The sequence below is a fragment of the Heterodontus francisci genome, chromosome 2, assembly GCF_036365525.1.
Source record: "Heterodontus francisci isolate sHetFra1 chromosome 2, sHetFra1.hap1, whole genome shotgun sequence".
Lineage (NCBI taxonomy): Eukaryota > Metazoa > Chordata > Chondrichthyes > Heterodontiformes > Heterodontidae > Heterodontus > Heterodontus francisci.
In genome coordinates this window covers 97,826,970-97,899,058 of record NC_090372.1, presented here as the reverse complement: position 1 = coordinate 97,899,058, position 72,089 = coordinate 97,826,970, and the positions used below count along the sequence as shown (strand labels likewise).

Sequence of the window (72,089 nt, the reverse complement as noted above, 5' to 3'; positions counted from 1 at the left end):
AAAAATCCTTTGGCACTATTTTGGTGAAGAGCAGGGAAGTTATCCCTGATGATCTGGTCAATATTTAACCCTCAATCAACTTCAGAAAAAAAAAATTATCTGGTCAACATCACATTGTTGTTTGTGGGTGTTTGCTGTACACAAATTGGCTGCCATGTTTCCTACATTACAACAGTGACAACACTTAAAAAATAATTCATTGGCTGTAATGTGTTTTGGGACATCCTCTGGTCATGAAAGGCGTTATATAAATGCAAGTCTTTCTTTTTTGATATGGAGGTTGGTGTGGGGAATATGTGTGTGGGGGTGGGGAGGCGGTTCATGGAAATTGTGAGGACAGAAGCATGGATAACGGGATAGACTAGATTGAGAGTCCTGTGTGTCACAACAGAGGGAAATATTCTGCTGAGAGAAAAGGAGGATATTTAGGAAAGTGTCAGAGCAAGTACAACAGAGATGGAGAAACTGGGAGAAAGGAATGTAGGTCTTACAGAAAGCAGGGTGAGTAAAAGCATAATCCAGGTAATTATGGGAGTTAGTGCTCTTATAATAGATGTCTGTGAAAACCATTCCCAGTAATAGAGACAGAGAGAAATCTGAAGCCTGGGAATGGAAGGGAGGGGTCAAAGATGGACCACATATAGGCAAGGGATAATTATAATACTGAAGCCATTTCAATAGTATAACGAGGTTTGGGAGACTCACATTTAATGGGCTGGATTTTATGGGCCCCCCCTGAGGCAGGGCCAGTGTAGGCCCATAGAATTGTGATGGGAGGTGAGGGGACGGGGGCAAAGGGACCGTCAATTCTGTTGGGGAAGGATAGGCTGATGAAGGTCTTCCTGCCCAGAGGCCAATTGAGGCCCTTACATGGCCTATTAATGGCAGTACTGGCAGTGGTCATCACTCCTGGTGGCGCTGCCGATACTATTGAGATGCCGACCCTGTGAATGGCGTCTTTAAAGCGATGGTTATCCCAGCGCCGGCCACTTAAGTGCTGGAACAACGTAAGATCATGCCATGGGGGCTCGGAAAGGCTGAAGCAGGGTTCCCCCACCTTTTCAGCCTGCCGCCGGGAGCCCCGCCGGCACCAAAAAATCCAGCCCAACTGTCTTACAGGTACAATGCTGGCCATCTAGGTTTCCCAAGACTTGGGAAGTCCAGCAGCTCGAGGAAGGTGAGGACAGCTTCGGGGAGAATGTAGATATTACATGTCTGTGTAGACCTCTGTGCAAGTACTTCATGATGATTGACCACTCAGATGGAGTCAGTAAACAATAAAGATGTTTGTTGAATATGAGCGTGTAGTTAACATATGATGTTCACTGTGCAATGACTTCTTCTAGACTGCTTAAAACTCAGAATCATGTGGTGTGTTATGTCATAGCTCTTACATGATCAATGTGATCTTGTAGCCACACCTCTTAAAGGTAAATATACACAACAGCAGGTGTATTCACAGCACTGTTTGTATGTCAGGGATCAGACCAGCCCCATTGGGATCAGACACCCTCAGGATTGGAATCTCCACCAGAATTGGGGATTCGACCCTTCCCCAGTGTCAGGAATTGGAACCCCCCCACCATGGTCCCACTAAAACAGAAGAGGATTCTTTTCCTGCTTCTGTGCCTGTGGCTTGCACTAGAGTGCTCCCCGCCTGACAGGAACCCAAACCTGCCAACCAGGTGGAGATCTTGGTGAAAGTAAAAGACGCAAACTAGCATCCGGGCCCTACCAAAACTCCTCTCTGATCTGGCGGAGAAAACCTGCAATATAGGGGCCATAGTGCCAAGCTAAAGAGAAAATTAGTTCATCTGCTGATTCAGGTGGATGTTAAAGATCCCCTGGCACTACTCGAAGAAGAGCAGGAAACTCACTTTGTGGCCTGGTCAACATTTCCACCTTAAATGACACCATCATAAAAAGACAGATTAATTGGTAATTTGTCTCATTAGAATCTCAAAGAATTTACTGTGAATGACATGGCTGCTTTGTGTTTGCTTACCAAACAGAAATTACCACAATTCAGAGTAATAATTGTATGTAAAGAATTATGAAATCTTTCTGAGAAACAAGACTTACATTCAAGTGTGTCTTTTCTTTGTTTTATAAGGTATATATCAAATGGGTTCTGTCTGCAAATCTGTTACTGTGCATATATTATCATTGCTGATCTTCCAGTTTTTTGTGCAAACTTCTGAAATGTCTGAGCAGTTACACAGATGATGATTCATGATATTCTCTGTTAGTTATTCTTTGAGTAGTGCCTCAAAAGTATGCACAGCGCTTAAATGGTGGTTGAAGGAACTTTTAGGACTACTGACGGCATGGTGGCAAGTGGTATTCAAATGTCCTCAGATCAAACATGTGCTGTTCCCCATGTGGCGGCACATGCTGTGCTCTTCACATCTGTCAGAAACAATGGAATAACTTAAATCCAGTGAAGACAGGAAACTGAAGGTGCCTATCCAGAGTTCCCTTGGATGCTTGAATGTGATCAAAGTGAGTAATTGGCTGGCACCAGTATGGGAATAGCATGCCAAGATTCCTTTATTTAATAAGCAGCCTTGTTATCATTGAGATCAGAGGCTTAAATAGTGTTCTATACCATGAATTGTAGTCTTGTATTTTCTCCAAGCAGATAATGTACAACCACTGCAATTTCCCCCCCTATGGATATTCCAAATTTTGTAATTTATATGTTGGCAAAGGAAGAAGAGGAAGAACCTGAAAAGCTAGGATTATAAGGCAGCACCACAGGACATCTAGGCCTTCCCACAGATACCCAACCACCAGATGTAAAGCCCAAATGATCATTCCTTCAATCTATCAATGGGGTTCTGCGTTAGAGGCTACTGTGTGCTGTGGAAAGTGTACAGAAGTTCTTAGAACTGTGACTTGCTCCAGGTTACTCAGCATTGTAGGCAAACCCTCTCTGATAGTCTGCAAAGAATGGCATAGGACTCTACCGCATTCAGGCCATCCGATACACATCTTTGGAGAGTCTTTACCATTGCACAAACTTTTTCCGTGCTAACCCCCAGAAATTTTCTGTACCACCCAGTGTATTTTTCCAGTTGCTGATAGGATGTGCAATTGTTTCCCGCTCAGTAATATTTAAATGTGCTGAACACCAGGCTATTCAGCGGGATCAGCATCAGCCCAGTTAGATGGGTGGGAATCACGTGTCACAGCCGTGATTTGGAACTTCAGAACAACATGCACATATGTGCAAACAACAGTGCATCAGCTTCATTAAACTGAAATTATCTGGCGTGACAGTTTATTTTTTGATGTGACCTGGCACCAAAATTAAATGTGGCATTTTGTCTTGGCATGAAAGCATTGTTACTCAAACAAAATTGCACAGTATTACTGAACAGCTTGATGTTTATTTGGGCAACAGCGATGAAAGCACTCTGCTTTCCTGATTAACAAAACAAAAATCATAATGTATACAGCTGTCCAACTAGAAAAAATAAACTACTCAGATATGAACAAGAAAATGTCAATGACTCTATGCATGAAAAAGAATAAAATAGAGATTGTTCTGCTGCTTCCAAAATAAATTAACTGCTTACTCTGGCTGATGGAGGTATGTGTGATACTAAACTCAACTAGTTCACTGATATCCATTCGGGAAGGATCTGTCAGTCCTACCCGGCCTGACATACAAGTGACTCCAATCCCACCCTATATGGATGACTCTTAATGGTCACCTGGCATCCAGGGATGGGCAATAAATACTGCCTTATCAGTGTTGCTAACATCCCAAGGGCAAAGTAAAATTAAAAAAATAGGTGACAGATTCCGGGGAAGGCAATCTTGGAGGGATCGTTCAGTTTCTCTAACTAGATAATTCTGTCAACATCAGTAAATGGTAATCAGTTAAAGACCATAGTAAGCACTAAAATTAGCATTTAAAAAGGTGTGGTTTCAATGGGGATAGCAAAAGTGGATTTGTAAGGGGCAGGTAGATCATGCTTGACAAGTTAAGTTTCATATATGCTGATGGGACAGCAGGGTCTGTTTTGGTGGCTAACAGGTGGAGTGCACTGGTCAACACCCATTCTGGTGGTTTAGAAACCCCAGCCTCATTTAAATCTGGTAGGCAAGCTGCAGGGCAGCAAAGATGGACTCAGTGCAGATCACCGGATTGAGGCCCAAATATCAGGTTCAACCAGCTGCCAGCAAGCTAAATTGCAGGGATGGGGAAAGCCTTGGAGGATCAGTGGCCCTGATTATTTTTGTGGGCCCTGAAAGTACACTTCTGATCCACTGGGTCTCACAAACTAATTTGACACTAATGTTTAGCAGCCTTCTCCTGTTTCATCACTCATGGATGGAACTGCACAAAACAGGCTTTGACCAGTTCCAAACTAACATGGCAGTTGAGGTCCTATTTACAGCATAGAAACCCAATTTCCATATTAAAAGAGGCCTATTACCTGAAAAAGGCTGTAGCTTTGTACAACTGGCAGTAGCCATTTTCAAAGTGGAGCCAGGCGCAATGCCAGCGTTAATGGACGATAAGGTTACTGACACCATTTTGATGCCCCTACCATCCTATTAATACCAAATAAAGGAAGTTATAATCAAGGCCAGTAAGTGGAAAGGATTTTCCCTGGATAATGCATAGCATGCATTGTGGTTGTAATAGAGATATATTACACTCTACCTACAACTTTGGATATGGTAGGATTCATAAAGATCTTTACTGGAAACATATCTTAAACTTGTCACAGCTGAAAGTATGGGGGCTACAGCAAACAATCAATTATGTCCCCAGGATATGATTCTTAAATGTATGATATCCTGACTTGCCATGACTATATCTGCTCAATGGGTTACATCCCATGGTGCAGTCTGTCTACTGTTTACAAATCTAAAGCAACAGTTTGCTATGGAATGTTTTGACTTTCAACAATTGGTAAGCTTTTCTACAATTGGTCTATCTCAGTGATATACAATTTTACCCATGTTTCAAAATTTTTTAGCTATGCTTACTGCAAAAGGCAACTTTTATCAGCAGACCTATTGCACTTTGATGTAACATTCGCGCCACATAAGTGCAGGCAATAACCATCTCCAACAAGAGAGAGGCTAACCATCTCCCCTTGACATTCAATGTCATTACAATTGCTGAATCCCCCACTATCAACATCCTAGGGGTTACCATTGATCAGAAACTGAACTGGAGTAGCCATATAAATACCGTGGCTACAAGAGCAGGTCAGAGGCTAGGAATCCTGTAGCGAGTAACTCACTTCCTGACTCCCCAAAGCCTGTCCACCATCTACAAGGCACAAGTCAGGAGTGTGATAGAATACTCTCCACTTGCCTGGATGGGTGCAGCTCCAACAACACTCAAGAAGCTAGATACCATCCAGAACAAAGCAGCCCGCTTGATTGGCACCCCATCCACAAACATTCACTCCCTCCACAGTGCACAGTGGCAGCAGTATGTATCATCTAAAAGATGCATTGCATCAAGGCACCAAAGCTCCTTATATAGCACATTCCAAACCCGCGACCTCTATCAACTAGAAGGACAAGGGAGGCAAATGCATGGGAACACCACCACCTGCAAGTTCCCCTCCAAGTCACATACCATCCTGACTTGGAACTATATCGCCGTTCCTCCACTGTCACTGGGTCAAAATCCTGGAACTCCCTTCCTAACAGCACTGTGGGTGTACCTACCCCACATGGACTACAGCGGTTCAAGAAGGCAGCTCACCACCACCTTTTCAAGGACAATTAGGGATGGGCAATAAATGCTGGCCTAGCCAGCGACGCCCACATCCCACGAATAAAAAAAACTTTGATGTGTGGAGTGAATGAAATATGGTGTGTCTCAGGTCTAACAATCTGTCCTTTTACTACAGAGTTACAAACTGACCACTCCATAGGTGGAATACACCACACTGACGGATCACATATCTATTGTAACAATTATGCACAGAAGCAAGTTAAATCAGCAGAGTAATATAGACATTCAGGTATTGCATACAAAATTAATGCCTAACAAGGCATAATCTGGTTAGTCCCAGGCACAACATTCTGCATCGCACTGGTTTGTAATTCAAGGTACCTAACCTGTGTCCTGCAGGCCTTATTTTCAATGGTCCATTATGAAGGAAATGCTCGCATCTGCAAACTCAGATTCTTTGTCATTTATTTATTTGGAATGTACAGAATAAAATAATCATTGCCTTCAAAGGATCCACAGCTTGATTAGCTTTAGTTACATAAACCTTCGGGTCAAACAAAGGTTTTCACAGGCAGGAGAGAGAATTTCCATTGCTGTTAATATATAATTGTATATATTGGCACAAACCCACACCCGTACTCCTCCCCTCCCATCACACGCAGACAGTTTACAGAAACCAGTTTAAATTTACCAAATTTGATGTAACTAAAATCTCACATAAAAAGATACAAGTCTGAAAATTCCTCAGAGTTCCTCGCACTCCACCAGCATGATTTTGAGCATAAATTGGTTTCCACCACACTTCAATCGATGCAACACGGCTGGAGCAGCTCTGAGGAACTTCCCAGCCATAAACATCAAACATTATCATTCGAAACAAGGTGATTTTCATTTCCATCACAGATAACATAACAATGTTTTGCACATATATCTAATTTCTGAGTGCTACAATTTCTTAACAGTGATTGATTAATTTCATTTTAATAGTACATATCTTTTGTAGGCATATGTTTTCAAGGTTAGAGGTGTTGTTTTCCATTCATATTTACATACATTGTCAGCATTGTCAGTGGAACAGCAGCAGTTCAAGGAGAAGATCCACCATTACCTTCATAGGGCACCTAGGGATGAGCAATAAATGCTGGCATTATCTGTGTCACTAACATATCAACAACAGTTTGTTTTTTTGAAGGATAATGCTTCGACAGCACCTTCCAAACCTGTGACCTCTCCCACCTAGAAGGACAAGGGCAGCAGATGCATGGGAACACCACCACCTGCCATTTCCCTTCCAAGTCACACATCATCCTGACTGGGAACTAGATCGCCGTTCCTTCACTGTCAATAGGTCAAAATCCTGGAACTCCCTTCTTAACAGCACAGTGGGTGTACCTAACGCACATGGACTGCGGCAGTTCAAGAAGGCAGCTCACCACCACCTTCTCAATGGCAATTAGGGTCGGGCAATAAATGCAGGCCAAGCCAGTGACACCCACATCCCATGAACGAATAAAAGAAAATTTAAATTACTCGTAGATTGAACTTTAAACGCACAGCAAAGTTTCCTCCATATTTCCATAAAAATATCTATGCTATCTGTCTCAATAAAAGACACAAGAATTAATTGATTTCTAAATAATTTTAATCCCTCCTTCCACTAAAAACAAAATCACTGCACAGCTGGTTCCATCTGCAACCCCAGAATTTATTGCAAATGATCATTATTTTGGAAAACATACAAATCTAAAATAGCAACACATTTTAATGAGCCTTGCAGGCTCTAGTGTCACTTCAATCAATTTGAGACTAATTATGATGCCTTTTTCCTATCTTTGTTAGTAACGTTAAAGGTCATGGAATTAAAGTGACAGCGGTAGCATGGATACAAAATTGGCTAAGGGACAGAAAGCAGAGAGTAGTGGTAAACAATTGTTTTTCAGACTGGAGGGAGGTGTACAGTGTTGTTCCCCAGGGGGTAGTGGTGAAACCACTGCTCTTTTTGATATATATTAATGATCTGAACTTGGGTAAACAGGGCATAATTATAAGTTACATCACAAATATAGTAAACAATCAGGATGATAATAACAAACATCAGGAGGACATAGACTAGTGAAATGAACAGACATTGGAAGATGAAATTTAATGCAGAAATGTGTGAAGGCAGTAAAGAATGAAAAGAAGCAATATGTGTAAAATGGTACAATGTTAAAGGGAATACAGGAACAGAGACCTAGGGATGGAGTACACAAATCTTTGTTGGTGGCTTGTCAAGTTGAAAAGACTATTAAAAAAGCATATGGGTTTCTTGGCTTTGTTAAAAGAGCAATAGAGTACAAAAACAAGGAAGTTATGCTAAACCTTTATAAACACTGGATAAACCCAAGCTGGAGTATTGTGTTCAATTCCAGGCACTGTACTTCAGGAAGAATGTCAAGGTCTTAGAGACGGTGGAGAGGAGATTTACTAGAATGGTACCAGGGAAGAGGGACTTCAGTTATGTGGAGAGATGGAGAAGCTGGGGTTGTTTTCTTAGAGGAGAGATGGTTAAGAAGAGATTTGATAGAAATGTAAATAAAGAGAAACTGTTTTCAGTGGAAGAAGTGTCAGTAACCAGTGGGCACTAGATTTAAGGTGATTGGCAAAAGAACCAGAGACGACATGAGAAAACATTTAGTTACACCTCCTGAGGCCTCCAGCATCACAGATGCCAGTCTCAGCCAATTCGATTCCCTCCTTGAGATATCAAGAAACAGCTGAAGGCACTGGATACTGCAAAGGCTATGAGCCCTAACAACATTCCGGCAAAAGTACTGAAGACTTGGGCGCCAGAACTGGCTGTTCCCCTAGCCAATCTGTTCAAGTATAGCTATAACACTAGCATCTACACAACAATGTGGAAAATTGCCCTGGTATGCCCTGTACACAAAAAAAGGAGAACAAATCCAACCCAGCCAATTACCACCCCATCAGTATACTTTCAATCATCAGCAAAGTGATTGAAGATGTTGCCAACAGTGCTATCAAGCAACACTTACTCAGCAATAACCTGCTCACCGACATTCAGTTTGGGTTCCACCAGGGCCACTCTGCTCCTGACCTCATCACAGCCTTGGTCCAAACATGGAGAAAAGAGATGAACTCAAGAGGAGAGGTAAGAGTGACTGCCCTTGACATCAAGACAGCATTTGACTGAATGTGGCATTAAGGAGACCTAGCAAATCTGGAGTCAATGGGAATCAGGGGGAAAACTCTCTGCTGGTTTGAGTCATACTGAGCACAAAGGAAGATGATTGCAGTTGTTGGAGGCCAATCATCTCAGCCCCAGGAAATCACTGCAGGAGTTCCTCAGGGTAGTTTTCTTGGCCCAACCGTCTTCAGCTGCTTCATCAATGACCTTCCCTCTATCACAAGGTCAGAGGTGGGGATATTCGCTGATGATTACACAATATTCATCACCATTTGCAACTCCTCAGATACTAAAGCAGTTTGTGTCCATATGCAGCAAGACCTGGACAACATTCAGGTTTGGGCTGATAGGTGGAAAGTAACATTCGTGCCACACAAGTGCCAGGCAATGACCATCTCAAACAAGAAAGAATCCAACCATCTCCCCTTGACATTCAATGATATTAACATCGCTGAATCCCCCTCTATCAACATCCTGGGGGTTACCATTGATCAGAAACTGAACTGGACCAGCCATATAAGTACTGTGGCTACAAGAGTAGGTCAAAGGCTGGGAATTCTGTGGGAAGTAACTCAATTTCTGATTCCCCAAAGCCATTCCACCATCTTCAAGGCACGAGTCAGGAGTGTGATGGAATACTCTCCACTTGCCTGGATGGGTGCAGCTCCAACAACACTCAAGAAGCTCGACACCATCCAGGACAAAGCATCCCACTTGATTTGTACCCCATTCAACATTCACTCCCTCCACCACCAATGCACAGTGGCAGCATGGTGTACCATCTACAAGATGCACTGCAGCAACTCATCAAGGCTCCATCAACAGCACCTTCCAAATCCTCGACCTCTACCACATAGAAGGACAAGGGCAGCAGATGCATGGGAACATCACCAGGTGCAAGTTCCCCTCCAAGCCACACAAAATCCTGACTTGGAACTATATCGCCGTTCCTTCACTGTTGCTGGGTCAAAATCCTGGAACTCCCTTTCTAACAGCACTGTGGGTATACCTACCCCACATGGACTGCATCGTTTCAAGGAGACCACTCACCACCACCTTCTCAATGGCAATTAGGAATGGGCAATAAATGCTGGTATAGCCAGCGACACCCACACCCCATGAAAAAATAAAAGAAACCACAATGAGCTGTTGTGATTTGCACTGTCTGAAAGGGTGATGGAAGTAGTGTCAATAATAACATTCAAAAGAAAATAGGATAAGTACTTGAAGGAAAAGAAATTACGGGACGATGGGAACGAGCAGTAGTTCAATAGTTCCACAAAATAGCTGGCACTGGCATGATGGGCTAAATGGACTCTTTGCATGCTGCATCATTCTATGATTCTATCATGCTGATTGCTGATATAAGAGGCAACGCTCTGCAATGTATAAGTTATCAAACTCATCAAATGACAGCCCTTTAAACCTTGATCCATGTTGTCTGTGCATCGCTCCTGTTATTCTGTGTATAAAATGAAAGACTAACATTTATATAGCACTTTACATGACTACCGGATGTCTCAAAGCGCTTTACAGACAATGAAGTACCTTTTTTGAAGTGTAGTGTCATGCAGGCTCCCAACTGCCAAGAAGGAGGCATATTAATTTTGCTACATGAACATTGATTTTTAAACTGTTACTGGAGTAAAGAAAGAACTTGTTTTTAAAGAAAATACCAGACCCTTGACTGGAGAGACATTTGCATAGCAACAGACAGTACTTGGAAAGGACAAAGGGGCCACTCCCTTCTCCAATTTAATCCACAATGGATTTTTGATTACAATACATTGAGGGTGGAGGAGCTCACATTCCAGATTAATTGCTAAAATGGCTGAATGCACAAACAGACGTGGTCAGATCAGTTCAGTCACATGACTAACTGGCTGTTGGATTTTTTTTTAAATTTTGAACTTGCCAGAGTTTTTAACTAGCAAAAAAGCTCTTTGCTCCTGGACTGAGAACATCTCTCTCCTGTCTGCTCTCATCTCTCTCACCAGCTCTGGAACCATTGAAGACATATGAACCCCAAGGGAGAAAAGTCTCCTAACAATAAACAAGGTTTAAGAAGAATACTGGGCCCCAATGATCTACCTACAAACAAGGACTACAGTGAGCTCAAAGCACAAGAACAAAAAAACCCTCTTCAGATATTGCCTCAAACCTCTCCACTTTATTTTTCTTCTGCTCTTTTCTGTTTCTATTTGCATGTGCGTATCGCGTATGCATGCTAGCTTGGGGCGCAGCGTGTATCCATAGGCGTTAACTGAATTAGAGTTTAAATTTAAGTTTTAATAAAGTTCACCTTTCTTCTTTAAACCTAAGAAAGCCTATTTGTGTTAATTTCTTTGCCTTATAATTGGAAAGCGGTGAACAAGGAGGAGCTCAAAACATGGTATGTTACAAAAAGACCAGGTGAAGGCTGAGAAAGACCCCTGGACACCTTGCTCACCTTGTTGTAACAGTAGTGACTGTTGTACTGTAGCAAACATGACAGTTAATTTGCACACAGCAAGCTCCCACAAACATCAAAGTGTTAATGATCAGATAATTTGTTTTTGTGATGTTGATTGAGGGATAAATATTGGTCAGGACACTGGGGATAACTCTCCTGCTCTTCTTCAAAGTAGTGCCGTGGGATCTTTTACGCCCACTTGAGAGAGCAAATAGGTCCTGGTTTAACATCCCAACCAAAAGTCACACCTCTGGCAGTGCAGCAGTCCCTCAGTACTGCACTGGTGTGTCAGCCTAAGTTTTTGTGCTCAAGTGCTGGAATGGGATTTTGAACCCTGAACCTTTTGACTCTGAGGCAAGAGTGTAACCAGCTGAGCCACTATACATATTCCTGCAATGGTAGCAAAGAGAAGTACATGTTACTCCTCCGACTGATTAGAAAAAAGCAATGGTATCTGTGAAGTGCCCATCAGGATTTCAAAATCTACTTAAAGCCACTAACAAATGTATAGAAATAATCCTGGTCTATTTCCTAATATGAATCCAGACTGTCAGCACAGGAGGGAAGAAAAAGATGATATCCTATTCATATTTGAGATATTATTGCAAACACGTAACAAAGCAAAAAAAATAGTGAAGACATGCATTCCCCCTTGACTACTGCTGCCTGTGTGGAATGTGGTCTGAAATTTAGCCACCGACATTTGTTCATACACTGTTCAAGAAGAAATCATTTTTAAGGGAAAATATTGGCACCAAGCACAATGGATTAACCTTCATGTGAAAGATCACAGCCACAAATATTTGGATGGCTCAGTTCTAGAAGCTAGCTCCTAATATTCAGGCAATAAAACTTGATAGATTTTGCAATTCATCATAAAACCATAAATCAATATGTTTTCACAAGATCTATTGAGTTCCTCATTGTACATATGAATTGTTTGCATTAGGAAGTACAGTTTCACCTTTTCTAAACTCTATGGTGCATCCTGTAAAGAATAATGGACGCTGTGGAAGAGGTTATAAGACTGTAATTTAAAAAAGAGTTTTGGGTGATGTCCTGCTTTGTGAAAGCTTTGAGTGTTGTTTTATAAAATATAAGCTAACTGCACAATCAACTCTAGTTCACAAACACAAGCCAATGCGATTCATATGATTCAACCACAAACATTTCTGTCCCATGATGGACTTGGTGGAAAGCTTCCTTAATTGATTAGGAAAAGCCCCCACAATGTCCCAACAAACTAGATATCTCTCTGTCCCTCAGGTATCCTAGCCAATACTGCCAAACAGTGCACAAGCTGAAACCTCAGTATAACTCATGGCTGGGACCTGATTTCAGTTTTACTTGTTGGAAGTCCAGTATTTTAGATTTAAAACTACTAGTCTATTTGTTAAAGCTTAATTCAAATGATGAGCTTATGCTTCTGCTTTTCATATTACTAAAATATCTGTGCAGTTGGTGGCAGTTTATTTTTGGAAATCTGAATTTTTGGCGTTATGTACCTGATGTTCATGATAAAATACAACCTTCAAATTGAAGCAACTCTTCGGGTAATTTTAACCCCAAAAAAAGACTTTGAGTTGGATGGGAAGTTAAAATGTTAAAAATCTGAAACAGGAACCCAACCTGCCTCAAACCTGTCTACTTGCGATTTTAATGGAGACAGAATGAGGGATGGGCAACCAACCCGCTCCCAGGAGGACGGGTCAGTTATTGAAACCTGCCTGTAATTCAATAGAATTTATATTTCTAACCACAATTGGCTGGGTTTCGTGGGTCTCAGGAAACCTGATAGGCAAAAGCAGGTGAGAATGCTTGTATCCATCAGGTAAGTGTCTTTATAGCACTGCTTGTGGGCCAGGAGGAGAAGGAGTATTTCCTCCCAGCCCAATAAGTTTACATATAAACCCCCCCTCACCTTCACAATCTCCCCTACACTGACACCCCTACTCCATTACTCAAACCTCTGTGATCATGACACTCCCCCTCCCCCCACTGCAATCACAGACCCCATCTTTGTCCCTCTCCGACCCCCTCATCTCTATCCCCATTCTCTAACACCCACCGTGATCCTGTCTCGATCTTCCACACCCCCGCAATCACTCCTGACCCTCCCAACCATGATCTCCCCACCCCTGTGCTCTCTACCCCCAATATGTACTAAATGTACCTGCTCCTAAGCTACAGCCTCCTCAAGAGTATTCCTCATCCAACACGCAGCAAGGCCTATCAATCAGGCTGGCTTCCAGAGTAGAGAACCTGCTCAAAAAAAAACATAAGACGCCGTGGAGTTAAAACTCCACAGCTTTTGAGGAAACCTGGACTTCCGCATACAGATCGTAAATCCTGCCTCCCACCATCATTCCAAAACCTGACCCCAGTAAATATTGAATCTGTTCTTATTATACACATGCTCAGCTAAACCATCTTCAGCTGCTTCATCAATGAACTTCCCCTTCATAAGGCCAAGAGTGGGCCTGTTCACTGATAATTCCCCACTGTTCAGCTAGTTTACAACTCCTCTGATAATGAAACTTGCTGTTCTGGCCTACGGCAGGACCTGGATGACATCCAGGCTTGGGCCTACAAATTAGTTTTGACTAGTTTTGATGTGCCAGATTGTCACAGAGAATGATCCTTGCGCCTGCCCTGTGCCCGAAGACAGAGGTCTGAGGAGCGTGACCTCGAGCCTTGTCTCCATAATCGCACCAAGCTGCCAGTGCCTGTCACACTTTCACAGACAGCTCATCCGACTTAAAAATTCAATTTCAGGCCACTTGCCTAGCAGATAGGAACCCTCAGGTAAGGCCTGATAGAGGGAAGTCAGCAGGATGGAGCCAATTGCAGATATCAGGGATGTTGCGAAGCCAGGAGAAGTTGTCCTGCTTTTCCTGGATCCATATTATTTAAAAAAAAATCCAAGTAGCTTTTCAGTGGTGGCCACTGGCTAGGCTGCATCCAAATGCAGAGAACCTGAGCAGAGCAAGCCCAACACATGCCCAGTATGGCAGCCCAAGTCAGTGGACTGGTCCTAAAATAATCATTCCGCCCACGTGAACATATGCAAGGAGGCTAATACCTGTTTAAGCAGCACCCCGGGACCTGAAAAGTGACTTGACACAATTTCGTTTCCAAGTGTCCTTGGGGCTTGGCTGTAAAATGGGCACAAAAGGTTTGATTTCTACCCCTTGGCTGAAAATTGGCAGGTAACATTCACACCACTTAAAATTGTCTTATAAAGAAAACCCAGCCACTTCTCTTTGACCACTGTCTCCAACTCCACCACCATCAACATTTTGGGGCGTGGGGAGGATAGGGGTGTCACCATTGAGAAGAAGCTTTAATGGGCCAGCTGTATCAAGACATTGGCTACCAGAGAGGGGCAGAGACTGAGTACGTTATGAAGAGTGGTTCACCACCTGACCCTTCAAAGCCTCTTCAACAGCTACTTTCCATACAAAGGCATTTCAAACACAAGTTAACTCCAACAGATTTTTTCTGAACCAATGCTCCATCTTGTGGCAGAAGGTAGAAATGATTTTGATAATAATTTATTTTCTTTTTAGGTTTCTTGGGCTGGATTTTGTGCTGGAGGTGGGACTCCTGGCTCCGGTCGAAAAGACAGGGGGAACCCCATCTCTGCTTTTTCATGCCACCCGGAGCAATCCTCTGGTCTTTTTAAATCATAGTTTTAGGAGCCAGGTTCCTGTCCCCTTAAAGCTGGAATCCTACCTCCAAGAGCTGCCGGCCAATCAGAGGGCCGGCAGCTCTTCAGTATCAGCAGTGCCACTGGGAGCGGTGGTCACTGTCGGGGCTGCACAGGCCTCGGACCCAGGCCCAGCACCAGAACCCTAGACCAGAGGTAGGTGAGGCGGGGTTGCTGTGGCCAATTTGGAAGGCCCCGGTGAAGGAGGGGTGCAGGAGTGGTCATTCAGTCCAGGGGGAAGGTCGTCCATGGGCCTCAAATTGACCATGAAGAATGGAGCTCCCCTCCAAGCCTGCAGAGAGGGCGCCACTTGCTACAAAGCATTCTCCCCACATGGCGGAGGCAACCCCCAACGCTGGTAAGATCTCAGCGGCAGGAAGAGGCACTTAATTGACCATTAATAGGCCACTTAAGGGCCTCAATTAACCTCTGCACGGGAAGGCCGTAGTCGGGCCTCCCCCCCACCCCCCAGAACATCGCTTAGCGATGGGGAGGCAACAGGCCCTCTGCCCTGCCGCTCCCCTGCCACCCGTCGCAATACTCAGTGTCCCCCCCCCGGCCTCCAAACCCACCTCAGCGGGCCACATAAAATCCAGCCCTATAAGTGCACTAGAAAGAAAAACAAGTGAGCCTTTATCATAGAGTACCCTGTCTCTGCCCTGCGCTTATAGCCATGAAGTTGATATTGCTGGTCCTGATACATTCCAGGATAGCGATAAAAACAGAAAATGCAGGAAATACACAGCAGGTGAGACAGCATTTGAAATGGGGAAGAGAAACAGAGCTAACGTCAGGCTGGTGACCTTTGATGAAAGATGCCACGTGGAAAATACTATTGAGAACCAGGCTGAATATAGAAAGTCCAATGGGGAAGTGAAAAAGCAAATAAGAGAAGAGACTGGCAGCTAGCATTAAAGGGAATCCCAAAGTTTTCTATAGACATATAAAATAGTAAAAGAGTGATAAAAGGAGGAGTGGGGCCAATTAGGGACCATAAGGGGATTTACACATGGAGGCAGAGGGCATAGCTGAGGTATTAAATGAATACTTTGCATCTGTCTTTATCAAGGAAGAAGATGTAACCCAGGCAATGGTGAAAGAGGAGGTAATTCGGACACCAGAGGGTTTAAAATTGATAAAGCGGACGTATTTGATAGGCTGTCTATACCTAAAGTGGATAAAGCACCAGGGCCGGATGAGATGCATCCAGGGATACTGAGGGAAGTGAGGGTGGAAATCGCAGAGGCACTGACCATAATTTTTCAGTCTTCCTTAGACTCGGGGGTGGTGCCAGAGGACTGGAGAATTGCAAACATTACACCCTTGTTCAAAAAAGGGTGTAAAGATAAAGCCTGAAACTACAGGCCAGTCAGTTTAACTTAGGTGATGGGGAAACTTATCGAAAAAATAATTCAAGACAAAATAAATAGTCACATGGACAAATGTGGGTTAATTAAGGAAAGCCAGCATGATTTCTTGAGGGAAAATCATGTTGACCTAACTTGTTGGAGTTTTTTGAGGAGGTGATAGACAGGGTTGATGAGGTCAATGCTGTTGATGTGGTGTACATGGACTTTCAAAAGGCGTTTGATACAATGCCACACAACAGACTTGTGAGGTTATAGCTCATGGAATAAAAGGGATGGTAGCAACATGAATACAGAATTGGCTGAGTGACAAAAAACAAAGAGTAGTGGTTCATGGATGTTTTTGGGGCTGGAGGAAGGTTTGTAGTGGAGTTCCCCAGGGATCAGTGTTGGGACCCTTGCTTTTCCTGATATATATTAATGACCTAGACCTTAGTGTACAGGGCACAATTTCAAAGTTTGTAGATGATATGAAACTTCAAAGCATTGTTTATTGTGAGGAGGACATAGACAAGTTGGTGAAGTGGGCGGACAGGTGGCAGTTGAAGTTCAATGCAGATAAATATGTGTCATGTTAGACCTCCACCTGCCAAGAATGAGGCATATTAATTTTGTCATATGAACATTGATTTGAAATCCATTGCTGAAGTGAAGAAAGGACATGTTCAAAAAAATCATCAGGGCCCTGGCTGGAAAGACATTTGCATATTAACAGACAATGCTTGTGGAGACAAAGGGGTTACTTCCCTTATCCAATTTAACCCACAATGGACTTTGAGCAACAGGTATTGTGAGTAAGAAGAGACATTCCAGAGTCGGCTAAGACCAGAGAATCCACAAACAGATGTGGTCAGACCAGCTAGTCATGTGACTAGCCTGCTTGACAACCTGTTTTTTTCTCAATTGTACAAACAGTTTGAACTGAGAGTGTCTGTTTGCTCCTGGACTGAAAAGACCTCTCCTGGCTGGATCGCCACAGCCTCTCCTGTCTGCTCCCATCTCTTTCTCATGGAACTCCAAATCCACGGAAGACACATGAACCCCAAGAGAGAAAAGTCTCCTACAGTGAATAAGGTTTAAGAAGAACACTAGGCCCCAACGAAAAGCAAGATCTACCGACAATCAAGAACTCTACAGTGAGCTCGCAGATTCGTAACAAAAACCCTCTTCAGAAATTGCCTCAAACTTTTCCACTTTATTTCTTTTGCTCTGTTCTGTCTCTGTCTGCATCACAAATGCATGCTAGCATGGGCGTGTCATGTATCTGTAGGCATTAACCGAATTAGTGTTTAAGTTTAAGTTAAATAAATTTCAACCTTTCTTCTTTAAGCCTAAGAAAACCTGTTTGTGCTTGGTTTCTTTACCTTATAATTGGAAAGCAGTGAATAAGGATTTACCAAGGGGGAGCTCAAAACACAGTGTGTTTAAAAATAAAACCCTGTTCGAGTAAGACCAGGTGAAGGCTGAAAAGGACCCCTAGACACCTTTCTCACCTAGTCAAAACAGAAATTTGGGTGTTAGCTTCTGGAATTTTACCTACAGACGAATGAGTGGAATTGGAAGTGGGGACCCAAATTGTTCCCAATCAGAAAAGAGCAAGATTAATACAGGTTTTTTAATGGTTGTGTGTGGTTGAATATTAACATGTCTGCAACTGAAGCTAGTAGCTCTCCAAGCCAGGGTGAAGTAACTTTGGATAAGTTAAAAGCACTGTCTATGGGGGAGTTGAGGAAAATGGCTGAGCAGTGTGGATCACTGTACTTGGCAAGGCTAGGAAGTCTGAACTCCTAAGGCTAGTGGCCAACCATTTTTCCCTTGAATGTGAAGAAGCAGAAGCAGTGTTACACGTTGACCCAGACAGGGTACATCTAGCAAATATACAATTGGAAAAAAGGAAACTTGAATTAGAAGACAGGGAAAGAGAAAGAGAAAGGGTGATACAAGAAAGAGAAATGGAGAGACAGGAAAAAGAGAGAGAGAGGCAGGAGAGGGAGAAAGAGAGACTTCCAGAGGAACGTGAAGAAAATGATACGCAGGAGAGAGAGAGAGACTATTCCAGAAAGAATCTGAAGAAAGAGAGTTGAAGCGGCTTGTGATAACCAGGGGGTGACAAAGTAACCCCAGTGAAAGCACGGCCAATATGGAGGAGCGTAATTCATGGCTGCTACAGAATTGTTAAAACTAGCTCATCTAATCCCAAAATTCAATGCGGAAGATGTGGAAGCATTTTTTTGTGTCCTTTGAGAAACTGGCAAGGCAGCTAAAATGGCCAGCTGAGACCTGGTCTCTTTTACTTCAAAGCAAGCTAACAGGAAAAGCCCATGACGTTTATTCCTTGTTGCCAGATGAGAGTTCATCAAATTATGAACTGACTAAAAATGCTATCCTTGGGGCATTTGAATTAGTACCTGAAGCCTACCACCAAAAGTTTAGAACCCTCAAAAAGCAGCCTAATCAAACTTAGCTGGAGTTTGAAAGAAGTAAGCAGCTGTCTTTTGACCAGTGGCTGAGGGGTCTAAAAAAACAGCTCAGCTATGAGAATCTCGGGGAAGTAGTTCTGTTAGAGGAATTTAAAAACTCTCTTCCACTCTCAATAAAGACCCATGTAGAGGAGTAGCAGGTTCAGAGAGCCTGGCAAGTGGCTGTTCTGGCCAATGAGTTTGCTTTAATTTATAAGTCCGTTTCCCAGGGGAGAACCTTTTCTAATCACCCTCACAAAAATCCGAAAAGGACAAAGGATGGGAAGGTGATCTCGGTCCAGGCAGTCCTGGGAGAGAAAGGAAAGTAGAAGACACAGGGGGCCCTCCTCCAGCCAAAAAGGAAGGTGCTGTGAGCAAGAGTGAGACCCGGAGACCTGTGTGCTTCCATTGTAATAAAGCAGGGCATTTAAAAGCTGACTGCTGGAAACTAAAGGGAAAATCGGTAGGATTAATCAGGGCACACCCGCTCAGTGAAGACAGGGCCAGGAAAGCACAACAGAAGAAGCTGTGGCTTTAACTGCAATAAGAGTGAGACCCAGGAAGCGTACGGCTGCAAGTGCAGGAAAATGTAATAGGATTATCAAGGCTTTGTGTCTGAAGGGAAAGTAACCTCATATCCCTTGAGTGGGGCAAACAAGCCCATAGTGATTCTTAGGGACACAGGAGCCCTAGATCCTTTTTGCTGGGAAAAGGCCTGACCTTTCCCCCAGAGAGTGCAGTGAACACCAAAATGGTGGTGAATGGTATTGGAGGGCAGTGTATGCCTGTACACCGGGTGCACTTGGAGTGCGACCTAGTTTCAGGACTGGTGACCGTAGGGATTGTCCCTAGTTTGCCCGTGGACGGGGTTGACTTGCTCCTAGGTATGATCTGGCGGGGGTGAAGGAGGTAGCCCCCCCCCCCCTCCCAGTAGTGAAAGAAAGACCGCAGGAGGTCAGAGAGACAGGGCAGTGGTAGGAGACGGTACCCTACAGTTTCCCTAAATGTGTAGTGGATCAAGCCATGATCAAACCAGGTCCCACAAAGGAGACTGCATTGGCACTGCAGGCAGACAACCATGAGGTCTGCCTGTACGAGACTTTCTTTGGAAAGTTAGGAGACCCAGGGAATGAATTAAAGGGATTTTCCCTAGCTGAGGCTCAGCAAGCCGACCCAGTATTGTGAGCGTTAGCACAGGCTGCCCAGTCTGAAAGTGAAGCAGAGGGAGTCCCTGATTGCTACTATTTAAAGAATGAGGTACTGATGAGGAATTGGAGTTCTCCTCACAGACCTGAGGGCAAGGACTGGGCAGTAGTTCACCAGTTAGTGGTACCACAGAAGTACTGGGGAGAAATATTAAGAAGGGCAACCGAGACTACAGTGGCTGTATATGCCGGTATACGAAAGATCAAAGCCCGCATAAGACAGCAGTTTGACTGGCCAAAACTCCACAAAGATGTGGTGTATGGCAGGAGTTGCCACATGTGCCAGGTTGAGAGGAAATCTCAACCGACAGTGAAACCTGCACCCCTAAGTCCTGTACTGGTGTTAGGAGGACCCTCCAGCAGAGGGCTGGTGAACTGTAAGGGACCCCTGCTGAGAACAAAAGGGATACGCAGGCACATGGCTGGCAGAAGTTTAGAAAGAGAAGGGGAAAAAGTGACCAAGAGAGTAGGTTAAAGGAAGTCCGGGAAGAATCCCAGATGAAAGGCCCTACTGTCCGGTCAGCCAACCCCGAAAAATGTAACAAGTTAGACCCCACATCTTCCCATGTAAATGCAGACACTAGAAACACCCCAGCAGAGTTACTGCCAACATTTACAGGAACATGCAGAGACAAAGAGAGACCTCTAGGGGGCATATAAACCATGAGGGTGATGCCTCACCTTGTCAAAGTGCCACAAGAGAGTGCAGTGAAGCCTGCACAAATACCTACACGTAGGGGGTGTCCCAGAGAACAAAGGGGAGATTAACAAAGAATCCTCCCCCACAGTCAGAGAAAAAGACTCCCCTGAAGTCAAGAGCCTTTGCATGACTCAGCAAAGCACTGAGAGTTCAGGATAGACCCGCCCACTACTAACTCTCCTGGGAAAAAAAATTACCATAGCAGTAACCAAGACCCTAGGCAGTTATGGCAATGGGCAAACAGAAGAAAAGCTTCCCCAAAGAACCACATGATTACTGGGATGCCAAAAAGGGGAAATTAAAGCAGCACTGGCACCCAGAAAAGACAATTTTAATAAGCTTTAGGATTCATGAATGAATGGAAATATATGAGAGGAATGCATGTTTTTCTGTATCTTATCTCTTATATTTCTCTCAAACCTTTTAATGAAATGCACCTTTTTTTCAAATTGCATTTCATTCCCCTGGGTGTGGAGGTGTCATGCAGGGCCCCACCTACCAAGAATGAGGCATATTAATTTTGCCACATGCACATTGATTTCAAACTGTTACTGGAGTAAAGAAAAAACTTGCTTTATAAAAAAAAACACCAGACCCTTGACTGGAAGTACATTTGCACATTTACAGACAGTGCTTAAAAGGGATGAAAGAACCTTCCCAATCCACAATGGACTTTTGATTACCAGTCATTGAAGGTGGAGGAGCTAGCATTCCAGGTTTACTGCTAAGATGGCCAAATACACAAACGGACATGGTCACACCAGCTGGTCACATAACTAACCTGCTGGGCCACCTTGAGTTTTTCTAATTTGAACTTGCCACACAGTTTTAAATTGGCAGAAAGCTCCTGGCTCCTGGATTGAGAACAACTTTCTCCTGTCTGCTCTCATCACTTTCTCACCAGCTTTGGAATCAATTGAAGACACATGAACCCCAAGAGAGAAAAGTCTCCGACAGTGAATAAGGTTTAAGAAGAATACTGGGCACCAACAAAAAGCAAGAATTACCTACAAGCAAGGACTCTACAGTGAGCTCAAAGCACAGTAACAAGAAACTCTTCAGATATTGCCTCAAACCTCTCCATTTTATTTTTTTCTGCTCTTTTCTGTTTCTATTTGCATGTGTATATCGCATATGCATGCTAGTGTGGGTGTGTCATGTATCTGTAGGCGTCAACTAAATTAGAGTTTAAGTTTTAATAAATTTCGCCTTTCTTTTTGAGCCTATTTGTTCTCATTTCTTTACCTTATAATTGGAAAGCGGTGAATAAGGATTTACCAAGGGGGAGCTCAAAACACAGTTTGTTTAAAAATAAAACCCTGTTACAGTAAGACCAGGCGAAGGCTGAAAGGGAACCCCTAGACATCTTTCTCAACTGGTCGTAACAATAGATTGGAGAAGTTAGGACTGTTTTCCTTGGAGAGGAGAAGGCTGAGAGATGATTTGATAAAGGTATTCAAAATCATGAGGGATCTGGACAGAGTAGATAGAGAGAAACCGTTCCCACTCATGAAAGGATCGAGAACGAGAGGGCACAGTTTGAAAGCATTTGTTGAGAAGCAAAAGTGACCTGAGGAAAAACTTTTTCATGTAGCGAGAGGTTAAATTCTGGAATACACTGCCTGAAAGTGTGGTGGAGGCAGATTCAACTGAAGCATTCAAAAGGGAATTAGACTGTTATATCAGGAAAAATATGCTGGGTTACAGGGAGAAGGCGGGGGAATGGAACTGAGTGAAATGCTTTTTCAGGGAGCCGGTGCAGACATGATGGGCTGAATGGCCCCCTTCGGCACTGTAACAGTTCTGTGATTCAGATATTGACAAACCTGCTGAATATTTCCAGTATTTTCTGTTTATGATTCAGATTTCCAGTATCCACAGTATTTTGCTTTTGTATTGAGGATATTGCTGGCAGGGACCCAGTGAATGGTGGTACCATTGATGAATAAGGGGTGTTTTGGGAGCTTTTCTCTTGTTTGAGATGGTTATCGCCTCACACTTAGATGGCACAAATGTTACCTACCATTTGTCAGACTAAGCCTGCATGCTATCCAAGTCCTGGTGTTGGCTGAGATGGGCTACTTTATCATCGAAGGAACTGTGACTGGAACCGAATACTAAAATGATTAGCAAGCAACCCCATACCTAATCGTATGATGGAGGGAAGGTAATTGGTGAAGCAACTGAAGATGTTTGGCTCATGGATAGTTCCTTGAGGAACTCCTGCAATAATGTCTTGAGGTTGTGAATACTGGCCACCGGCAACCTCCCTTTGTTTCAGATACGATTTCAGCCATTGGACGTTTTTCCTTTTGACCTCCCCCGATGACGTCAGAACTGCTGGGACTCCATTGTGGTCAAATCCTCCATTGATGTTGAGTGTAGCTGCTCCCAGTTCACTTCTGATATTCTACTTTTGCATGAGGACTGGAGCCGATTGCTTCTGGCAAAACCCAAATGAATGTTGGTTAGCAGGTTATTGGTGAGTAGTTGCGTATTGATGGCACCTTTCATAATATTCATGATGATAGGGCAGTAATTTGGCCAAGTTAGACTAGCGTTTTTGGTGTGTGGATAGGATAACTGGCAATCTTCCACCTTGTTTAATAGATCCCAGTGTCCTAGTTGTACTGGAGCAGCTGGATCTAGAACATAGACATAGAACATAGAACAGTACAGCACAGTACAGGCCCATCGGCCCACGATGTTGTGCCGAACCTTTAACCTACTCTAAGATCAAACTAACTACCTACCCTTCATTCTACTATCATCCATGTACCTATCCAAGAGTCGCTTAAATGTCCCTAATGTATCTGCTTCTAACACCACCGCTGGCAGCGCATTCCACGCACCCACCATTCTCTGTGTAAAGAACCTACCTCTGACATCTCCCCGAAACCTTCCTCCAATCACCTTAAAATTATGCCCCCTGGTGATAGCCCTTTCCACCCTGGGAAAAAGTCTCTGGCTATCCACTCTATCTGTGCCTCTCATCATCTTGTACCCCTCTATCAAGTCACTTCTCATCCTTCTTCGCTCCAATGAGAAAAGCCCTAGCTCCCTCAATCTTTCTTCGTAAGACATGCCCTCCAGTCCAGGCAGCATCCTGGTAAATCTCCTCTTCACCCTCTCTAAAGCTTCCACATCCTTCCTATAATGAGGCGACCAGAACTGAACGCAATATTCCAAGTGTGGTCGAAGCAGGGCCTTATAGAGCTGCAGCATAACCTCGCGGTTCTTAAACTCAATCCCCCTGTTAATGAAAGCCAACACACCATACGCCTTCTTAACAACCCTATCAACTTGGGTGGCAACTTTGAGCGATCTATGGACATGGACCCCAAGATCCCTCTGTTCCTCCACACTACCAAGAATCCTGTCTTTAAGCCTGTATTCTGCATTCAAATTCAACCTTCCAAAATGAATCACTTCACACTTTTCCAGGTTGAACTCCATCTGCCACTTCTCAGCCCAGCTCTGCATCCTGTCAATGTCCCGTTGCAACCTACAACAGCCTTCCGCACCATCCACAACTCCAGCAACCTTCGTGTCATCGGCAAACTTACTAACCCAGCCTTCCACTTCCTCATCCAAGTCATTTATAAAAATCACAAAGAACAGAGGTCCCAGAACAGATCCCTGCGGAACACCACTGGTCACCGAGCTCCAGGCTGAATACTTTCCATCTACTACCACCCTCTGTCTTCTATGGGCTAGCCAATTTTGTATCCAGACAGCCAACTTCCCCTGTATCCCATGCCTCCTCACTTTCTGAATGAGCCTACCATGGGGAACCTTATCAAACGCCTTGCTAAAATCCATATACACCACATCCACTGCTCTTCCTTCATCAATGTGTTTTGTCACATCTTCAAAGAATTCAATAAGGCTTGTGAGGCATGACCTGCCCCTCACAAAGCCATGCTGACTGTTTCTAATCAAACCATGCTTTTCCAAATAATCATAAATCCTGTCTCTCAGAATCCTCTCCAATAATTTGCCCACTACCGACGTAATACTGACTGGTCTATAATTCCCAGGGTTATCCCTATTCCCTTTCTTGAACAAGGGAACAACATTTGCCACCCTCCAATCATCCGGTACTACTCCAGTGGACAGTGAGGACGCAAAGATCATTGCCAAAGGCGCAGCAATCTCTTCCCTCGCTTCCCGTAATATCCTTGGGTATATCCCGTCTGGCCCCGGGGACTTATCTGTCCTCATATCATTCAAAATTTCCAGCACATCCTCCCTCTTAACATCAACCTGTTCAAGCATATCAGCCTGTTCCACGCCATCCTCACAAATGACCAGGGCCCTCTCACTAGTGAATACTGAAGCAAAGTATTCATTTAGGACCTCCCCTACCTCCTCCGACTCCAGGCACAAGTTCCCTCCACTATCCCTGATCGGCCCTACCCTCACTCTGGCCATCCTCTTGTTCCTCACATAAGTGCAGAACACTTTGGGATTTTCCTTAATCCTACCCGCCAAGACTTTTTCATGTCCCCTTCTAGCTCTCCTAAGTCCATTCTTCAGTTCCTTCCTGGCTACCTTGTAACCCTCTAGAGCCCTGTCTGATCCTTGCTTCCTCAACCTTAAGTAAGCTTCCTTCTTCCTCTTGACTAGCTGTTCCACATCTCGTCATCCAAGGTTCCTTCACCCTACCATCCCTTCCTTGCCTCATCAGGACAAACCTATCCAGCAGTCGCAGCAAGTGCTACCTAAACAACCTCCACATTTCTGCCATGCATTTCCCTGAGAACATCTGTTCCCAGTTTATGCTCCCCAGTTCCTGCCTAATAGCATTGTAATTCCCCCTCCCCCAATTAAATATTTTCCCATCCCGTCTGCTCCTGTCCCTCTCCATGACTATAGTAAAGGTCAGGGAGTTGTGATCACTATCACCGAAATGCTCTCCCACCGAGAGATCTGCCACCTGGCCTGGTTCGTTGCCAAGCACCAAGTCCAACATAGCCTCCCCTCTAGTCGGCCTATCTACATATTGAGTCAGGAAACCTTCCTGGACACACCTGACAACAACTGCTCCATCCAAACTATTTGCACTAAGGAGGTTCCAATCAATATTAGGGGAGTTGAAGTCACCATGACAACAACCCTGTTACTTCTGCACCTTTCCAAAATCTGCCTCCCAATCTGTTCCTCCATGTCTCTGTTGCTATTGGGGGGTCTATAGAAAACTCCCAACAAAGTGACTGCTCCTTTCCTGTTTCTGACTTCCACCCATAATGACACAGTAGACAAACCCTCCTCGATGACCTCCCTTTCTGCAGCTGTGATACTATCCCTGATTAGCAATGCCACTCCCCCACCTCTTTTACCTTCCTCCCTATTCCTTTTGAAACATCTAAACCCCGGAACATCCAACATCCATTCCTGCCCCTGTGCTATCCACGTCTCCGTAATGGCCACAACATCGTAGCTCCAAGTACTGATCCATACTCTAAGTTCATCACCCTTATTTCTGACACTTCTGGCGTTAAAATAGACACACTTGAACCCTTCATACTGGCTGCAACTTTGTGGTGTCAATTGTCTAACCTTCCTCACAGACTTTCTGCACTCGGTATCTGCCTGTTCAACAGCTACCCCATCCACTGATCCGTAGCTCCGGTTCCCATCCCCCTGCCAAACTAGTTTAAACCCTCCCGAAGAGCTCTAGCAAACCTCCCGCCCAGGATATTGGTGCCCCTCCAGTTCAGATGCAACCCGTCCTTCTTGTACAGGTCCCACCTTCCCCAGAAGGTATCCCAATGATCCACATATCTGAATCCCTCCCTCCTATACCAGTTCTGTAGCCACGTGTTCAGCTGCACTCGCTCCTTGTTTCTAGCCTCACTAGCACGTGGCACCGGTAACAATCCTGAGATTACTACTCTGCTCATCCTGCCCTTCAGCTTCCAACCTAACTCCCTATATTCGCTTTTCAGGTCCTCATCCCTTTTCCTAGCTATGTCATTGGTACCGATATGTACCACGACCTCTGGCTGCTCCCCCTCCCCCTTAAGAATCCTGTGGACTCGATCCGAAACATCCCTGACCCTGGCACCCAGGAGGCAACATACCATCCGGGAGTCTTGTTCGCGACCACAGAATCTCCTGTCTGTTCCTCTAACCATTGAATCTCCTATCACTATCATTCTCCTATTCTCCCCCCTTCCCTTCTGAGCCACTGAGCCAGGCTCAGTGCCAGAGACCTGGCCACTGTGGCTTTCCTCTGGTAGGTCCCCCCCAAACCATATCCAAAACGGTATACGTATTATTGAGGGGAACGGCCATAGGGGATCCCTGCACTGTGCGCCTATTCCCTTTCCCTCCCCTGACGGTCACCCAGCTACCTTTATCCTGTAACTTAGATGTCACTACTTCCCTATAACTGCTCGCTATCACCCCCTCAGCATCCTGAATGATCCGAAGTTCATCCAGCTCCAGTTCCCTAACGCGGTCTGCGAGGAGCTGGAGTTGGGTGCACTTCTCACAGGTGAAGTCAGCAGGGACACAAGTGGTGACCCTCACCTCCCACATCCTGCAAGAGGAGCATGCAACTGCCCTAGCTTCCATCCCCTCTGCTCTATATTTCTGGTGCAGCCAGAATATGCAGACCCTGGATATTGTCAGGGTCCATTCTCTTTGCTTTGTCCAATACACTCAGTCACTTTTTAATGTCACTTGAAGTGAACGAAATTGGCTGGACAGTGGTTTCTATGATAGTGAGGATTTTGGAAGGTTGAGCAGAACACCCGTTCTGCACTTTTGGCTTCATCGCAGTTGAAGATGGTGATATTCATGAAGGCTCCTTCTCGTTAGTTGTCTGGTTGTCATCCATCATTCTTGATTGGATATGGAAAGGCTAGTCTTGCTTTGATCTATTGGTCGTGCATCTGCTTAATTCTGGCCAAAACCTGCAGATTTTGGTGCTTAGAATGCAGGACCCTGTGTAATGGCTTCACTGGATTCGTATCTCTTTCTAAGTTAGGCTTGGTGCCGTTCCTGCAATGATTTTTACAATTATCATAAATTTACTCCCAAAACCATTACTTTAAGCATTCCATTAAAGGTTAAGTGCTGAAAGGCAAATAATGAAAGCAGAAAAGAAAAAAAAATCTTATCAAAACAGTGGTTGAAGTTAGATGGAGAAAAAACTTGTTCTGCATGAAACCAGAAAGGTAAGTGCACTGTTAGTAGGACCTGGTGGCAAATTTTGAGAAGGATGTCAAACTGTCCCAGTATCAGTTGATCACTGACAGAAGCAGATGTTATGCAAATTATTAGCTGTCTGGCATTTCAGGACAATCTCTGTTCTCAGACCTGATCCTTGCTCAAACTTATTCCCACTGTAACCTACAACTGACACTGTCACTCATAACATTCTCCCAATTTCATATCCAAGCTGGCCCTACACAGCTGTCACTGAACACAAAATATATGTTATGTGCATTCATTGAAATGCAAGCTTTCACAATTTATATTGTTTAGTATTCTTGTCAGACTTATGCAGGGTATGGTCACATTGTAAATAAACCCATCAGGCAAACTGTCTGCTTCCACACACACTAATGCAAAGATAGTTGGGTAGATCCTGACTGTGTGCTTGAGTAAAATAGGTGATAGTGAATTTGCATCCCTTCCAATTTTTATATCCATTGGAGTCAAGTATGCCAACTCCATGGAAAGGTTGTTACATTGGTGTTTATTTTTGGCCATTTTAAATATTTTTTAAAAATGTGCCGAACCATCTGTAAACGCATCCCTTCAATTTCTGTGCTCTGTCCTACCCAAATTCTCCTTTATGAAAAATGCCACAAAAAATCAACTTGTATTAAAATCCTCAAAATTATTATTGGTAATAGTGTGCCACCATACTAATATACCCACTGCAAGTACTAGTAGGAGCTTCATTTAGAAAGTTAACTTGATGACAATTTCAAATACGTATTTGTACAGCTAAATTGTAGCTCTTCAAATAATTTAGACAAATCTATTGGCTATGATCAACAGATTGCCTGAAGTGATAAACTGAATGTGTTCCACATATTTCAGGTCAAACATGGTTTGTCAAAATGAGGTTTCAGAAAAAAGCTGATTTTTTTTTCGGTAGGTTTTGAGATGAATGTTTTCTAGAAAGATTAATTTTCAGTACATTGAAGCCAGAAATAAGTACATGCTGGATGTTATAGACTTTAATTGAAGGGTGCCATTGTGCCAGATGGAAAGGCAACTACACAAGACACAGACGTTAGAATGTGTTAAAGATACATCCAATGTTAGTCCTGGATATACAAGGTAAGCCAAGATTTAAATGACACTTTGGCTATTGCCCCTGCATTCTTGCTGATTGCCAAGCAGTGATTGGGACTTTATAAATATGTTGCCTTCTAGAATGTCATAAGCCAAATTAGCTGCCACCTATAAAGCTCATCAACAGAAGCAAACATGCTGATTTATTTCTATAACCTATTAACTGCTCTTCACTGACTCCAACATCTGGTACGGAAAGGTTTGAATACACCACCAATTTTAGAGATGCATTACTAATTCATGACACGTTAGTTTAGAGGGGGTCCTATGTTGTTAATTGTTTAAGTGCCAATAGACATAAGAATGCAAGACAAACTAGCAAGTAATAAGGGCAGGAAGCCAATTGAGAAGTTATTCATAGTCTGCTATGATGTTTGGATTCACTAAATTAAGTAGAAATTACATACCTATCAAAGCATCCCCATGGATACAAAGAACCATGCCCGTGGTCATTGAGTAAGAGCATTACAGAAATAATTGTTCATAAATGTCAATTGATCTGTGTAGATTGATGGAAAAACTCCCGACAGTTGCTTTGAAAGGGGGTGTTCAGATTTGTACCTTCATGGGCTACATGTGTGTATATCATGGAGTCACACTGGAGGGGGAGACATAAGAAACTTGAACTCATGTTTCTGTTAATCTGCAGATATCTAAAGTTACCAATGTTAAACAACTCTTCAGTGGGCTGATCAGAATTTATTTACTGGTGAGAAAACACTGCTTTAAACGTTTCCAACTGTCCAGAACAAACAGAACAAAGAAATGCACGTGCAAATAGGATCCAGTTGCCTGGTCTTCAATGGCCAGATTGTCAAGGTGTGTGGGTTGTGTGCAGCCCTAAAGTTACAGGTTCAGACACCCTGATTTCAAGAACTTGTTAGCTATTATCTTTCAATGTTAATCAATGACTGAAGGGTATTTGTTTTTTTAAGAAGCACCTAGAATTGAATCTGTGGTTTTAAGTCAAAAACTTCACATATTATTCAAGTAACTGAAGAATAATGGGACTATATACCAGATGTGTGATTATAAGACATCTACCCTGGAAGACTTCCTACCCAATTACAGACCAGCTAAACGTACTTATGGATGTGTTCATAATTAGCACTTTACAACACACCATCCCCATAAAGCTACTCAAATTTACATCCGAAAATCAATTCAGTTATTTTACACAGGATTGAAGTAACAATGAAGGATCTATAGTTGCCTATGCCTGCTTAGTTATCGTCTTTAAATATGGGCACTATATTTGCCGAATATCCAATGAACCGCTCCTAATGTAAAAACAGAAAATGCTGAAATCACTCAGTAGGTCAGACAGCATCTGTGGAAAGAGTCAACATTTCAGGGTTGATAACCTTACATCAAAACTGGAAAAAAGTTCAAGAAAATGTAGCAGGCTTCAAGTAAGTACAGCAGTAGGGAAGGGGTGGGAGGGGATAGAACAAAAGGGTAAGGTATTTTATAGAGTGGAAGGCAGGAGAGATTAAATGGCAAAAGGGATAATGGTGCAAAAAAGATGACAATGGGACAAGGAACGAAACAAAAGATGGGTCTGGGGGAGGTGTAAATGAGAAAAGCAAAATTACCAACAGCTGTTGTCCAGAAAACTGAGGGCAGAGGTTATGATCTTAAATTGTTGAACTCAATGTTAAGTCCAGAAGGTTGTAAAGTGCCTAATTGAAAGATTAGGTGATTTCCTCAAGCTTATTTTGAGTTTCATTGCAATGGTGTAGGGAGCCAAGGACAGAGGTCAGAGCGGGGTGGAAAATTAAATTTACAGGTGACCAGTAGCTTGGGAACTGGACAGAGGTGCTCTGCAAAGCAGTCACCCAATCTGTATTTGGTCACCCGAGTGTAGTTGATACCATATCATGAAAAGCAAATACATTATCATAAATTAAAAGTACAAGAATATTGCTGTTTCACCTGGAAGGAGTGTTTCAGACCCTAGATGATGGAGAGGACGTATAAGGCAGGCATTGCTTCTCCTAGACTTGCATGGAAGGTGCCACGAGAAGGGGAAGACCAGGGTGTCAGAGGGAACAGTTATTTCAGAATGCTGAAAGGGGAACTGAGGGGAAGATGGGTTTAGTGGTGGCATTGCGTTGTAAGTGACAGAGGATGATCTGTTGAACGCAGAGACTGGTGGGATGGAAGGCAAGTACAAGGAGAACCCTATGCTGGTTCTGGGAGGGAGGGGAAGGGGCAAAGAGTAGATATGTGGGAAATGGTATGGAAATGGTCAAGGACCCTGTCAACCACTGTGGAGAAGAATCTTCAGTTGAGGAAGAAAATAGATATTGTAAGCACTGGTATGGAAGGTGGCTGTCAGAAAAGATGTGAAGGAGATAGTGCAACTGGGAGTTTCACACTCTCCAGATGATTGCTAACACCTCACAAATGTCTTCCCTAGTTTCCTTAAGCACTGTTTCTAGGGATTTAAGTCTTGAGTCCTTTTAGCCTGTTGAGGACTGCCATCTCATTTCTATCAGTCTGTTGTTCTCCACTAAGCACTCTTCTGCAAGCCTGAAGTAAAATTCATCACTTCTTGATTCCAAGAGTTGGCTTGAGCCTTGGCAGGATTTACATCACATGGTCACAAATTATATCATGTACCAACTGCCAAAAAAATGCAACAGGTGCATTAACAACAATTAGAGCAGCTATTCGAAACACTGAGGAATAAATTGTCAGTCCGATGCAAAGTCTCAGCAGAGCTAAAAGTATAACCAGGACCTTGTATAGTCAAGTGTCACATATGCATCACTGCATACAATTCTGCTCAATATATTAATACTTATTTAATGTACTGAAAAGTTGCGTGTAGTTTAATGGTGGAAATTATGAAAGTCTCAGCAATGCACACATTTTTACAGGTCACATTGATTATTGCTGTTAATCACAATTGAAAAAAAAATTATTTATCTAGCTTAGATACATGTACTATAGCTCAACAAATTAAAAGGTTGAGGTGCATATCTCAATTTTTGTGGTCACCTGTCTCTTACAAGTTATAACTAAACCTTTTGCTTATTAATACCTTGAGCACAGCAGTAACTGCACTGGGATTCTGGCAAACCGATATGGTTGGCACGTACATCTTTGTAACATCTCTACATGCACTGTGAAAAAAACCATACTACTATTAATTTGTTTTTACCTTCGAAACTTTTGGGTGAGGTAATGGTTACATGTCTGTCAGTGGTGGTGATGGAAAACAATTTAAAGCAATTTACAAGTACCACAACACATTTAACTCCATATAAAGTATACTGGCTACCGCACATTAGTTCGAATATACTAAAATATGAGCGACAATACTAAGCAAATACTGCTTTACCTGGTTCATATGATTGTAATCAGACAGCAAAATAACTATTCAATACAGACTTTAAACAAAATTAAAATCATGGTAATAAAAAAAAGGCCACAATGTACATAACTCACACATAGTTTCACTGTACATTATTGGTTTTTGAAAGGAACTCAGTAAAGAGCCAATGTATAGAACAGGGCAAGCAATACTAACTAAAACCTTAACTAGCAGTTAAGGGTGCTTTAAAGGTAGGAAGAGAAAGAATATCAGTGTGAAAGTCGTTTCCAGTAGACAATAACGTTTACTGGCGTACTGGTGATTCCTTTCTCTATTGCAAGATATCTTGGAATACTGTGCTAATGTAGAAAGCACTGTCCCAGTCTTCTACTTTCTACAAACATTCAGATATTTTAAGCATTAACAAAAATGTTTTCTTTGATAAGATGTTACATGCAGTGATGTACAGTGGGTTCAGAATTACTGGATGAAACTATTGAATAAAATGTGCTAGCAAACTGAAGCCTCAGAGACAATTTTTAAAGAGGAAACTAAAGTATGGATGATAAATTAACTATTCTTAAAATAGTTAAACCACAAATTTACTTGTAAAATATATAGTGCAAAGACTACCAACTGCAGCAGCACAAGGAGAGTGAACATGCAGCTGGTTTTTAATAATTTTTCCTCAGTCACAATCCAATAACTATGAAAATCACACTAGATCATTTTCTCAACATCCATCCTGACAGCACAAGCTAAATGGCCCTTTATTTGTAGCACAAACATTGCTGCAGCAAAGAAATTCTGTATTTTTGTGTAGAATGGTTAATACTTGTTTCAGCACAACAGTTCCAACCTGGCATAAGGGAATGGTATGATAGAGTGAATCCCAAAACAAAAATGCAGGGCACAGGAAGCTTCTGCAGTGATATGCAGTTTTCCAATTAAATTCCCAACAGCCTTTGGTTCCCATATTTTAGCAAACTTGGTTTCTTGTGTTTGAAACAGTAATAGCAGCAAGCAGATGCATGGTATAAATACTTCATATTACGCAACTTTAAACTTTATGAATAGGCTAGTAAGATGATGCTGCAGCTGCAGACATAACAAAACAGTTTTAATTTATCCAAGTATAATAACAGCATTCCAGAGGACATTTGTGTTATCAGAATGAAATGGTCTTCCTTTGTCACATTTCCATGGAGGTGCTAAGGCACCTCTACAGTAGTTTGATGAAGCAGTTTTTAAACTACTGTGCATATATTTTTTCTTGAAATCACTTTTTTTTGCATTTTGGTTCTTTTGTACAATTAGTGGGTTCTGAATCACCCTCAGATAATTTTCTTTTCTTTTTTTTAATTGCTTTGTCACTGTGGTAATCACAGTCATCCCTTCCATGGATTTCAGTGTCGGTATTAAGTTGCACAGTCTTCCGCTTTCTTTTTTTGAATTTGTTACTGTCTGAAATTATTTTAGTATTTCCCATTCCATCTTTGTGAAGACTCTCATCTGAAATCTCACAGCTCACGGCCTCTTCAGTTGTCCCTTCTCTGACACATTTTTCACCTTTATGCCTTTTTTTCTTTTTCTTCTTACTTGCTATCTCATCATTTTGATCACTATTCTTTTCCAGCGGTTCTTCAGAATCCACACCATATGCTGCCTGAACACTGAGATTTAAAGCAACAAATCGTTTAAGTATACACCAAATAAATCAATACTGAGACCAACATTTTTGGGTTTTGAGCATAACTCAGTCATGTGACAATAAGTAAACTTATCCAAGTTTCTGAGCTCTCATTGGCTTTGTTCCATGACTAGCATGGGGCCCGTTATAGCATATGTTCAATATACTGGAATTAAATAGTTTCCATATGGTTAAACCAAATGAGCCAATGACAAACTCTATAGCATAACAGATAGAGTCTATTTTGAATCTTGGGTTCTGAACTTGTTAGCATTCTGTTGAATCTTTGTTGCACAGCTTATAACATGCATTGTCCATATCCAAATCCTTCAGAATGCAACTTTTTCCCATTGGCAATTAAAAAAAGTGTTTGTTTCTTTTTAAATTCATTCTCTACAGGCAAGGCCAGTGATTATTGCTCATCCCTATATGTACTGAGAAAGTGGCTGTGCATCTGCTTCTCAAACCATTGAGCAATAGTCTGGCATACTTCAGAAGGCAGTTAAGAGTCAACCACACAGGTGAGAGACATTAGTAAATAAATTTGACTTTTACAATATGACAGCTTCATGGTCACTTTCATTGATACAGGTTCTATTTCTTTAAAGAAAACAAATAAAATTCTCAAATTGCCATGGTGGGTTTTGAACTTGTGCTTTCTAAATTATTAGCCCAGGCCTCGAGATTATTGGTCCAATATACTACCGCACCCCAGTCATCAGTATATGTGTCATTAATAGCGGCAATTTATATTTAAACTCAACTATTTACAATCTTCATTAATGACTTGGATGAAAGGACCAAGTGTATTTTAACCAAATTTGATGATACAAAGATAGGTGGTGTGCAAGGATAAACCCAACAACTACAGGCTAGTAAGTTTAACCTCAATGGCGGGAAAGCTTTTAGAAAAGATAACCAGAAACAAAATTAGCAGTCAATTGGACAAATGCAGATAAATTAAGGAAAGCCAACACAGATTTATTAAGGGCAAATCACATTTAACTGATTTGATTGAGTTTTTCAATGAGGTAACAGAGAGGGTTGATGAGGGTAATACGGTTGATATGGTGTACATGGGCTTCCAAATGGTGTTTGATAAAGTGCCACATAACAGGCTTGTCAATAAAGTTGAAACCCATGGAATAAAAGCGACAGTGGCAGCATGGATACGAAGTTGGCTGAGTAACAGGAAGAATACTGGTAAACGGTTATTTTTCAGACAGGAGCAAGCTATATAGTGGGGTTACCTAGGGGTCGGTATTAGAACCACTGTTTTTTTTATTCTTTATTAATGACCTAGACTTGGGTGTGCAGGGCACAATTTCAAAATTTGCAGATGATACAAAATTTGTAAGTACTGTGAGCTAAGGAGGACACTGATGGGCTTCAAAAGGACACAGACAGGCTACTGGAATGGACAGACACATGGCAAATAAAATTTAAAGCAAAGAAGTGTGAAGTGATACATTTTGGTAGGAAGCACGAGGAGAGGCAATATAAAATAAAGAATACAATTTTAAAGGAGATGCAGGAGCAGAGGGAGCTGCACAAATCGTTGAAGGTAGCAGGGTAGGTTGAGAAAGTGGTTAATAAGACATACAGGATCGTGGGCTTTATCAATAGCGAGACAGAATACAAAAGCAAGAAAGTTATGGTGAACCTCTATAAAATACTGATTTATGAGAATGATTCTAGACATAAGACACTTCAGTTACGTGGATAGGCTGGCAAAGCTGGAGCCGTTCTCCTTAGTGAAGGTTGACGAGATTTGGTAGAGAGGTGTTCAAAATTATGAGGGGTCTGGACAAAGTAAATAGGGATTAACTGGTTCCATTGGCAGAAGGGTCAAGAACCAGAGGACACTAATTAATGATTGGCAAAAGAACCAGAGGCAACACAAGGAAAGATTTTCCTGGCAATAAGTGATTAGGATCTGGAATGCATTGCCTGAGAGTGTGGCTTTCAAAAGGGAACTGTATCATTGTTTGAAGCGAAAAAATTTGCAGGGCTTTGGGGAAAAGGCAGTGGAGTGGGACCAGCTGAGATGTTCTTAGACAGCAGGCTCAATGACAGTTGAATGGACTTCTGTGATGTAACTATTCTATGCTTCTAGGTACAGCAAGTAATCAGCATAGCAAATGGAATGTTGGCTTTTATTGCAAGAGGGGTGGAGTATAAAAGTAGGGAAGTCTTGCTACAAATGTGCAGGGCGTTGGTGAGACTACATGTAGAGTATTGCGTACAGTTTTAGTCTCTTTATTTAAGGAGGGATACACTTGCATTTGAGGCAGTTCAGAGAAGATTCGCTAGGCTGATTCCTGGGATGAAGGTGTTGTCTTATGAGGAAAGGTTGAGCTGGTTGGGCCTTTGGAGTTTAGAAGAATGAGAGCTGATCTTATTGAAACAAATACGATCTTGCAGGGACCTGACAGGGTAGATGCTGAGAGGATGTTTCCTCTCATGGGGAAACCCAGAACTAGGGGGCACAGTTTCAGATTATGGGGTTTCCCATTTAAGACAGATAATTTCTTCACTCAGGATCGTGAATCTTTGGAATTCTCTACCCCACAGAGCTGTGGAGGCTGAGTCACTGAATATATTCAAGGTTGAGCTAGACAGATTCATGAACTATAGGGGAGTCAAGGGTTATGGGGAACAGGCAGGAAAGTGGAGTTGAGGTCAAGATCAGATTAGCCATGATCTTATTGAATGGCAGAACAGGCTCAAGGGGCCTTTTGGCTGCCTACTCCTGCTCTTATTTCTTGTTACATTCTTAATCTTGTTGTATGGTTTTTAATGGGCATGAAATTATCCATTTAGGGCTATATCAGAATAAAACATTATCACACAAGTCTCTTTCAATTCATTTTGATCAGATGATTTCATAAAAGATATGGTCCTTCTTTTCAACAACAGTATTTACCAATCTTAAATCAGTAACAGATGTGTGTATGAAGCAAATAAAAAAGCTTGTTCGGTACAACATCAAAATTGTGTAAGGGTATTATTTTATATCTTCTGCAATGGACTGAAATCATTTCATAATAAACAGTATATCACTTAGTCTTATACCAAGGAGAACAGCCATTTCATAATGAATCTAGATACTAGTAATTGAGCTGCAAGCCATAAAAAGGAGATATAAATTGATCTTTCAAAGCTTGTACAGACCTTACAATGAAGATTAATTTAACTGAATGTTCAATTATTCAGTGGCAATTGCCCTCCTCTTTTTCTGTCTCTCTTGCTTTTTGCTTGTGTGTAGAGATTCTGCTTATGCTGTTTGGCACGCAAGTTGCCCTGCATTGTAGCTTCAACAGGTTGACACCTCATTTTGAGGCATGCCTTGTGCTAATCCTGGCATTCCCTCCTACACTCTTCATTGAACTAGGGTTGGTCCTCCAGCTTGATGGTAATGGTAGAGTGGGGCCAGGCCATGAGGTTACAGATTGTGGTCAAGTACAATTCTGCTGCTGGCCCACAGTGCCTCATGGATGTCCAGTTTTGCATTGCTAGATCTGTTTGAAATCTATTCCATTTAGAACAGTGGTAATGCCACACAGCATGATGGAGGGTATCCTCAATGTGAAGACAGGACTTTGCCTCCACAAGGACTGTGCGGCGGTCACTCCTTACAATACTGTCATGGACAAATGCATCTGCGACAGGCAGATTTTATGAGGAGGAAGTCAAGTATATTTTCCCTCATTGGTTCCCTCACCACCTGCCGCAGACCTGGTCTTAGCCTTCACTGTTCCAATGAAGCTCAAAGCACCTCATCTTTCAATTGGGCACTTTACAGGCTTCTGGACTCAACAATGAGTTCAGCAATTTCGGATCATAACCTCTGCCCCCATTTTTTTCCAATGACAGCTGTTGATGACTCTGCTATTTCTATTTACACCTCCCCCTAGACCGATCTTTTCTTTCTTTGCTTGTCCTATTACCATCCCCTTTTGCCTTGCACCATCTTCGCTTGCCATTTAATTTCGCCCGTCTTCCAACCTGTAATCAGCCCTTCCCTGTTGTTCTCCCCCACCTTTTACCTGCCTCGGTACTTGCTTAAAACCTGTTAATTCTCTAACTTGTTCCAGTTCTGACGAAAAGCCATCGACCTGAAAGATAAACTCTGTTTCGCTCTCCATAGATTCTGCCTGACCTGTTGAGTATTTCTAGCATTTTGTGTTATTTCAGATTTCCAGTATTTGCAGTATTTTGCTTCTCATTAGCAACGTGGCACTAAGTTTTGAATCCAGATACCTTAGAGTGTACAATTTCTAACTGCCTTATGAAGCTATGAAAACAAATCCAACAGAGCTGATAGATATGCATGTGTCTTGTGGAGTTTACATTACCACATAAGGTGCAAATTAATTTTAATGACCTAGATTTTTTATGCATTTGTCGAATTTTGGATTTTGCATTCACACTGGTTGCATATAAAGCCATGGACTATGGGGTTGATGAAATTATAATCACCCTCAATAGTTTAATAAAAGTTTTGCAATTGTATGAGAAGGGTGAAATTCCACAGCAAAACAAAAAAAAGGCGAGAATGCCCGCTCGCTGTACTTAACGACCTAATGAAATTGCAGAAAGTTGCAGCTTTGCAAAGTGGCATTTCTGAGAACGCATTTTTGTTATCAGGTCATTAATTATGGTGAAAAGCAGACATTCTCCCAGTTTTCACTCAAAGGAATGTCAGCCCAATGATTTACCCAAATTACAAGGTCCTATGTGCCAAGTCGGATCTGCATTGAAAACTCAGTCAAAATTTACATCAATCACAGTAGCAATAGCATCCTCCCATTCAATTCTCAAACGATATTTCATCACTAAATAACTTAGTGTAGTTACCTTTTATCCAACTGTCCCCGAATGCACAGTACGCCAGCGACATCAGCATCCAGCTGCAGAACTTCAAACTTCAGGCTATCTCCCACAGTTACTGCAAAACCTGGCCAAATTCCATTTGCATGATGTGGCTTGGGTATCGAAGCATTAAAACACCCATGCACCAGACAACCTAGATGACTTGGAGCAACTTTATTCACAACACCCTGAAAAAGTTCAGTACACCAAGTGATTAACCTATTGCCCTCATGCATATTAAAATCATTGTACAAATGATAACAATTGTGATTTTAAAATAGACCAGAACTAACTTATGCTGCCAACCGCATATTCTAAGGAGCAATAAAAAAGCTTGTGGCTTTATGTTCCTTTTTAAAAGGCACTGGCACTCACTATATCCTTAATAGTTTGATAGTGCTTCTGAAAACCTACGACCCAGATCATTCTGCCCTTCTGGTGGAAAGTGGCAGTAGTTCCCTGGAAAAATTAAAGGCTATATCAGCTGCAGAACAAATCATTTTGTTTTAAATATTTGTTTGAATTTTTTTTGACTTTAAGACAAGCATATTCATATTTACAAACTGGACAAAATGCCAAGATCCAGACTTGGATGAGCCTCAATTTTCTCCAGTTAAATATTGGGGAGACGAAAGAAATCATCTTCAGCCCCCAGTACAAACTCTGTCCTCTCACCAACCTCATCCTCAACAATTGCCTCAAGCTGAACAGACTGTTAACAATCTTGGCATCCTTTTCAACCCCAAGCATTTGCCAACACAAATACCGCCTACTTCTATCTCTAACATTGCTGGCCTTCACCTCTGCCTCAGTCCTTCTGCAGCTGAAACTATCATCCTCATTTTTTGTGTCATCACCAGACTTACTATTCCAATTCTATGTAATGTGTATTCCCTCAAAAACTATGCATGTTAACATTAAGTCCATATCCTGAAAAATCAGTAAGCCATAAAAAATAATGCACGTGATACAAGGCCGCCTTTTTTTTTAAACAAACAAATTCTCTTTACCGCAGTTTAATTTTGAGTGACTTTTTTTCCACCTTCTTAAAACCCTTTGCCTGTAACGTTCCCCAAACAGAAAGGCAGCAGACATGTTTCCATATTTTTGCCTCTGGTCTTAAACTAGCCACTAGGAAGTGAGTGAGATTTACACTGCATTTGCCTGAAACTATGCTTCCCTTTATATGAATAGGAGCTGTTGGACTAATTTCAAGTCAAAATGCAGTAGGAAATCCTCTATCTCTATTCCAGAATCTTGGTGCACGAATGTACTGACCCACCAAACTGCAATTAACAAAATATTACAATGCATATTTATTCAATGAGAAAAGCCCATTTATCAAATTGAATCACTCCTTTCAATGAACCAGCTGCATGGTTATGCATTCTCAACTGACTTCATCTCCTGATGGGAGACAAATGATTTGAGCGACAGGACTTCAAAATGGTGGTTCTATGTTAAGCCCGCAGGTGGTTAAGCAGGAAAAATCTAGGGTATCATTCTCGCATTATCTAACCCCAATAGGTCTCATTCCACACATTATATTCCTATACTCAGCACAGGACTGAAGCTGTGCTCAAGCATCCTAAACATCTTCAATCCTTCTCACAACCTTGTCTAACACTTGTGTTCCGATAACACTTAGACAACCTCGAATACAGGTGCTTGTATTTTAGTATTAACTCATTGTGATGACAGTCTATGCATAAAACCTATTTTCTTGTCAATATCTGGCCTTGCTGAAGGCCAATAATTCCAAATTTTGTTCTCAAGTAAGAGGTTTTTAAAAAAATTCCTTACATCCATACTATCTTAGCCTTTGTTTTCTCACTGCCTGCAACATGTTCCCTTCTCAAACTTTTTTCCCCCTCTCCTCAATGAAACAAACTTACCACCAGCTTCTGTCCAGTTTTAGGCCTGAAGATAACAAAGTCTGCTTCAATGTTGAGATGTATATATCCTTGATCATCATAGATGTCACCTAATTCACCAACTAATCTGACTTTATCGTAAGCAATTGGGACACCCTGCAAACTAACAAATATGTTAAGAGGTTATACAATCATTCCAACAGAATTTGATAGAAACAAACGTACACACATTGTGCCTGTTTCAGCTGAACAAAATAAGTGACAGCCATTCGCTGGTTCATTCCCCAGGGCAACAATACCTTGACCAGAGTCAAGTTGCCTGGTTTAAATTTTAACAAAGCTTGGCAGTTAACTGTCAGTCACCGTAAACTGGTGCATTCTCCATGGCAACGCTTCTACCAATCAGAGTTCACTTGCCAACCAATCAGCACTCTCTTCTCATGCAGTACAAGCTGTTGTTTTCCCTTACATTGGTTATTCTTGCATATTGTCCTGATGAGTGCAAGATGAAAAGCTTCAACAATATGTCTCTATTTTTAGCAATTCTCAGAATCTCATAGGTTAAAAACTTAATATACACAATAATTGTATAACTACAATGAGTGTTTATAAGCTGATGTATAAAAATGCATTTAAAATTCCAATCTGAGCAAAAACAGGTATTTTATCAAAATGGAATTTGCTGGAAATATTTTTTCTATTACTATAAAATAATAGAAAGATGAGTGAAGATGCAGCATACATGATGGATCTTAAAGTATAAACTATCCAACTTCCAAATGTTCACCCAAGACTGAAATTGCAAGCGTGACAGGCTTAACTCCTAGTCTCAAGGTGATGTTTACGGGCAGCTTACCCAAGAGAATGAGTTTGCCAGTTTTGGCACATTCTGGGACAAAGAAGCAGTACTGATGCAATGTCGCATCCAATTCAATGGTGCGTTTTCCAGAAAGAGAATTTTTTTTCTCCATCTCTCCTGACAGTGTACTGATTTCCAGGCAGCCCAATGCTACTTCACCCTAGTGACCACTCATCGCATGAGGGGAGACAGAGAGCAGTTGTAGACTATTCTACTGTGAATGGCATAACAGACTGACCTGTCACTTACATACTGGCCTTCTTCAGCAATGTTACTTTTTTGCCCTCTCTTGATTAGGAGTAATGGGCCAACTGTACAGTTTCCTGCTGAGCAGTTAACTCAATACAGACTGGGAATCACACCTGGATCTTGTGTTTGGTAGTTTAATACTAAATCGGGCGATGTCTTTATCCACTGAGCCACATCTAATTAAAAATTGATGTGAATTATATAGCGAATAGAATCATAGGCTTACTTACAGGCAATCATTTTATTAAGGGTTCCAGATGAGATCAGAAACCACAAAATTGAAACTCGTGATCTTGAATAATTATGTGAACCGAAGATAAAATTACTGCCTTTTAATTAACTTCATATATCTAATTATAACATATGCAGCACAGATCGTAGGAGCAATTTTATGGCACTTTGGTTTTTTCCCCAGCTGCAGATATCCATGTGATGTCTACACCAAAAGGAAATCAAAACGTGAATCACTTCTTATTTTTCCAACTGGAAAATGAACAGTTGATTCCCAAGGGGAGGGGAAGGAAAGGAAAGGAAAGGAAGGAAGGGAAAGGAAGGAAGGGAAAGGAAGGAAGGGAAAGGAGGGAAGGGAAAGGAAGGAAGGGAAAGGAAGGAAGGGAAAGGAAGGAAGGGAAAGGAAGGAAGGGAAAGGAAGGAAGGGAAAGGAAGGAAGGGAAAGGAAGGAAGGGAAAGGAAGGAAGGAAAGGAAGGAAAGGAAGGAGGAAGGAAAGGAAGGAGGAAGGAAAGGAAGGAGGAAGGAAAGGAAGGAAAGAAAGAAGAAAGGAAAGGAGGAAGGAAAGGAAAGGGGAAAGGAAAGGAAAGCAAGCAAAAAAGAGCTTATATTTATATAGTGCCTTCAGTGATCTCAAGATGGTCGAGTGCCCTTCTGTCAATGAAGTACTTTTAATTAGAGCCACTGCTGTAATGCAGGGAATGCAGCAGTCAATTTGTGCACAAGGTCCAACAATCAGCAATGAGATAAATGAATGGTTAATCTGTTTCAGTGATATTGGCTGAGGGACACCAAGTGAACATCCGTATTTCTTTGAAAAGCACCACGGATACTTTTACATACAATGGATAGGGCAGTGAGGGCCTCTTTACAATGGCTTATCTGAAGGATTGCACCTCACTCAGTATTGTGGCACAGTGTCAGCTAGATTAAAAAAAAATTTGTTTGCAGGATGTGGACGTCGCTGGCTATGCCAGCATTTATCGCCCATCCCTAATTACCATTGAGAAGGTTGTGGTGAGCCGCCTTCTTGAACCGCTGCAGTCCATGTGGGGTAGATACACCCACAGTGCTGTTAGGAAGGGAGTTCCAGGATTTTGACCCAGCAACAGTGAAGGAACAGCAATATAGTTCCAAGTCAGGATGGTGTGTGGCTTGGAGGGGAACTTGCAGGTGGTGGTGTTCCCATGCATCTGCTGCCCTTATCCTTCTAGGTGGTGGAGGGTTTGGAAGGTGCTGTTAAAGGAGCCTTGGTGAGTTGCTGCAGTGTATCTTATAGGTGGTATACACTGCTGCCACTGTGCATCGGTGATGACGGGAGTGAATGTTGAAGGTGGTGAATAGGGTACCAATCAAGTGGGCTGCTTTGTTCTGGATGGTGCCAAGCTTCTTGAGTGTTGTTGGAGTTGCACCCATCCAGGCAAGTGGAGAGTATTTCATCACTCTCATGATTTGTGCCTTGTAGATGGTGGACAGACATTGGGGATACAAATGGCGAGTTACTTGCCGCAGAGTTCCTAGCCTCTGACCTGCTCTTGTAGACACAGCATGTGTGTGGCTGGTCCAGTTCAGTTTCTGGTCAATGGTCACCCCCAGGATGTTGATAGTGGGGAATTCACTTATGGTAATGCCATTGAACATCAAGGGGAGATGGTTAGATTCTCTCTTCTGCGATGGTCATTGTCTGGCACTTGTGCGGCACAAATGTTACTTGCCACTTATCAGCTCAAGCCTGGATATTGTCCAGGTCTTGCTGCATCTGGACACGGGCTGCTTCAGTATCTGAGGGGTCACGAATGGTGCTGAACATTGTGCAATCATCAGCGAACATCCCCACTTCTGACCTTATGATGGAGAGAAGGTCATTGATGAAGTAGCTGAAGATGCTTGGGCCTTGGACACAACCCTGAGGAACTCCTGCAGTGATGTCCTGGGATGGAGATGATTGACCTCCAATAAACACAACCATCTTCCTTTGTGCTAGTTACAATTCCAACCAGCAGAGAGTTTTGCCCGATTTCCATTGACTCCTGTTTTGCTAGGGCTCCTTGATGCCATACTCGGTCAAGTGCTACCTTGATGTTAAGAGCAGTCACTCTCACCTACATTGGGTGTGCAAGTCTCTGGAGTGCGGCTTGATCCCACAACTGTGCAACTCAGAGACCAGAGTGCTAGCACTAAAGCAAGGCTGACAAAAAAAAATAATAATTTAATCAGATTAAATATAATCTGTTCAACTTTCACTCTTGGGTTACATCATTTGAGTAACTTCACAGTTCTGATATGGACATGATCCTCACATCATTGAATATCTCCAAAAATGAAAACACTATAATATCAACCTTGTATTAATATCAGTGCACTGACAACTGCTGCAAGAAAGCAATGGCTGACAAGAATAAAACTATAGATATAAAAAATATGTATTTTATGAACCCCAACAATTAGAAACTGACTTCAAGGCATCAATCTAGTCTTAGGGTCTAGTGAACAATTATAAATAAAGACAGAAATTCTGCAATTTTGTTATTTAAACATTATCTATGAAAAAAGAGCAAGTCATTACTCCTTTAAGTTGATACTTCATTAGCTGACCGTCTCCAGAAGCTAAGGACAGGCTCAGATCTTTGGGTGTGTGTTGCACTTGCAAGATGTGGCGCAGCAGATCTAGTGAAAACCAAGGGTCAAACCCAGGGAGCAGGGGAGGCTTGGTGGCAATCAGGCTGGAAATAAGAACAGTAACAGATCATTTTGCCTCTCGAGTCTGTTCTGCCATTCAATGAGATCACGGCTGATCTGGAACAAAAATCCAGCAATCTCAGTTTTAAAATCAGTTGATCTAGCTGTCATCAAATGCCATTTGTTGAACAGAGTTCCAAACTTATATGTTTAGTTTAGAGATACAGCACTGAAACAGGCCCTTCGGCCCACCGAGTCTGTGCCGACCATCACCACCCATTTATACTAATCCTACACTAATTCCATATTCCTACCACATCCCCACCTGTCCCTATATTTCCCTACCACCTACCTATACTAGGGACAATTGCTAATGGCCAATTTACCTATCAACCTGCCATCCTTTGCATGCAGAAGTGTTTCCCAATTTCACTCCTGAAAGGTCTAGATCTAATTTTTAGACTATGCCTCCGAGTCCTAGACTCCCCAATCAGCAGAAATAGTTTCTCTCTACCTACCTTATCTGTTCCCCTTAATATCTTGAAACTTTTAATCAAATTCCTCCCCCCCCCCACCCCACTTAACCTTCTGAATTCCAGGGAATACAACCCTCGTTTATGTAAACTCTCCTCGTAATTTAACTCTTGGAATTCAGGTATCATTCTGGTAAATCTACACTGTGCTCCTTCTAAGGCCAAATTATCTTGCCTAAGGTGTGGTTGAGCCAGGGCTTTGCACAGCTAAAGCATGACTTCTATCCTCTTGTATTAGACTTAAAGGCTCACATTCCATTAGCCTTTTTGATTACTTTCTGTACCTGTTGAGATTTAACTATCGATGCCACGGACCCTTAAGTTTCTTTGGACCTCCACTGTTTCTAGCTTTACACCATTTAGAAAGTAGTCTGTTCTATCCTTTTTAAGTCCAAAGCAGATGGCCTCACATCTGTCTACACTGAAACCCATTTGCCAGTTTTGCCCATTCACTCAATCTATCAGTATCTTATTGTAATTTTATGCTTCAATCTACACTGCTTACAATACCGATCTTTGTGTCATCAGCAAACCTGGCTGTGTGGTTTTCCCATCCCATCATCTAAAGACATTAATAAATATGAATAGTTGAGGCCCCAACACAGATCCTTGCAGATACCATTAGTCACATCCTGCCAATTAGAGTACCTGCTCGTTATCACAACTCTGTCTTCGTCCACTCAGCCAATTTCCGAACTAAGCCAATAATTGACCTTCAATTCCACGAGTTTCAACTGTAGCTAACAATTTCACAAGAACACAAGAAATAGGAGATGGCCAATGATATCACAGCTGATCTTCTACTTCAACACCATTTTCCTGTACTATCCCTGTAACCCTTCATGTTTTTAATATGTGGAAATCTATTGATCTCAGTCTTGAACATACTCAATGACTGAGCCTCCACAGCCCTCTGGGGCAGAGAATTCTGAAGATTCACCACCCTGAGTGAAGAAATTCCTCCTCATCTCAGTCCTAAATGGCCTAACTCTTATTCTGAGACTGTGTCCCCAGTTCTGGACTCCCCAGCCAGAGAAAGCACCCTTCCTGCATCTACCCGGTCCAGCCCTGTAAGAATTTTGTATGTTTGAATGAGATCAGCTCTCATTCTTCTAAACTCCAGAGAATAAAGGCCCAGACTATTTGATCTCTCCTCATAGGACAATCCTTCCATCCCAGGAATTAGTTTGGTGAACCTTCATTGCACTCCCTCAATGACAAGTATATCTTTTGTTAGGGAAGGAGACCAAAATTGCACACAATACTCCAGGTGCGGTCTCAATATAACTGCAGTAAGACATCTTTACTCCTTTCCTCAAATCTTCTTGTAATGAAGGGCAACATACCATTTGCCTTCTTAATTACTTGCTGTGCCTGCATGTTAGCTTTGTGACTCATGAACAAGGACACCCAAGTCCCTTTGAAGCTCAACACTTAGTAGCCTCACATCATTTAAGAAATACACTGTTTCTCTTTTTTCCCACCAAAGTGGATAACCTCACATTTCTCCACATTGTATTCCATCTGCCAAATTTTTGCCCACTTGCTTAGTCTCTCCAAATCCACTTGAAACATCTTTGCATCCTCCTCACAACTCACACATCTACCTAGTTGTGTCATCTGCAAACTTGGAAATATTGCATTTAATCCCCACATCCAAATCATTGAAACACAGAAACTAGGAGTAGGTCATTCGGCCCTTTGGGCCTGCTCCGCCCTTCAAAAAAGATCAGGCTGATCATCTAATTCAGTGCCCTGTTCCCACTTTCTTCCCATATCCCTTGATCCCAGTGGCATGAATATATTATCTCCTTATTGAATATATTTAATTATTTAATGACTTGGCCTCCACTGCCTTCTGCAGTAGAGAATGCCACAGGTTCACCACCCTCTGAGTGAAGAAATTTCTCCTCATCTCGGTTCTAAATGCCATACCTCGTATCCTGAGACTGTGACCCCTGGTTCTGGACTCCCAGACATCGGGAACATCTTCCCTGCATCTAGCCTGTCTAGTCCTGTTAGAATTTTATAGGTTTCTATGAGAACCCCCTCTCATTCTTCTGAACTCTAGTGAATATAGGCCTAGTCAACCTAATCTCTATGTCAATCCTGCCATCCCAGGAACCAGTCTAGTAAATCTTCTTTGCACTCCCTCCATGGCAATAAACATCCTTCCTCAGATAATGAGACTTAAACTGCACAAAATACTCCAGATGTGGTCTCACCAAGGCGCTGTATAACTGCAGTATGACATCGTTGCTCCTGTACTCAAGTCCTCTTGCAATGAAGGCCAACATACCATTTGCCTTCCTACCTGCTTGCTGCACCTGCATGCTTGCTTTCACAGTCCAAGAACACCCAGGTCTCGTTGCACCTCCCCTTTCCCAATCTATCACCATTCAGATAATAATCTGCCTTTCTGTTTTTAACAACCAAAGTGAATAACCTCACATTTAACCACGTTATACTGCATCTGCCATGCATTTGCCCACTCACCCAACTTGTCCAAATCACATTGGAACCTCTCTGCATCCTCCTCACAGCTCACACTCCCCCCTAGCTCTGTGTCGCCTGAAAACTTGGAAATGTCACACTTAGTTCCCTCACCCAAGTCATTAATATATATTATGAATAGCTGGGGTCCAGGCACTGATCCCTGTGGTATCCCACTAGTCACTGCCCGCCACCTGGAAAAAGACCTGTTTATTCCTACTCTGTTTCCTGTCTGTCAACCAATTCTCAATCCATGTCAGTATATTACCTGCAATCCCATGTGCTTTAATTTTGCATACTAACCTCTTATGCGGTACCTTATCAAAAGCCTTCTGAAAATCCAAATACACCACATCCACTGGTTCTCCCTTATCTATTCTACTAGTTACATCCTCAAAAAACTCCAGAAGATTTGTTAAGCATGTTTTCCCTTTCGTAAACCCATGCTGACTTTGTCCAATCCGGTTTATGCTTTCCAGGTGTTCTATCACATCCTTTATAATAGACTCTAGCATTTTCTCCACTACTGATGTAAGGCCAACTGGTCTGTAATTCCCTGTTTTTTTATCTCCCTCCTTTGTTAAATAGTGGGGTTACATTTGCAACCCTCCAATCTGTAGGAACTGCTCCAGAGTCTAAAAATATTTGGAATATGACCACCAATGCATCCACTATTTCCAGGGCCACTTCCTTTAGTACTCTGGGATGTAGATCAGGCCCTGGGGATTTGTCAGCCTTTAACCCCATTAATTTCCCTAGCACTTTTTTTTTTTTTACTAATACTGATTTCCTTCAGTTCCTCCCTCTCATTAGACCCTTGGTTCCCTAACATTTCTGGGAAGTTATTTGTGTCTTCCTTTGTGAAGACAGAACCAAAGTATGTGTTTAATTGTTCTGCCATTTCTTTGTTCCCCATTATAATTTCCCCCGTTTGACTGAGGGACCTACATTTCTCTTCACTCATCTTTTTCTCTTCACATATTTATAGAAGCTTTTACAGTCAGTTTTTATGTTCCCCGCAAGTTTACTCTCATACTCTATTTCCCCCACATAATCAACCTCTTTGTCCTCCTTTGCTGAATTCTAAACTGATCCCAATCCTCAGACTTGCTGCTTTTTCTGGCAATTTTATCTGCCTCCCCTTTGGATTTAATACTATTCCGAATTTTTATTTGTAAGCCACGATTGAGCCACCTTTCCGGTTTTATTTTTGCGCCAGACACGAATAAATAATTGTTGTAATTCATGCACACGTTCTTTAAATATTATCCATTGCCTATCCACTGTCAACCTTTTTAGTAAAGTTCCCCAATCAACCATAGCCAACTCACACCTCATACCTTTGCAGATTCCTTTATTTAGGTTCAGGACCCGAGTTTCGGATTCAACTACTTCACTCTCCATCTTCAATGAAGAATTCTATCATGTTATGGTATAGACTGTGAATAGCTGGGGCCCAAGCACTTATTCTTGCGGTGCCCCACTAGTCACAGCCTGCCAATCCGAAAATGACCCATTTATTCCTACTCTCTCTTTTCTGTCCGTTAACCAGTTCTCAATCCATGCCAGTATATTCACGCCAATCCCAAGTGCTCTAGTTTTGTTTACTAATCTATTGTGTAGGACATCAAAAGTTTTCTGAAAATCTAAATATACCACATCCACCGGTTCCCCCTTATTTATTCTGCTAGTTACATCCTCAAAAAACTCCCAACAGGTTTGTTAAACATGATTTCCCTTTCATAAATCCATGTTGACTCTGCCCAATCCTACCATTATTTTCTAAGTAACCCATTATCGCATTCTTCATTATAGATTCTAGAATTTTCCCTATAACTGATATTAGACTAACAGGTTTTCTCTCTCCCTCCTTTCTTAAATAGTGGGGTTGCATTTGCCACCGTCCAATCTGCAGGAACCATTCCAGACTCTATAGAATTCTGAAAGATGACCACCAATACATCTACTATCTCTACAGCCACCTCTTTCAACACTCTGGGATGTAGATCACAGGTCCAGGGGATTTATCTACTTTAAGTTCCATTAATTTCTCTAGTTTTTTTTAATATTAATATCTTGCAGTTCCTCGTTTACACTAGTCCCTTGATTCTCCATTATTTCTGGGAGGTTTTTAGTATTTTCCTCCGTGAAGACAGACACAAAGTATTTGTTTAGTTTCTCTGCCATTCAGTGCTCGTAATGGACCCTCACTTGTCTTTGCTAATCTTTTCCTTCATATATACCTATAGAAGCTTTTATAGTCCATTTTTGTATTTCTCGCTATGACGGACTAATGCCTTCTAGAAGTCCACATGAATAAGATCCATAGGCATTCCCCTGCCCACTGTTTAGTCACCTCTTCAAAAAAATACAAGTCAGCATGATGTACTCTTTAAAATTTTTGATAGTTGATCTGTACCTCAACTCCATGTACCCAACTTTGATTCATATCCCTTACCAAACAAAAATTTTTAATTGTTGCACATTTCAATTTACCCAGCATCAAGAGCATTTTAGGAAACAAGTTTCAAATTTCCACTACCCTTTGAGTAAGAAAGCACATCCTGATTTCATTTCTAAATGATCCAGCTCTGATTTTATTATACCCCCTTGTCCTGGATTCTCCCAGAGGAAATAGTTTATTTCTATCTACCCTATCAAACCCCATTATTAACTTAAATACCTCAATTAGATTAGTCCTCAACCTTCTAATTTTATGCAGTCTGTCTTCAAAATTTAATCCTTTAAGTTCCAGTAAATCAGGTGAATATACGCTGTACTACCTCCAAGACCAATATATCTTTCCTGAGAAAGGGTTCCGAAGAAGGGTCACTGACCCGAAACGTTAACTCTGCTTCGCTTTCCACAGATGCTGCCAGACCTGCTGAGTGATTCCAGCATTTCTTGTTTTTGTTTCAGATTTCCAGCATCCGCAGTATTTTGCTTTTATATCTTTCCTGAGGTTCAGTGCCCAAACCTGAATGCAGTACTCCAAATGGGGTTTGACCAAGGCTCTGGAGAACTGAAGCATCACTTCCTCACTGGACACAGAGCCAGTAGAGCTTGGAAAATGCAGAAGTAATGAGTGTGTGGGACATTAAATGGGTGAGAGCCCTGGCCAAACATATTAAGTTCAAGGAGGCAATTGTCAAATATAGCAAGGGCGCTATCAATCAAGATAGTGGAGGCATGAATAAGGGGTTCGTGGTTCAGCAGCAGTGCAGCATGATAATGGTGTAAGCAGACAACATTCTGCAGCTGCAAGGTGGTGGTGGTCTTAATATTGAATTTAAAGTTCAGCTCAGAATCAAATAGAATGCTATAACTGTGAACCACTCTGTTCACCTTGGGAGGGCAGCTGAATGAGCCATGGCGTTAGACCCAGACTACAAAGGTGGTGAGAACCAAATAAAATCATATGGTTTCAGTATCAATGTTGACCTGCAGGAAGCCATGGGAGATTAGAAGTAGAAAAGCAATATGATAATTGAGCAACAGACCAGGTAGTGGCAGCTAAATGTCAGCTGCACACATGCAAGCTGTTGAGATCACCAAGGGCTAACGTAGATAAGAGGGGACCAAGTGTGGAACCTGAAGCATGGAGGTGGTGAAGATGAGAGAAGAAACAGAGGCAGTAATGACTACAATGGGACAGTATAGGATAATGTGCAGGAGTACTGCCCCAAGGTGACAGTAGAGGAAATGTGATTGAAGAAAATGGAGTGAACAGTACTAAAGGTGGCACAAAATAACAGGATTGTGTTTTGCTGTGAAAATACACAGGTAAGGAAGCACAGCTGTTATGTTACTACACTTGTAATCCAGAGGCCTGGACTAATCAGCCAGAGATGCAAGTTCAAATTCCGCCATGAGTTTGTGAATCTAAATTCAGTTAATTAAATAAATCTTGTAAAGAAAGCGAGTCATCAGTAATGGTGACCATGAAGCTATTGGAATGCCATAAAAACCAACCTGGGTCACTAATGTCTTTTAGAGAAGGAAACCTGCTGGCCTTACTCAGTCTGGCCTATACGAGAGCATAGACCAACAGCAATATGGGGTTGACTCTTAACTGCCCTTTGAAAATAGTCAGTCAGTTGTATCAAAACATTTCATTAAAAAAAACAGACCACCCAGCATCAACCTTGTCGTTGGATTCAGTTATGACAAAGACACACCCTGCCCAGTTGACCCTGCAAAGTTCTCCTCACTAACATCTGGAGACTGGCGTCAAAATTGGGACAGCTATCCCACTGACTAGTCAGGCAACAGCTAATACTCACAGAATCAGACCCATCAGCCAAAATCTCAGACTCCTCCATCGCCATCATCGGTACATCTTTTCCCACCACAGGAGAGATGGCGGCAGAGTGGTATACAGTCGGGAGGGAGTGGACCTAGGAATCCTCAACATTGACTCTGGACCCCATGAAGAATCATGGCACAAGGTCAAACAACGGAAAGGAATCCTCCTGCTAATTACCTACCTCAGCCGATGAATTAGCACTCCTCCATGTTGAACACCACTTGCAAGGCCACTGAATGTACTCTGGATGAGTGCCTTAATTACCCATCACCAAGTGTGACTTGGTAGCACCACTACTGACAGAGCTGGCGACTCCTGAAGGACACAGCTGCCAGACTGGGTTTGCAGCTGGTGGTGAGGAAACGAGGCAAAAACCTACTTCACCTCGTCCTCACCAATCTGTTTGTCACAGATGCATCTGTCCATGACAGTATTGGTAGGAGTGACCATTACACAGTCCTCGTGGAAAGGATGGCCTGGCTTCACATGGAGGACACCTTCCATCATGTTGTGCGACACTACCACTGTACTATATGGGATAGATTCAGAACACATCTGGCAGTGCAAAACTAGGCATATGCAAGGCGCTGTGGGCTATCAGCAGCAGAATTGTACCCCCCTGCAATCTGTAACCTCATGGCCCAGCATCTTCTTCACTGTACCATCAAGCCAGGAGACCAATCCTGGTTCAATGAAGAATGAAAAGCATACCAGGAGCAGTACTAGACATCCCTAAAAATAAGATGCCAACCTGGTGAAACTACAACACATGCCTGCTAACCATCAGGTCAGAGCAATGCAATCCCACAACCAATGGATCAAAGTAAAGTTCTGCAGTCCTACCACATCCAGTCATGAATGGTGGTGTAAAATTAACAACCAATGGTGTTTGGCGGGGGGGGGGGGGGGGGAAGGGGTGGTGTCCATGAACATCCCAAACTCAACAGCATAGCCCAGCATGAGAATAAAAATGACAAGACTGCAGCACTCACAATCATCTTTAACTAGAAGTGCTCCGTGGATGATGTATTTCAGTCTCCTCCTGAGGTCCCCAACATCACACATGCCAATCTACAGAAAAGGGTATGTGCATCGACAACATGCCCCCCCCCTCTCCACCTCCCCTACCCTCCTTCCCACCGCCTCTGCCGCCATCCGAGCCCCTCTCCTCCCCGCCCCCCACCAATCACCTCCACCCCAACCCCCTCCCTCACCTCTCGGAGAACCTGAGCAGCTCAGTTCGAAGCTGCCTCTCGATGCCTGATCTCTGCCGCTTCAGGTACATGGGGGAAAGGGCGATGTGCCTCCTGCAGGTGTCCAGCACCAGGCACGAGTACGGGTTCTTTATTAGAGAACAGGCCTGGCTAAAGGAGAGCTGCTGGCTAAGTCCAGAAGCCGAACTCTCAGCCTCTCCCGCTCCCACTGAGTTCGCCATGCTGCCGGAGCTGCCGTAAAACCGCATGGAGAGAAACAGCAGACGCTGTCGCAAACTGTCCCTAAACGTAGTTTCCGGCCGCCGGCGCTGCGGTAACGCGCACCTTTGCCGCCAGATGGCGCAGCCGCCACGCTACTCGAGGGGGGTGGGCCTGCAAGCAGGAGTGTCAGTGAGAGAAGGCACTTTACTGCCTTCAACAAAACAACCAGCATTTGGGGAAATATTCAATCACATTCATTGCATAACTCTCAGAACTTTAGGTGGCTTTAAAAATACATCCGTATCTATAAGTAAAAATCTGACTTCTGTATACAGAATACAGGGGAGCGGGTGGGAAAGTGGAGTTGAAGCCGAAGATCTGCTGGATTGGGATCCTTCCATCAACGAAAGAAGATGGACACGCAGCAAACAATCCTTTTTAGGTGGGGTGTCGCTTCTTGGTGCACCTGACATCAAGGCAGCATTTGACCGACTATGGGATTGAAGGGCGGTTGGGGAGCAGATTCTCTGCTGGTTGGGGTCATACCGAGCACAAAAGAAGATGGTTGTGATTGATGAACGTCAATCATCTCAGTCCCAGGACATCACTGCAGGAGTTCCTCAGGATAGTGTCCTAGGCCCAACCATCTTCAGCTACTTCATCAATGATCTTCCCTCCATCATAAGGTGGGGATGTTCGCTGATGATTGCACAATGTTCAGCACCATTCACGACTCCTCAGATACTGAAACAGCCCATGTAGAAATGCAGCAAGTCCTTGACAACATTCAGGCTTCGGCTGATAAGTGGCAAGTAACATTTGTGCCACACAAGTGCGAGACAATGACCAACTTAAACAAGAGAGAATCTAACCATCTCCCCTTGATGTTCAATGGCATTACCATCACTGAACCCCACTCTATCAACATCCTGAGGGTTACCATTAACCAGAAACTGAACTGGACAACCCACAAAATACTGTGGTGACAAGTGCAGGTCAGAGGCTGGGAATTCTACAGTGAGTAACTCAAAGCCATTCCACCATCTTCAAGGCACAAGTCAGGAGTGTGATGGAATACTCTCCACTTGGATGGGTGCAGCTCCAACAACACCCAAGAAGCTCAACACCATCCAGGACAAAGTAGCCATCCACCATCTTTAACATTCCCTCCATCACCGATGCACAGTGGCAGCACTGTGTACCATCTATAAAATGCACTGCAGCAATTCACCAAGGCTCCTTCGACAGCGCCTTCCAAACCCGCGATCTCTACCTCCTAGAAGGACAAGGGCAGTAGATACATGGGAACACCACCACCTGCAAGTTCCCTTCCAAACCACACACCATCCTGACTTGGAACTATATCGCCGTTCCATCACTGTCGCTGGGTCAAAATCCTGCAACTCCCTTCCAAACAGTATTGTGGGTGTTCCTATACCCCAAGGACTGCAGTGGTTCAAGAAGTTAGCTCACCACCACCTTCTCAATGGCAATTAGGGATGGGTAATAAATGCTGGCCTAGCTAGCGACGCCCATATCCCATGAAGAATTTAAAAAAAACCTTTGTTAATGGCTGTGAAAGCCAATCCTTGAGAGGAAGATTCTGCCACAAGTGCTGCACGTGAAGCTGTCAAGTGAGTTGTTTTTGACATTGGTGCCTGTTGTCAAGCTGCTGTAGAAATCTATTCATCGTGGTAGCACACATCAATTCACAGGATGTGTCGCCATTTTCCTCTTTCGCCAGCTAGTGACTCCCAAGTGCAATAGCTGACTTTTAGGGCCTTCATGTCACGCTTGCAAGCATCCTTGTTGCGGAGCTTTGGGCGCCTCACTAGTCATCTGGCTGTGGCTACCTCACCATACAGAAGGTCCTTGGGTATGCATCCGTCTTCCATCCTGCGGACGTATCCGATCCACCGAAACTACCTCTGATTAGTGCCAACACACTTGGGTGCTCTGTCTTTGAGAGGACTGCCACATTTGTGATTTTGTCCTGCCAGGATATACACATTATGTGCAGCAGACAGTGAAGTTGGAAATTATTGAGCTTCTTTTCCTGGTAGCTGTAAGTCACCCTTGTTTCTCAGCCATACAGCAAGGTGTTGAGAACACAGCTTGGTCCTAAGGGTCAGCTTGGTGTTATCCCATTTGCGTTTGGCAAGTCGGCCAGAGGTGTTGGCTGCTTTTCCTATGCGTGTATCAAGCTCAGCATGAAGAGACAGATGATCTGTCACTGTGGACCCAAGATAGCAGAATTTTCTAACCACTTCCAGTGGGGTGTGTAGTATAAGTGTATCAAAGGGTTAACCTTGAGAGAATGTAAAGATTACCACCCACCATGATGAAGTAATAGATCATGTGGGATACACCCGAGAACAGTTACAGCATGGTTTTTGAAGGAGACACACTGGCTATTGTGGAGTGAATGTAGTTAGTATAAAATAAAGATTAATATTAAAACAATACAGTCAAAGGACCTCTCTGGTTAGACTCTATACAGTGGCTGTTTAAAGAACCAAATATATAATATGGTGAACAGCGCTGGGATTGAAGTGCTCTACCCAGAAGAGAAAATTTGAAGCAACAATCATCCTTCAGCCAGAGGAGAAGAAACTTTAAAACAAGTAGTTGAAGAGAAAAAGCAAACTACATACCGTAGAAGGCAAAGAAAAGCTCCATAGAACGGAAGCATGGCTGCAAAGCAAGCGATCGGGTGAGTCATTATGTCGACGATCGAGAAATCCCAATAGAAAAGCCTTTGAAGAGCTTAAAAAGTTAATTTTCTAAAGGCTCCATGTGAGTGAGAGAGAAAAAAGCAGGGAAAACCCAATCCCTCACTTGGGCTGAACACAAGGGCGGAGAGCGGGAAAACTCCGAAAAGCGTGTGAGCTGAACAAACAGTCTGATAGTGAAGAAGAAAAAGCATGAGAAACCTTCAAAGACAGCAGAGTCTCCATTAATGCAACTAAGCTGAAGAGAAAAAAATCATTAAAGCAGTCAAGTTCAAACAAAATAAATAAACTCTAGCTAAAAAAAGCAACTGGAACTGTCTATCAGATCCAATAAGCAGCTGTGTAAATGTTTCAGTGATCTGCTGAAAGAAAGGGGAAGTCCCTACCAGAATGCAATAAAAAAACAGGGAACACTATCAAACACCTGCTACACTCCAAGCTAGCTTGAAAAAAAGTTTCTGAAAGGGGAACACTATAAAAAGTCTATAAAAATTTTTTAAAACAGATCAAAATTTAGGAGTGCCAGAGAGTTTCAAAAATCATGAGGGATCCAATCAGACTCAAAACTGGGTACTATGGAGGAAAAGATTCTTCAGATACAGAATTGCATCAAAATTGGACAGCAAGTCTGAAATAGAGCAAGTGAACATACGAATTAGGAGCAGGAGTAGGCCACTCAGCCCCTTGAGCCTATCTGCCATTCAATAAGTTCATGGCTGAACTGATTACTCCACATTCCCGCCTACCCCAATAACCTTGCACCTCCTAGCTTATCAGAAATCTATCTACCTCTGCCTTAAACATATTCAAAGACTCTACTTCCACTATCTTTTGAGAAAGAGAGTTCCAAAGACTCATAACCCTCTGTGAGAAAAAATTTCTCCTCATCTCTGTCTTTAATGGGCAACCCCTTATTTTTAAACAGTGACCCCTAGTTCTAGATGCTCCCACAAGAGGAAATATCCTTTCCACATCCACCCTGTCAAGACCCCTCAGGATCTGATATGTTCCAATCAAGTTGCCTCTTACTCTTCTAAACTCCAGCGGATACAATCCTAGCCTGTCCAACCTTTCTTTATAAGACAATCTGCCCATTCCAGGTATTAGTCTAGTAAACCTTCTCTGAACTGCTTCCGACACATTTACATCCTTCCTTAAATAAGGAGACCAATACTGTACACAGTACTCCAGATGTGGTCTCACCAGTGCCCTGTATAACTGAAGCATAACTTCCTGACTTTTGTATTCAATTCCCCTTGAAATAATTGATAACATTCTATTAGCTTTCCTAATTACTTGCTAAACCTGTATACTAACCTTATGCAAGTCATGTACTAGGATACCCAGATCCCTCTCCATCTCAGAGCTCTGCAATCTCTCACTATTTAGATAATATGCTTATTTTTTTATTCTCCCTGTCAAAATGGGCAATTTCACATGTTCCCACAATATACTCCATTTGCCAGACCCTTGCCCACTCACTTAATTTATCTATATCCCTTTGTAGCCTCCTTATGTCCTCTCCACAAATCACTCTCCTATCTATCCACATGTCATCAGCAAATTTAGCAACCATACCTTCAGTCCCTTCATGTCATTTATATAAATTGTAAAAAGTTGAGGCATTGATTCCTGTGGCACACCACTCGTTACATCTCGCCAACCAGAAAATGACCCATTTATGCCTACTCTCTGTTTCCTGTTAGCTAACCAATCTTCTATCCATGCCAATATATTACCCTCTACACCATGACCTTTTATTTTTCGCAATAAGTTTTGAGGAGGAGGCACTGGAGATCAGTAGATCCTCGGCGTGACTGGCCGTAAAAGGGGAGATGGGAGTCTCCCAGATATCTGGTGGCAGAATCAAATTTGACACAGCCACATGGCATACAACACTTAATCATGTTAATTTGATGTCAGCAGCCAGTAAAATATAATCATATGCATAATGATCAATTAAAACATTCTTACTTTGACAGTTCTCGGTCTTTAATCTCCCACAGGCCCTTCAGGTACTCGCAGAGGGTGGTCCAGGAGGACGATAACTCCTCAGAGGAGGCCACAAACTCTGAGGGTGTACCATCACTGAATTCATGCAGACCATGCACCAGCTCAGATACTCACACTTCGGGGGCACTGGTAAAGCAGAGAGCTGGGTTTTCAGCCGGTGACTCACACATCACAAGTGAGCAGGAAGAGATGATGGAGACAGGGACAGCAGTGGAGAGTTGGCGGTGAAGGACGCAGGACCCTCAAAACTCTGCTCAGCCAGACACGGATGCTGTACCTCGAGGGCCGTTGATGAAGAGGATACTTCTGGAGCAGTAACAAAGATTGTGCACTGTGTTAATTGTATATCAATTGGGGGTTAAGATGGGGACTCACCTGTGCTACTATTATCTATATAGAGGCAGGCTGAAAAGGTGTTGTTGGTTGAGGTACACAATATGCAATGTGTGTCTCTGTAAGTAAAAGTGTGTAAGTGTATAAAGATTAGACTCCAGTTCTATCTTTCCCCGCCTGGCTATCTGAGTTATAACACAATGTACTAGTAGGCTTTCCAGCCACACTGTGCATGCTTGCAGAGAGATTGGAGGAGTGCATCTCAAGCATGAGTTGCATGGTGTTGTAGGCCTTTGCAATGATGATTTCAATATGCATCAGCCAGGGTCTCCAGAACAGTCATGTGGTGCGCTGCACTCTGTGGTACATGGCACAGCAACAAGATTTAGATTTTCAGTAGCGACAAGGCACAGAGCACAGAGCCTCTTTGGATGAGGAGGAGACAGAGAATGAATGTGTTATGGCACATTGCTGCCTGGAATGTCCTCATGATAGTGAGGTTCAGTTAGGTTGGACCAGTCCACCCATCTGGCAATCATGTGCTCACCCCACTTCCCCCAACTCAAAGCACTCCTAAAATCAATCAAAGATCCTTTCATAGCCACGAAAAGAGTCCATGAATAGAGTGGCCACTTGCAAGGAACATCAAAAGCAGCAATCACACGAGTGTATGCTGGCCTTCAAAGGCATACACACAATGAATGCCACCTTAAATAGGATGAATGATACCTTAGTCTTGGACATTCATCGTCCCACTGATCTACAATAAAGTGCTGTCAGTTCATTGATAACATGGAAGTTGGATGGGTCATGTGGGAGATGATGGAGAAAGGTGACATAGAAATGGGGACTCTGCTGAAAGTGCTTTCACTTCTCACCCGTAGCCCCTCCCCGACCACAATCTTGTCAACATGCTATTAGTATTGAATGAGGAAAGCAGACTCTGGATCAAAGTAACTGGAGTTTAACTACAGGGATCTTCTTAATAGGGTATCTATATGAACACTGAGTAGCACAAGGTACAGACTCGTGACATCACATCCTGTGATGATGCTTAAGGTCTATATACATAATCTACCCAGCAACAGCTTGTGTACGTTATACTACAACCACCACCCCTCAGTCAGTACCCGACATCCCGAAGGCTCATGTCCCAATGTCTGTCTGCCCCTGAGTAGGTGCAGGTGAAGCAGTCTTTGCAGGGGCCCTCACAGACTCCAAAACCCAGAGGACATTGGTCAAGAGCATCTCAGCAGTCAGAGCTGGGATCTGAGCAGCCTGCCTCTACCTCTGCTGAAGTCACAGCAATTGCACCATGTAGAAGTGCTAGGACAATGAAGAGTAAAGATTTGTAATTGCACAAGAGTATGCACGTGGGTGCATTATATAATGCTAAATTGTTAAGATTATGTTTAATTTTTGAGCCACATAAATATTATTTGTTTGCACCACTTTCTCATCTTGCCCATTTTTAGCTGCTGCCTGGTTATGTCCTTACTCATGATGAATGTTAAATCAAGACTTATGGTTGAGCACTTCATTGAGGAGGTATATCAGGATGAGGGAAATACTGAGTGGGGTGCCTCAAGGCTTGCTGTTGGGACCATGACAGTAAATTTCACATCCTTTATTTCCAAACGTTCATTCTACCTGTGCAGTAACTGGAGAGCTCAATAAAGCCAGTTAATGCACTCTCACTGGGAAACATCCTCTGTACCTCCAAAAAACAGCTGGAACTAGTCTTGAGGAGACTTCTTCTTCTTTGGCCTCCTTGTCTCGAGAGACAATGGGTAAGCGCCTAGAGGTGGTCAGTGGTTTGTGGAGCAGCACCTGGAGTGGCTATAAAGGCCAATTCTAGAGTGACAGACTCTTCCACAGGCGCTGTAGATAAAATTGTTGTCAGGGCTGTTACACAATTGGCTCTCTCCTTGCACTTCTGCCTTTTTCCCTGCCACTGCTAAGTCTCTTCGACTCGCCACTCTTTAGCACCCCCTTTATTTCTCTGCAGCACCTGTGGAAGAGCCTGTCACTCCAGAATTGGCCTTTATAGCCACTCCAGGCGCTGCTTCGCAAACCACTGACCGCCTCCAGGCGCGTATCCATTGTCTCTCGAGATAAGGAGACCAAAAAGAAAGAATATGGCTGTCCGCCAGCTCTGGCGATCACTGGCAACTGATTCCCACGACTTGTGGTCAATGTCACAGGACTTCATGTTGCATTTGCAGACTTTAAAGCGGAGACATGGAAGGCCGGTGGGTCTGATACCAGTGACGAGCTCACTGTACAATGCGTGCTTGGGGATCCTGCCATCTTCCATGCGGCTCAATTGGCCAAGCCATCTCAAGCGCCACTGGTTCAGTAGGGAGTATATGCTGGGGATGTTGGCCACCTCGTGGACTTCTGCATTGGAGATACGGTCCTGCCACCTGATGCCAAGGATTCTCCGGAGGCAGCGAAGATGGAATGAGTTGAGACGTCACTCTTGGCTGACATACATTGTCCAGGTCTTGCTGCCGTAGAGCAAGGTACTGAGGACACAGGCTTGAAACACTTGGACTTTTGTGTTCCGTGTCAGTGCGCCATTTTCCCACACCCTCTTGGCCAGTCTGGACATAGCAGCGGACGCCTTTCCCATGCGCTTGTTGATTTCTGCATCGAGAGACAGGTTACTGGTGATAGTTGAGCCTAGGTAGGTGGACTCTTGAACCACTTCCAGAGCGTGATTGCCGATATTGATGGATGGAGCATTTCTAATGTCCTGTTCCATGATGTTCATTTTCTTGAGGCTGATGGTTAGTCCAGATTCGTTGCAGGCAGCCACAATCCTGTCGATGAGTCTCTGCAGACACTCTACTGTGTGAGATGTTAATGCAGCATCGTCAGCAAAGAGGAGATCCCTGATGAGGACTTTCCATACTTTGGTCTTCGCTCTAAGACGGGCAAGGTTGAACAACCTGCCATCTGATCTTGTGTGGAGGAAAATTCCTTCTTCTGAAGACTTGAACGCATGTGAGAGCAGCAGTGAGAAGAACATCCCAAACAGTGTAGGTGTGAGAACACAGCCCTGTTTCACACCATTCGGGATAGGAAAGGGGTCTGATGAGGCACCGCTATGCTGAATTGTGCCTTTCATATTGTCATGGAAGGAGGTGTTGATACTTCGTAGCTTTGGTGGACATCCGATTTTTGCTAGTAATCTGAAGAGACCACATCTGCTGACGAGGTCAAAGGCTTTGGTAAGCTCTATTAAAGCAAAATGGAGGGGCATCTGTTCGCGGCATTTCTCCTGTAACTGGCGACGGGAGAACAGCATGTCCAGGGTGGATCTCTCTGCTCGAAAGCCGCACTGTGCCTCAGGGTAGACACGCTCAGCCAGCTTCTGGAGTCTGTTTAAAACGACTCGAGCGAAGGCTTTCCCCACTATGCTGAGCAGGGAGATTCCACGGTAGTTGTTGCAGTCACCGCGGTCACCCTTGTTCTTATAGAAGGTGATGATATTGGCATCGCGCATGTCCTGTGGTACTGCTCCCTCATCCCAGCACAGGCAAAGCAGTTCTTGGAGTGCTGAGAGTATAGCAGGCCTGGCACTCTTGATTATTTCAGGGGTAATGCTGTCCTTTCCAGGGGCTTTTCCACTGGCTAGAGAATCAATGGCATCACTAAGTTCTGATTTTGTTGGCTGTTCATCCAGCTTATCCATGACTGGCAGAGACTGGGCTGCATTGAGGGTGGTATCAGTGACAATATTTTCCCTGGAGTGCAGTTCGAGGTAGTGCTGCACCCAGCGGTTCATTTGCTTGCATTGGTCAGTGATCATTTCCCCTGTTTTAGACTTGAGGGGGGCGATCTTCTTGATGATGGTCCAAAAGCTCTCTTAATGCCATCATACATTCCTCTGATGTTTCCGGTGTCGGAGGCCAGCTGAATACAGCTGCACATATGTTGCCAGTAGTCATTTGCACAGCGCCTGACTGTTCTTTGTGCAGCGCTTCTAGCTACTTTAAGTGCTACAGATGTTAACTCGCTGGGGGCTTTCTTGTAGTTCAACGGTGCAGTACGCTTAGCGGCTATGGCAGGTTCCATGTCTTCAAAGTGAGATTGAAACCAGTGTGCATTCTGCTTCTCATGTTTGCCAAAGATGGTCATTGCTGAGTCATAGATGGCGTCTCTGATGTGGGCCCACTTCGTCTCTGCATCTCCTGCAAGAGTGTTTCGAAATACTTTTTCAAGTGAATTTAGAAACTTATGTAACAGTTGTGGATAAAAATTTCTGTTAGTGTTGATGCGCGGGCGGCCCTTCTGCTTGGAGTGATGTAGCTTCTTTGGTTTGAGTTTTAACTTTGCTGCACACCAGGGAGTGGTTGGTGTTGCAGTCCGCACTGTGGAAGCTGTGTGTGATTTGGATACTGTTTATAGAGGCTCGCCTTGTGACGATGAGGTCCAGCTGGTGCCAATATAAGACATCAGATCGATATAACGAACATTAAAAGATCTTAAAGCTGTATGTTAACAGCTTATTTGTTAATCATCATGGTTCATCATTCTTTATTTTTCTACTGAAAAGACCTGAGCAGGAACTATATTTAAATGTGATTAAAGCAAAAGTTTTTCGAAAAGTATTAGTTTCTCAGGACATCTCTGCATCAGACTGTCGATCCATTATCAGACACGAGCAAATCAATATGCAAAATGGGAAGTTATTTCTTTCAGTTAGCAATGAGTGATTCTTTTGGATATCTGGTATTCAGAAAGACACCTCACACTTTGTGTGAAAAACCCTTTTGATCTTGGTAGGGGATCTGTGAGAGAGGCTTTTAAAAATCAGAACACAGATACCAAAAAGACAGTCAGACAGAGAATTACTGCAGAAATGTTGGAGCAGTCAGGAGCCTAAAGGGAGGCAACATGGGTTTGTTTTGGAACCATCGGACAGAATGCAGATATGTTATTCTGATTTCTGGAATGTGCTTTTGCAAAGCAGGTTTGGAAAGAGATCCAGTGGTTTTTGTTGCTGTTCATCCCACGCAGCTCCATAACGCAGAACTCAGTGCTCTGCGGGCTGTTCCCAGGGACACAAACCGAGATCATAATCAACTGCTGCTGGAGGACCATCAGCTCGGTGAGAGACACACTTTGGTCTGCCCAAATATTTCTGGTCTTCCAGTGCAAAGAGCTGTCGACGGCCGAGTATTGCAGACTGGCACGTTCCAAGGTCCAGGACTATGTGTTGAGGGATACACTAAAGCTTTGGGCAGCTTCTGCAAAGGTTCAATGGGAAAAGGCCACTGTGTAAGGCCCTCCCACCATAGTGTACAAAAGGGGTGGAAACCATGTAAAACTCCTTAGGTTGTATGCACCAGGGAATGTTTGACATGAAATGCAAATCTGCATTGTAAATATAACCTGTAAAGGCAAGCGTAGTGAGGCACCTCACATACTGTATTGAAAAAAACTGATCTGTATTGTACTTTATGTAAAGTCAAATTTGTTCTGTTACATAATGTTCATTTAGAGATTTTATGAATAAAGTATATTTTGAAAAAAAAGGTTACTCTGATTAAGTTAAGTAAGATGGCCCAGTGAAGTGGATTAGTGACACTTGTTCTTCATTTTAGTAACATTTTGTGAACATAAGTTGTGTCTGCCTTATTTACAGTTAATTCGGTTGGCCTTCAGAGAGATTGAATAAATACTCGTGTAAGACACAGAACTCATACTGATACAATTATTAGGTAGAGCAGTGGGAGTCAAATTCCATAAAAGTTAGGTGCCCAGGCCAATTATAAGAGTAAGCATGTTTATCGCTGAACGATTTGTACTTAGCAAAGGACTCAGCTTCATCCCCTTACGCTCCCACCTCAATGAATTTTGCGCTCGGCATGAGGTCGAGCTCTTCTTCCGTTGTCTTTGCCTCCGGCTCGCGTCTTTGACCAGAGGTCCTCCCCCTGACCAGCGGACCATTTTACCCATCTCCAGTATTGTCCATCCACCTGGACCCCTCCCTCTTGCCTGTTACCCACTCTTGATCTTTTCATTAAGAACTGTTGGTGTGACATCGGCCGTCTCAATTTCTCTGCTCCCCTTGCTCCTCTAACCTGTCTCCTTCTGAACTTGCTGCACGCCTTTCTCTTAGATCTAACCCCTACATTTTGATCAAACCTGCTGACAAGGGTGATGCTCTTGTGTTCTGACGTATAGACCTCTACCTTGAGGAGGCTGAGTGCCAACTCTCAGACACTTCTTCCTACCTCTCCCTAGACCATCACCCCACCACCGAACATCAAGCCACTGTCTCCAGGACTGTCACTGATATCATCTCCTCCGAAGACCTCCCCTCTACAGCTTCCAACCTCATAGTCCCACAACCTGGACAGTCTGCTTCTTCTTCATTCCCCAAGTCCATAAACAGAACTGTCCTGGTAGACCCATCGTTTCAACCTGTTCCTGCCCCACTGAACTTATTTCTTTCTATTGTCATGCAGGTGCCCACCTGCCAGGACTGAGGCGCACAATATTTCGCCACATGAACATTAAAACTTAAAATTGTGGCTGGGAAGAAAAGAGGGCCCATCACAAGGAATTGCCAAGCCCCTGAGTGGAAAGACATTTGCATGCTGGCACAGAGTGTTGGAACAAAGTACTCAGTCCCTGCTTCTCCAATACACAGAAGACCTGGTCAGGCCAGTTTAGTCACATGAATTTTAAGTTGCTGAGAGAAAGAAACTCAGAAAGCTGTTTGCTCCTGGACTGAGAATACCTCTTTCCTGTCTGCTCCCATCTCTTTCTCAAGGAACGGAAGACCCATTGAAGACACATGAACTCAAAGAGAGAAAAGTCTTCTACGTGAACAAGGTTTAAGAAGAATACTGGGCCCCAACGAAAAGCAAGACTACTTACAAAAGGACTACAGTGAGCTCAAAGCACAGTAAACAAGAAACTCTTCTGATATTGCCTCAAACATTATAACTTTATTTTTTCTTCTGCTCTTTTCTGTATCCATTTGCATGTGCACATCGCGTGTGTATGCTAGCATGGGCGCATTGTATATCCGCCAGCATTAACCGTATTAGAGTTTAAGTAAGTTTAATAAATTTCACTTTTCTTCTTAAAACCTAAGAAGGCCTGTTTGTGCTCCTTTGCCTTATAATTGGAAAGCGGTGAACAAGGATTCACCAAGGGGAAGCTCAAAACACCTGTTACAATAAGACCAGGTGAAGATAGTAAAAGACCCCTAGACACCTTTCTCACTTGGTCGTAACACTATCTTGACTCTATCTTTTCTCTGCTGGTCCAGTTTCTTCCCACCTAAATCCATGACTCTTCTGACACCCTACATCATTCTGACAATTTCCAGTTTCTTGGCCCTAACCGCCTCCTCTTCACTATGGATGTCCAATCTCTCTACACCTCTATCCCCTACCAGGATGGTCTGAGGGCTCTCTGCTTCTTTCTTGAATGGAGGCCCAACCAGTTCCCATCCACCACCACCCTCCTCCGCTTGGCTAAACTTGTTCTTACATTGAACAACTTCTCCTTCAATTCCACTCATTTCCTTCAAATAATAAGTGTTGCTTTGGGTACCCGCATGGGTCCTAGTTATGCCTGTCTTTTTGTGGGATATGTCGAACATTCCTTGTTCCAGTCCTACTCAGGGCCCCTCCCTCACATCTTTTTCCGGTACATTGATGATTATCGGTGCCGCTTCCTATTCTCGCCCTGAAATGGAAACTTCATCAACTTTGCTTCAATTTCCACCCTTCTCTCACCTTTACATGGTCTATCTCCGACAGTTCCATTCCTCGACTCCTCTGTCTCCATCTCTGGAGATAGGCTGTCTACTAATATTCATTATAAGCACACCGACTCCCAACACTACCTTGACTACACTTCCTCACATCCTGTTTCCAGTAAGGACTCCATCCGATTCTCCCAGTTTCTCTGTCTCCACACATCTGTTATGAAGAAGCAACCTTCCACAGTAGCGCTTCTGACATGTCTTCCTTTTTCCTCAACCGAGGATTCCCCCCCACTGTGATTGACAGGACCCTCAACCATCTCCGACCTATTTCCTGCAAGTCTGCACTCACCCCTTCCCTTCCCTCCCAGAACCGCGACAGGGTTCCCCTTTGTCCTCACTTTCCACCCCACCAGCCTCCACATCCAAAGGATCATCCTCTGCCATTTCCGCCACCTCCAGCGTGATGTCATCACCAAACACATTTTACCTTCCCCTCCCCTGTTAGCCATTCCAAAGGGATCATTCCCTCCGCGACACCTTGGTCCATTCCTCCATCAACCCGGCACCTTGTCCCCTTCCCGTGGTACCTTCCCATGCAATCGTAGGAGGTGTGCTACCTGTCCTTTTACCTCCTCTCTCCTCACCATCCAAGACCCTAAGCACTCCTTTCAGGTGAAGCAGTGATTTACTTGTACTTCTTTCAATTTAGTATACTGTATTCGCTGCTCACAATGCGGTCTCCTCTACACTGGGGAGACCAAATGCAGATTAGGTGACCTCTTTGCAGAACACCTCCGCTTAGTCCGTAGGCATGACCCCGAGCTTCCAGTTGCTTGCCATTTCAAGACTGCACCCCACCTGCTCTCATGCCCACATTTCTGTCCTTGTCCTGCTGTAGTGTTCCAGTGAACATCAACGCAAGCTTGAAGAGCAGTACCTGATCTTTTGATTAGGCACTCTTTTTTTCCTATTTTTCTATTTTTTAAAATTATTTTATTTCATTTTATTTTTTAACCATGTGCCTGTTTTTCATGTTGACAGAGCTGCTCATTAAGGGCCTGCTACCCGACCTGAACCCGACGGGACCTGACGACATGTGTCGGGCTCGGGTTGGGTCGGGTCGTTCTTCCGGGTCCAGCTTTCGGGCTCGGGTCGGGTCGGGCTGGGTCCGGGTCGGACAGCAAGAAATGTTAAAAGTAAAAAACCTACCTGAGTCCAGGACGTCAAAGAGGGAAACTCTGAGTCTGCGCAGTGAGCGAGTGAGCGTCTCTATGTTGTCATCACGCTCATGCTGCAGCTTCCTGCAGGTTGGGAGTCACAAGGTAGGTAAAGGGAACATTCCACTGGTAGGGTCGGGCTCGGGCCGAGTCTGGTCGAGTCGGGTCGGGTCGGGTTCGGGTCGAGCTTGGGTGCGGGGAAAAATGGAGGGACTCGGGACAGGTTGGGCTTGAGTCCGATGTGGTTCTGTCGGGTGCAGGTCGGGTTCTTTTTCGTGACATGAGCAGGCCTTTAATGCTCATCATTCTGCCATTAACACTGTCTCTGGACTAATGCTTTGTCTTTCACCACAAGCATTAACACACTCTTTGCCTTTGTCCCATGACAGCTTTGTTATTTAATCTCTCCTGCCTTCTGCCTTATCAGGCACCCTCCCTTTTGTTCTCTTCCCCACCAACCGCCCCCTTCACTTGCTTAAAACCTAATTCTTTTCTAAACTTTGCCAGTTCTGATGAAAGGTCACAGACCTGAAACATTAAATCTGTTTCTCTCTCCACAGATGCCACCTGACCTGCTGAGTATTTCCAGCACTTTCTGTTTTTTATTTCCAATTATAGAAGTGACTGACATCACTGAATCCGGAACAGTATTGTCACAAAAACACGCTTGGTCAAAGGATGATCTCTTTAATCCACTTGCTGGAAACCGGAATATTAAATTGGTGGAGATGAACCACTCAAACCTTGCAAGCTTCGAAATCTGTCTGCTGACTGTGCTTACTTACTTAACCTTGAGGAGGGAGCTAGAGAGAATGAACTTTCCAGAAAGAACAGACAGAAATCTCCTTCAGCTATACAGTTTAGAGAGAACTTTCTGGAAAGAACAGACAGAAACTTCCTTCAGCTACATAGTTTAGAGAGAACTTTCCAGAAAGAACAGATAGAGATCTCCCTCAAAGATTGCTGTCTCCCAGAGAACCACTGAATCAGCGTCCACCTCTTCAAACTAGAAGCCTTAGGACCACCGAATTCAGCCTGAAGCCAGCTGAGTCACCAACCTCCACAGACTGTACACCCCTTTTATTTCTCTGGATTCTAATTCGACTAATCCATCCTTCCCCACTCTGTAACCTATTTGTGTGTGTGTGAAGGTTGGAGTATATTTTTATTATTTTTATTTAAAATCAATTTAAGCACAATAAAGTTAACCTCTTTCTTTGTTAAACTTAAGAAAGCCTGTCCGATTAGCTCTTTTATGATCACAGCACATAAACAGTTAAACACTCACTGAATTGGCAAGTGTCCACTTAAAAATAAATAAATATGTTGTGGTCAAACAAGGAGAAAAGCGGGGAGCCTTTTGATCCCTCCTCACCTGATTGTAACAGTATCTACAGCTGACCCAAACTCATAACAGTTCTATACAACTTCTTTGCAAAAAAACACTAAATTTACCGGTGACTCTTACAATCCAGCTCATTTTTAAACTTTTGTGTTCCAAGATTCTTCATAATCAAAGTGGGAAAACAAATTGGTTCTGACAACCTTCAGCTGTGCCTTTTGACTGATAGAATTGGCTGCTATTAACGACCTCCAGAGTGAAAGTGAAATATTGGCAAGCTGACACAGAAAGTTACTTCTGACATGTCTTCCTTTTTCCTCAACCGAGGATTCCCCCCCACCGTGGCTGACAGGGCCCTCAACCATGTCCAACCCATTTCCCGTACTTCTGCCCTCACCCCTTCCCCTCCATCCCAGAACTGCAACAGGGTTCCCCTTGTCCTTACTTTCCACCCCACCAGCCTCCACATCCAAAGGCTCATCTTCTGCCATTTCAGCCACCTCCAGTGTGATGCCACCACCAAACATATCTTCCCTTCCCCTCCCATGTCAGCATTCTGAAGGGATTGTTCCCTCCGCAACACCCTGGTCCACTCCTCCATCACCCCCGACACCTCTTCCCCTTCCCACGGCACCTTCCTATGCAATCAGAGGAGGTGTAATACCTGCCCTTATACCTCTCTCTCCTCACCATCCAAGGCCACAAACACTCCTTCCAGGTGAAGCAGCGATTTACTTGTACTTCCTGCAATTTAGTATACTGCATTTGCTACTCACAATGCAGTTGCCTCTACATTGGGGAGACCAAACACAGATTGGGTGACTGCTTTGCAGAACACCTCCACTCAGTCTGAAAGCATGACCCTGAGTTTCCGGTCGCTTGCCATTTCAACAGCCACCCCCTGTTCCAGTGAACATCAACGCAAGCTCGAGGAGCAGCACCTGATCTTTCAGTTAGGCACTCTACAGCCTTGCGGACTGAACATTGAGTTCAATAACTTCAGAGAATGACTGTCCTTTTTTATATTTTTACATTTTCATTTTATTTTGTTTTATTTTTTAACCATGTGCCTGTTTCTCTTGTAGACAGAGCTACTCATTATTCTGCTATTAACACTCTCTGGCCTAACGCTTTGCCTTTCACCACAAGCATTAACACACTCTTTGCCTTCGTCGCATGACAACTTTGTTATTTAATCTCTTTTGCCCTCTGCTTGTTCTCTTCCCCACTACCACCTGCCCCCCGCCCCCCCACCCACTTCACCTGCTTAAAACCTAATTCTTTTCTAACCCTTGCCAATTCTGATGAAAGGTCACAGACCTGAAACGTTAACTCTGCTTCTCTCTCCACAGATGCTGCCTGACCTGCTGAATATTTCGAGCACTTTCTGTTTTTATCTGGAAACTTGATAAGGTGGATTCAAAATTGGCTTAGCTGTAGGAGACAATGAGTGATGACAGATGGCTGTTTTAGTGACTGGAAGCCAGTGTCGTACCACAGGGATCTGTGTTGGGTCCCCTATTGTTTGTCTTTTATATAAATGACATAGATGACTATGTCGGGGGTAGGATCAGTAAGTTCGCAGATGACACAAAGATTGGCCGAGTGGTTAACAGTGAGGTGGAGTGTCTTGGGTTACAGGAAGATATAGATGGGATGGTCAAATGGGCAGAAAAGTGGCAGATGGAATTTAACGCTGAAAAGTGTGAGGTGATACACTTTGGAAGAAGTAATGTGACACGGAGGTATTCAATGAATGGCCTGATACTGGGAAGTTCCGAGGAACAAAGGGACCTTGGCGTGTTTGTCCATAGATCTCTGAAGGCAGAAGGGCAGGTTAATAGGGTGGTGAAAAAGGCATATGGGACACTTGCCTTTATCAATCGAGGCATAGATTACAAAAGCAGGGAGGTCATGTTGGAGTTGTACAGAACTTTGGTAAGGCCACAGCTGGAGTACTGTGTGCAATTCTGGTCGCCACATTATAGGAAGGATGTGATTGCATTGGAGGGGGTGCAGAAGCGATTCACCAGGATGTTGCCTGGGATGGAACATTTAAGCTATGAAGAGAGGTTGTATAGGCTAGGGTTATTTTCACTGGAGCAGAGAAGACTGAGGGATGACCTGATCGAGGTGTACAAGATTATGAGGGGCATGGACAGGGTGGATAGGGAGAAGCTGTTCCCCTTAGTTGAAGGGTCAGTTACGAGGGGTCACAAGTTTAAGGTGAGGGGCGGGAGGTTTAAGGGGGATTTGAGGAAGAACGTTTTTACCCAGAGGGTGGTGACGGTTTGGAATGCCCTGCCTGGGAGGGTGGTAGAGGCAGGTTGCCTCACGTCCTTTAAAAAGTACCTGGATGAGCACTTGGCACGTCATAACATTCAAGGCTATGGGCCAAGTGCTGGCAAATGGGATTAGGTAGACAGGTCAGGTGTTTTAATGCATCGGTGCAGACTCGATGGGCCGAAGGGCCTCTTCTGCACTGTATTATTCTGTGATTCTGTGATCTCAGATTTACAGCATCTGCAGTACTTTGCTTTCATTTTAGTGGCCATTAAATTCGATTGCGTAGTGCCTGCATCTTTGGCACCATGGGTGCATTTCGGGTCCAAAATTATGTCGGCTAATTGCCAGTGCTGGCCATGTTGGACGCCATTTTGGGTAGGTCATTAGCATGGGTGCTGCAAATGTCGCCGGAGGTATGCAGAGTCGGCAGATAGCGATGTCAGTTAGCGTCAAACACAGATTTGACTCTCACGATACCATTTTTGACCTCAACATTCCAGCCAAGGCCCACTCTTAAACTTACACTACTGAACATGTGGTCAGCAGCCAGAAGGACCACAAACCATCCCCAGACCCCCATCCCAACCACCACCAATGCTATTTAACAGGATCATCAACCACTTTTAGATTAGTTGCTGATTGATTTTTGCTGGCGATTGCTGAATTAGTAGCACTATTTGATGGTTTGTACTGCTACTTAAAGCTGGTGAAGTGTGCAGGGAGTGGTGTGACATGTGGTGAAGGCCTTAGTACTTACTTCAAGGGCTGTGCTCACACTACTTGCATACAG

The 72,089-nt window shown here is 43.3% G+C and overlaps 1 protein-coding gene across 1 annotated transcript; it reads right to left on the bottom strand.

Moving 5' to 3' along the window:
* Positions 1 to 29,128: 29,128 nt before the first annotated feature.
* Positions 29,129 to 53,669, bottom strand: polr1f (RNA polymerase I subunit F). Its single transcript, XM_068009164.1, has 4 exons — positions 53,438 to 53,669; positions 40,897 to 41,038; positions 38,987 to 39,189; positions 29,129 to 34,109 (listed from the first exon to the last, which is right to left on the bottom strand). The coding sequence occupies exons 1-4, from the start codon at positions 53,656 to 53,658 to the stop codon at positions 33,716 to 33,718; spliced, it is 960 nt and encodes a 319-aa protein (XP_067865265.1). The 5' UTR covers positions 53,659 to 53,669; the 3' UTR covers positions 29,129 to 33,715.
* Positions 53,670 to 72,089: the final 18,420 nt, after the last annotated feature.

Excerpts from the sequence above, each read along its gene's own strand:
- polr1f (XM_068009164.1), bottom strand. The coding sequence starts at position 53,658 with ATGGCGAACTCAGTGGGAGCGGGAGAGGCTGAGAGTTCGGCTTCTGGA. Across the intron at positions 39,190-40,896 it reads AAACTGGACAGAAGCTGGTG|GGTGTTGTGAATAAAGTTGC; the intron begins GTAAGTTTGTTT and ends GAACTTTTTCAG. Across the intron at positions 34,110-38,986 it reads CGGGGACAGTTGGATAAAAG|TGTTCAGGCAGCATATGGTG; the intron begins GTAACTACACTA and ends TTTAAATCTCAG.